This window comes from Mytilus edulis, chromosome 5 (genome assembly GCF_963676685.1).
Source record: "Mytilus edulis chromosome 5, xbMytEdul2.2, whole genome shotgun sequence".
NCBI lineage: Eukaryota > Metazoa > Mollusca > Bivalvia > Mytilida > Mytilidae > Mytilus > Mytilus edulis.
The window spans coordinates 26,101,622-26,166,159 of NC_092348.1; the positions used below are offsets into that span (position 1 = coordinate 26,101,622).

The window sequence follows — 64,538 nt, forward strand, 5'->3', positions numbered from 1 at the left end:
ACTGATTTCAAAAACATATGGTTTCTATATTCTTTTTCTAAATAAGGGAGATTTTTTTACTTCCGGTTTGAAATATGTCACTTCTGGTTTTATTTGATAGTTTATTGGATACTGATTCCAAAAATATATGGTCCTATATACTTTTACATCAAACAAGTACAAAACAAAGCTTCTTCCGGTTTACTTAAAGTCATTTCCGTTTGGATTTCCAAGGTCATGTAAATTGCAATCTAATGAACCTAAAGTCCCATGGCTTTATCATGCTGAATATGAAGTTAAAGCAAAGGTCAAAATCTAGAACATAAAATTTTACTTTGACCTTGAGCTCAATTTGAAGGTCATACACCAAGCACCTTTAATCAAATTACCCTGGATCTTTATCTTATTTGGTAAATTAGTTATACCACCATACATGTAATTTTAAATATAAAAAGGGAGAATACTCCCTTTTACGGTCAACGTACCCTTTCAACCAAAATTCATGTGTAACAACATGTCGCAACTTACAATTTAGTAAAAAATGTTGTCCATATCTTATACGGTTTTTGAAAGTTAGTGAAATAAGCCAAAATCAAAATTTAGAATATGACCTTGACCTTTGACCGTGACCTAATTTTCATTTTTATTTTGGACCAAGGACCTCAAATCAAAAGACCCTAGGTCTCTATCACTTATGGTTTACCAGTTAGAAATGCATATTACTTATATCACATGCATAAGGGGGAATAACTCACATATGGAGTGTTCATATCGCTTGGTCAAAATAGGACAAATCATGCTAAGGATATAACGAGCAATGTTATAAAATAAATTTGTCGCTTTCTTCTGCGGTTACGGAGGAGATGTAGTCACAAGGAACACAGTGTTCGGGGAGATAACACCTACAAAGAAAATTGTTCGTCTAGCAGGGTGAAATTTAAAAGCGCATAAACTATACAGTACCATAAGAAAAATATCAAAGTGACACATTGCGAAACAAATATTTATCGCAAGAACAAAATTAGGCGGAAGAAAAAAACCAAACAAGTTGAAAGACATAATAAAACGGCAATTTTAAGTGAACGTTTAAATTTTATCATACCTTTAATTCAAATTGTAAAGTACAAAAGAAAACACTTTTTTAAATGATGCAAAAGGTATTTCATGTCGTTTTGGGTCGTCAACTTTATTGTATTTCCTACGCAAAATAGAAAATATAAGGTATCAGGAAGTAGACAAATTTGTGTTGGTAAAACTCAAATACGCAGTTTTATAAATACGACAAACATTGAAAAATAAAGGTAAGTCATCTGCCATAAGTAATAAAAATATATAAAATCAAAATGTATAAAAACGAGATTTGAAATACACAATTCGTATTTTTTAGATTATTTTTTCTTGTTACAAGAAATATCTTTTTATGTATAGTTTGTCTTAGTTGAATATGTGACTATTTTCTCAGGAAAGCATGGCATTAGAAATCTGTACCTTTTAGATTCCCTCTATGTATTTGGTGTATGAGGTTTTCGGTTTTTATTCATCCGTTGACAAAGTTCCTTTTTCGTTTCAAACACAGTACGTCCTTGATTGTTCTTGAACATGACTTGTACTAATGATTTCATTACAATATTTATACTATCAACCTATCATACCATATCGAGTAAATGTCATCACTCTATTTCGTCAGGTTAAAACTGAATACATAAAAAAGCTTTGCGATTCGGCCTAGTACTAATCAAAGTGCGCAGTCGTTCCCTTTATATTTGTTTGTATTTATCTTCATCTAGGGGCCAAACGTTGGTGGATAATGTGCTCAGTAGTAGTGTTTTTAAACATTTTGAGTGATTCTTGTATTCTCCTCTTATTGTTGTATTCAAACTAATATGAAATCAACTTGTGCTTGTTGGTGGTTTATGTGCTCTGTGGTTATGTTAATCTTTTGAATGATTTCTGTTATCTCTTTTTGTTGTTGTATTCATACTAATATAAAATCAACTTGTACTTGTCATGATAAAATACATTGATTGTCAGTTGATGTTACTAAACGTTATTCTGTTTTATAAGGCCGGGACTCAAAATGAATTTGATGCCAATTTCAGTAGAATCTCAAAAAAGAAAGTTTTTGTAGTGGTCTACATTTTAAAATGCATAAGATTATCGTATAACAACTGAAAAACAAGGATAATTTTTACTTTACCCAAACACAGAATTTCAAGAAACTTTGTCGAAGTACAAAATTTATCCTCGAAACACCAAATCCTATATTTTGATTGGTTGAAAACTGGGTTCGAGTACGATATTCGTGCTCTAAATTCTTATGACAAGCAGAGCCTTACATATTTTTAAATCAATGATGTACGGGAGTCAATTGTTGACATTCGTCTCATTAGGCACGCTAAACCATCGGTTTTTAAGAACAAACTGTCACATGGTAACGCACAAAGGTAAACATTTAATAAAAATATCATGTTTCACAATGTTTTCCATTAAGTTAAAGCTTGGTTTCAGAATGTTGTCGTTTGTGTAGAAAAAAAATCAAGAATAAACATTAAATGCATAGCATCTTGAAAGATAATAGTTTATGTTGAAAAGCTTGACTCAGTGATATGTATAAAAGGCATTTTTATAATTGTTTTTAATTTTTAATTTTTTTTTTAACGATTAATCATATTTTATTGATAGTTTTGACATTTGTTAGTGGAAACACCAAATACCGGTACCTTATCCTTAAAGGCATTTTCTAATTACCTTAATCATTTCGTTTTTAATTTTATAATTAGTTATTATTACAACTGTGTGTTTGTTCCTGGAGACATTTCTGGACCAAAAAGTGTTGAAAAAGCATGACAATCTAGAATGTGTGTTTCCCTCGAAGCAATAACTGTAAAAGCATTTATACATCTTTTATCCTATCATTTTGAGACCTGGTATAATTTAACACGCTTTTTGTAATTTAAAAGTACGAAATCTATGTTGTTCAACATATCATATATGAAGTTTTACACGCTATAATAGTGGCTGTTATTCGCTGTTTTGTATTACATACATATTGTTTGTAATTTCAGAATGGCAGACGACAGTTTTCCTTTGACTGTGTAAGTATGAACGTTGTCATGTTAAATATTCAAATATACAAATCTTTCTGTCTGAAATGTAATGGAACATTACTGCTTCGAAATGAAAATATAGTAATCTAAAATATTAAAGATTTTCCCAATGTAAAAAAAAAAAATGTATACCGACCCTAAAAAGCAGATGCAGATTAAATTGCCATTTTTATGAATTTACTGTTTGCAAAGGTATATATTATTGGCAATACTAAGGATTTTCTTATACCAGGCATGGATTACCTTAGTCGTATTTGACACATAAATCATAGGAAGGCTATAATGACATTGAATTGTACACATATGGTTTCCATATGTATAAGTATATAAGTATCCCAAAAGTGAATGAATATTAGTGTATTACTCCCGGATATATACATTATTCTTATCACAGAGGGTGTTATGTATTTCTGTCTCCACCATGTGGTAATTTTTATATATCAAAGAATAATTCTCTATCAGAAAGCAAGGTCGAGCTTATTGTTATCGAAGAAAAACATGTAAGTTCGAACCCTTCATATCACATACGCCTTAGACAGGTATAAACAGTAAGTAAGCTTAAGATTAGAACTGTTGATAAATTAATTGTTGCTGACTTTAAAGGTTATAATTTTTTTTAACTTCAGTTGAATTTGAATTCTTGAAACATAACAAAGAAATACAAAACCGAAGAAATAAATTGATAAATATCCATATTATATAGTACATTGAACGAACACATGTGCAATCTGTGCAACATGTGTTACCTGGATATAATTGAGACCTAAATAGACTGTAGGCACTTTATGCACAAATTATATATCAAAATATGATTCCCCTGGAAACATAAAAAGTATGAAATGAAATTCATCAATTGCGTTGGAATGAAAACCAAAGTAGGGCATATACTGAACGACCAAATATCGTCCAAGGAAAATCCCATAAGGGAGCTTTAACTTTTATCATTGTACCAATCCTGATATATATATATATGCTGATTTTATTTATATACTTTATCAGTCGGAAACGTCACTCTCAATGCATCGCTTTTACAATGGCAGTACCATGTCATTGATTATTAGGTATATTTCCACCGTTTGTACTATTCCCGACCGAGTTGTAATTGATAATATCAGGTAACATGGATAAAGAATGTTATTGAACATATTGCTTATCTTTAAAAGAGTTTGATTCTGAGTTAAGCATTTTATCTGACTAATAGTGTGTTAAAAATTTAAATGCAAATTAACACACTGAGATTTATATGTTAGTCAAAGAAGTTGTTCATGCAATTTGTATTAAATAATCAATGAAAATGAAATGTGTAATTGTAAGATAAAAACACTCCATTTAGTGTAACTTTTTTCCAGGGTAATTCCTATAGTGCTCGTCATAAAAATAGGTTGCTGGGTAGCTGTTTGTTATAGATGTTCAAAGAGATCTGAGCGAACCACAATAATTCAACGAACAGTGGTAAGTTAGTGTCACGATGAATCATCTGAAATAACATTTGTTTTAGTTTAAAACGAAATGTGCCCCTCAGAAAAGAAACTACAACTCATGTTTCATGCACAATAAAAACCCTCATTGTGAATATTTACTTTTGCGAAATTGTCCTGAAACATTTGAATGTGTTGATAAATGTGTAATATGTTTTTCATCAAATAGCTTATCAAATTTTTAAAGCTATCTTAGGTTATATAAGTTGTCTTTAGATGGATTTGACTTTAATTTTTAACCGAAGTCCTTAATTCTCGCACCTTGCACGTTTCTGGTGCGCTCGGCTGATACCTTAATTAATTAGGATCATCTGTTTTCCTCCCGAAGGTCGATGGTTCTGTCTGGCACTCCGACTTCCTCCTTCAATAAATAGTGATAACCAGGATTGCAACTTTGTATTCGCGCCAAACGAGCGTTCCGTCTACAAAAGACTCGTCATTGACTCTCAGAAGTGGCGTTTAACACAAAACAATAAATTCATTAACTTTTATTATAATACGAAACTAATTAGAAATTCAAACGATTCAGTAAAATGAGATACAATATTAAGTATAAACAGCTTAAACTATATATATGGAAATACAGATCTATTAACATATGTAAAACAAATATATAGTAATGCATTTTCGATTTCTTTTCAATCTATCGAGTTCTTATGCATGTATTTTTATATATATCTTTTCTGTTCAAAACACTAGGTATCATATGTACTCATCTAAACTCATTTTACAATGCAAATGATTTAAAGTAAACACTAAAATTGTTGATAAATCTCGATATTGCTTATATAAAATTGAGAATGGAAATTGGGAATGTGTCAAAAAGACAACAAGAGGACCATAGAACAGACAACACCAATAGATCTTTAATGCATGCGAGAAACTTTCGCACCCGGATGCGTCCTTCAGCTGGCCCCTAAAAAACTATGTATACCAGTTCAGTGATAATGGACGTCATACTATACTCCGAATTATACACAAGAAACTAAAATAAAAATCATACAAGACTAACAAAGGCCAGAGGCTCTTGATCTGACTTACGGTGGGGTTAACATGTTTTTTTTAGGTCCCAATTCTCCCCCTATAACTCTAGCCAATGTAAAAATTCAATGCATAACAATACGCACAGTAAAATTCAGTTCAAGAGAAGTCCGAGTCCGATGTCAGAAGATGTAACAAAAGAAAATAAACAAAATTACAATAATACATAAATAACAACAGACTACTAGCAGTTACTGACATGCCAGCTCCATACCTCAATTAAACTGATTGAAAGATTTTATCTTCATCATATGAATATCAGGCACAATCCCGCCCGTTAGGGGTTTAGTATCATACCATCATAACACATATGAGAAGAACCTAACCCGTGTTATGCCAGCAACTCGTTTTTAAATATACATGTTTAATTCCGATGCAAAGACCCTATAAGTGAATCAATATTAAAGCCAACATATGCAATCTTTAATAATCTGACAACAGTATCGTAACTATATCCCTTCTTAATAAGTCTGTTTAAAGGTTTTTTAGCTTCTGAGGGGAATACTGACATGTTTGTGCTTTGTAATGAATATTACCATACAAGATTAGATGTGAAATACCTGAACGTATAAGATGTATGCATGTTGAGTTATTTTTTTGAATGATGTCCTTGTACCGATGATACAATTTAGTAAAAAGTTATCAAAGGTACCAGGATAATAATTTAATACGCCAGACGCGCGTTTCGTCTACGTAAGACTCATCAGTGACGCTCAGATCAAAATAGTTATAAAGCCAAACAAGTACAAAGTTGTGTAAATGTGGTAAATGTTTTGACTAGTTTGTTATTTCGAAAACCCTGGTGTAATAATTTTTCAGTAATACATAAATTTTTCTCGCTAAAATCTAAAACCTTGTTACATACACAAGCGAATCGTACAAGTTAAGATATAAAAACACCGTAAGATGGTGACAAGGGAACGTCACCATCTAAAAATGGATAATTAACGATAGAAAATGAAAAACCATCTCTTTTATCATAAATTTTTGTATCATGCTTTCCGTTATTGATATAGGAAAGGCCAGTGGTCATTGTTAGTATTAGCTTTATTTAAAGTAAGTTCAACAGGATTAATTTTTTTAGTATACATACTGAAGTCCTATTGAGAGCCAATATATCATCCAAATATCTAAAAGTATTATTATATTTTTGTATCAGATGTTGTTTCGATGGGTCCAAAGCGAACAAAAATGTTATCTAGTAAAAATGCAAGGGCATATATAGTATCAAAGCCAATTCACACAGTTCTTTTGTTTATTGCTATTAAAAAATGACATAAAAGAGTTTGAACATATGTATTCGCTTTCTGACTATATGTCTGTCAGTTTACAATAACAATAAGACCATACTTAATCCGTATTCATTTCAAAAGCGGCGAAAAGGTCAACACCTAATTAAGACCTCTTTTCATACATATCTAATTTTATTAGATTCAAGGGCCTGTTGAAAATGGTATTACTGGTATAGAAAACCCTGGATATTTGCGGCAGCCTCCAGCTTATACCGATGCAACCGGATTAAACCCAAGACAAGCATCGGTACCACCATCATACGAGCAAATGACAAAAGGACAGTGCTTTGCAGAAGATTGTAATCAGGGTGCATCGCGTTATTAGTGTATTTAAGTTTGATGAATACGAATGCAATTGCTTGTGAATACTTACCATTCACCTTTATTTAAATGATATTACTTTTAGCTAATATATTGTTATAATGGACAAATAATAATTGTAGTTTATATTCAATAGTAATGAAACAAAGTAGAAAGAATCTACATGTAATATCTTAATATATAAATATACAGGAATAAGATGCATTTGTATTTACCACTATCTTGGTTTAAAGCATTAATTATCTTGTATTCATTTTGAGGTTTTCAATGCACGTATGTTGCATACAAAATTGGCAGAAAGATAATGATTAATGATACAGAATAACTTACTTGTACTAATTTGAAACGTATCAAATCAGACATATTTTTATTATTGTAGGGTTATACATGTTGAAAGAGGAACGGAAGATACCAGAGGGGCAGTCAAACTCATAAATCGAAAATAAACTGACAACGCCATGGCTAAAACTGAAAAGGACAAACAGACAAACAATAACACACATGACACAACATAGAAAACTAAAGAATAAGCAACACGAACCCAACCAAAAACTAGGGGTGATCTCAGGTGCTCCAGAAGGGTAAGCAGATCCTGCTCAACATGTGGCACCCGTTGTGTTGCTTAAGTTATAACAAATCCGGTAAATATTCTTATTCGGTAGGTTACATTCATGAAAGGCAAGGGGATTGTAGTTACGACGTAAGGAACATATCCGATATCATTTGTGAAACGGTTATTCCATAACGGTCAACCAACTCGTGATGGCGTCCGTAAAATTTACGAAGAGATGATTTCAACTTCACCATTTGGAACTTGTGATTTAATAGCTTCCTTGTGAGCAACAACCCTCTATCAAGAAAATCATGATAGGAAATGCAAGCACGGGAATATCGTATCAATTGGGAGATATATACACTGTAATATATTGACTTTCTAATATCATTTAAACTCTTCTAAAATTTGTTCAAGTTTAAGCTTTAAAGCCTGTAAAACTAATTTATGTCAACTTGTAAAAAAATTTATAAAATTACAACAAATATTTTTTACATTGTAAACATATCAAATCGATATTCACGATTGTACTTCCCTTTCACTGTTTTATCTAAAATACTTGTACTTAAGTCATGGCTTTGTTAAACAAAACGTGAATATTCGATAATCACAGAACCAAATAAAAGTAATTAATATTGACATACTGCTTTTCTTTGTATGGTTCAGACTTCTAGAAACAAATAATTACTCCTGTTCATTTTACAATATCTGATGTTATTTGACATATAATATGATGTTAACGCTGATAACGATTTTTTTTCATTATTATTTGAAATGCTTTTTTGTTCTTAATGTATCCACCAAATAGAACAAATACTTATCATACGAATAAAGCATTTGTTGGGTTAAAAATCTCAATCGCTCAATGCCTATGAACAAGTTGTGATTTAATTTCAATTATCAGAGACCTTTCCTCAGGAACCTTCAATTTCTCACAAAATTTTTACAATTTCCACAAACTCAAGACTGGACGCAAAACATCCTTATAGGAGTTGATGGTTAAAAGAGAGAGTATCAATGGTTGAAAATTTAGTTTCATCAATGATTTGCAACACTTACATATGTATTAGAATACAATTGATGCATGTATGAGGCCTACACTTTCGAAGCTACCGTTTTCGATCTGTTTGGATTTCATGAACTTTTCAATTTGTTTAGTCTAAATGATTAGATCAATGATAAACACATATTTACTTTAATTTCGGAGCTTCCTTTATTTAGTTATTCAAGTTGCTTACGGTGACCTATAGTTTTTAATTTCTGTGTCATTTTGGTCTCTTGTGGAAAGTTGTCTCATTGGCAATCATACCACATCTTCTTTTTTATACACTAATATACAAATATTTTGTTTTCATAATATTGACCATGAACTATATATATCATGTTATCTAATGCCAAAAGAAAGTAAGCTTGAATTCAATAAGGCTGTTGATTAGCAATATTTTATTTTTCTATAAATTTTGAAAGGATGTATTAATGATGTTAAAAGATATGTACAGTGCATGTTGTAAAAAAATGACTATTCCAATGTTTAAAAACTAATTAACATAACAGCATTGATAAGTATTAATTGATAAGTTCTTCAAATCAAATTAAGAAAATAACCAGTTTATTCGCTATAGAAGCTTCACTTTAATAAACCTTCGTCTGTATTGTCAGATTGGCACAAGTACAGAAAAGAACAAAATTTGTACCACTGAGTACATTTTTTAAGCATAATTGTAACTTCTTTTATTCTGTAACTTGTAACTTCCGCTTATTTAACACATTTTATAGCGGTGTGTATGATTGTTTTGACAATGAATATTGAATAAAGTTTTATAGATCTTACCATTCAAGAGATATTTTTAAAAATCTCTCTATATTTTACATTCTCCATCATCATGATCTTCAAACTTATAATTCAATGGATAACTAACAACTCCATGCAACAAAAAAATCAAACTACGAAAACGACATAAAGACACATACTCTGGATTCCTTTATTATCGTGGGTACCATTATCGTGGAATGAGGAAAACTCACATCTTTGTGTGTTGTTTTCTACTTACAAGCCTAAAGTTATTTTGTTATTCGTTGAACATCTAATTTCTTGGTTCACCTGTAACCCACGAAATACACAATAAAAGATTATCCAACGACAAATAATGAATCCACAATAACAGTTAATACAAAACAAAACATAGAAACAAAAAACGAGTAACATGAGCGCCACCAAATAATCGGTAGTGATCTCATTCAGGGATGTTATAATCGAGAAAACAAAGACGGGATTCTGCTTATAAACATTTCGAGAAAACCGTCGTCATCCGTGAAACAGATACAAGTATTTCCATAACGGTCAACCGACTTGTGATAGGGTTATTATTTGTTTTGGAGAGGTAATTTCAAATTCATTACATGGAACTGATATACAAGATATTTTTGTCTAACTCGCTTTTCTTGATACAACTTCATCCGATATGCTCAAGTACATCATTTGAAAGACAGGAATGTAAAATAACCCATCAGTTGAATAGCTATATGACAAAAAAAAAGACTTCAAAATTACAGCCGAATGTAAAGGGCAGAAAAAAACCTTTCGTTTGAATTCTTTTCAACGTGAAAAGAGACGTGGATTGTTTGTACTTCATGCAATTTTAGGAAATATTTAGTAGTTTACGTCTGAATCAGACCGCCCTCAAAGTAGATAGTATGCAAATAATTCTTAAAAATTGCAGCCATTGCTGTTAAAATTGATTTTGATAGTTAAGAAAGAAGAGTTTCTTGGAGCACCTTGATTAGACCTAGTAATATATCGTGGATTGTAGGGTAACCTATGTAAATTTAGGATCTAACAAAGTGACGTTAGTTACAATTCGTCATCTTTGTTCAATTCCAATTAAACATAAAACAGACCCTATGATTAATGAAGATTTCCTCAGTGGTGAAATCCTCAATCGATTTTTATCTCACAGTTGATGTACCGAGATTTACACCAAAACTATATTGTGTGGTGCTTTATCTACTGGAGGAAAACCATATTAATAATGGAAAGATGCTAGATCGACGTAGCATTGATTTACCTATTCATTTATTTAAATTCGTTTGTATACAAGCCATAACCTATTCGCAAAGAGTATAAACGTTTTATAGCCCATTTTGGCATAATCCTCAAATAAATCCATTAAAAGTTGCAGTCGGTTTTTTCAGTTGATGGAATTATACTAAAAAAAAACAATAACACATTTCGCAAAGAACATGGAGAAATGTATTTTTCATAGTTTTGGTCTCAGTATCTTGGCCAGCCGAATTACATATGAATGGAACACTAGATGATAACGACTATGTTATTTTGTCTTTGATGAAGAGTTGTCTCAATGCCAATAATGTTACAAATTTTTATTTTAATTGCACAGATGGTGTCGGGAAGTTCTAAGAAGAATTCGTTGATATTTATAATCTGTAACACTGTAGATTATCAAAAACTTTATTTGTAATTGGTTTGGTATAGATATGCGAAATGATAGGTGTTGGTCGATTTGTTGGAGGTATTTTCAATAAATCTGATTCAAAATAAAGAATAGATACCTTTCTCTGCTTCTTTTTTCCCAATGCGAGCAGGTCATAATGACATATGGGTTTGTATTGGTTTAAATAAGGATTTCAAACATTGTTTACAGAGAATGATGTTTTGAAAAGCGAATTGAATATAGCTTTGTGCGAATGTAATGAACAACTAACGGCTTCTGTATACCGAATCTCTTTGTTCCCGATTTGATGACAAATTTGGCAAGGGACATTTTCACTGCGTATTATTTTCGCTTATTTGAAAAATACCCTCAAAACAATACCCGTAGTGTAGGTAAATGTAAAGAACATAAACTTGAGTGACTGAAGAGAATCAACAACAATTAAATAGGATTACTATCTATTAAAAACACTTGACTAGAAGAACATTGTAAGTAATTAAATTATGTACAATGCAGCAAATGGTATGACTGAACACTTTGAGAGCAAGTTTATGCAAACATCCGTAAAAAAATTATTAATTTCTATTTATGATACATTATATAAAAAATGCTTAAATTTTAACAAAATCATTAAAATATCTACAGCAAAACAGGCGAAAGATACAAAAGGGACGTTCAAGCTCAAAAGTCAAAAATAAACTGACAAAGCCATGACTAAACTCAAAAAGACAAACAAACAAACAACGTAACAAACTAAAGACTGAACAACAAACTGGAGGTGCACCGGAAGGGTAATCAGTTGCAGCACCTAGTGTGGTACATGAATAATTTTAACACTTGTGAACATGCCGTTGATTGTAATTTTGTCAAACGTTATGGTTAGCCAATTCGATTGTTACGAAAACATAATTCTAATTCAACTATGCACATTCTTGTGCTCTATTAAGTATGACAAAAGACTGATATTATAGCTTCGAATTATTTGTAATTCTATTATTTTAATATTCTATTCGTATGTAAAAGTAAAGATGATTTATCACCCATAGGAAATTTGTATTTTTCAATAATTTAAATATTCACAATGTAGTGCCTCAAAATAAAAAAAGGTAATATTTATTTGATCTAAGGTATAATTTGCAAAATAGATGCATCACGATAACATTGATGGTACTCATTTGTCTGCACCAGATACACAATTCGACGTTTTAATAAATGTCTCTTCGGTGATGTTCGACGCCAAACAACTTGATATCTGAAAGGTTGTTAAGAAATCTGTAGAATTTTAAAACCAAACATGACAGAAAGGTATCATAAAATTCGGACAAGGAATCAGAACCACGAAAAAAGTAAAATCACAAAAATACTGAACTCAGAGGAAAATCAATACGGAAAGTTCATAATCACATGGCAAAATCAAATAACAAAACGCACCAAAAACGAATGGACAAGAACTGTCATATTCCTGACTTGGTACAGGCATTTTCAAATGTAGAAAATGGTAGATTAAACCTGGTTTTATAGCGCTAACCCTCTCACTTTGAGGACAGTCGCATCAATTCCGTTAAATTTACATTGATGCGTTAACTAAACAGACACAATAAATAAAACAGTCAAAATATGGGTACATCAGTCATCATCGTATAACAATTTTAAAAGGAACAATTTAACAGAACAAAAAAAAAAACATCTATCTACAAACACATTCATTGATTTCTAATGCGTATCGGTATTTCCGGCGCTGATTTCGCATTATCGTGAAACATAAATATCCGATAGTGTAGCTTGTTTAGAAACACACTTCTTGAGTATCAAATCAAAAGCCTGGTATCTTTGATTATTTTTTTTTATATAATATTCGACATCTTTGATAAAATATATGTTATTTTGAAAATAACTCTTGGCCAATGTAGTGGGTATGAAGCGTTTTTTTGTATTTACAGAGGTCAAAGATTAAACCAATACAATTCAAAGACAATGATGTATGAGAAAAACCATGAGAAGACCTAGTGAACAAAAGGGAGAGAAAAAAACAAAATTTATCTAAAGTCAACTTTTATAAATGAGTTTGAATGTCCAATAATATATTTCGCTTCTGTTTCATCTGATGCTGTTGAACCTTTGTAGCTTAACTATTTCTAAATGTACTATGAGATGATTTAAGAAAGATTTCTTATAAATTGTATTGACTACTGAGTTGTTGAAACCTCCTTGAACTAACAGTCAAAAACAATTATTCACCATAGTGCATTAAATAAAAATTACTCTTTATAGATTTTATGCGTCCGAAGTGCTTTTGAGAATTTACCTCCATCAAACACGCTTATCCAAAACGTTTGAAAGCCGAGGATATATGGGATCTACGAAAAACAATTGCCAACGAACTAATTATCAATTGTCTGCGTATATTAGAACCATGTTTCATGTTTCAATTAGGTCTTAAAAAAAATCTTTACAGTTAACAGATGAGGGTTGTTTTAAACACCTTAATTACATGTATTGGAGCTACGACGTTTAATCCCGTTGCAAAATGTTTGCACCTGTCCTAAGTCAGGAATTTGATGTCCAGCAGTTGTTGTTTGTTTATGTAATTTACATTTGTTTCTCGTTTCTCGTTTATTTTATATAGATTGGACCGTTGGTTTTCCCGTTTGAATGGTTTTACACTTGTAATTTTGGGGCTCTTTATAGCGTGTTGTTCGGTGTAAGACAATGCTCCGTGTTGAAGGCCGTACCTTGACCTATAATTGTTTACTTTATAAATTGTTATTTGGATGCAGAATTGTCTCATTGGCACTTATACCACATCTTCTTATATACATATGTCATTAAAAGGTGTCGGTTAAGGTATCCAAATACATGACAAGTTCATGATATTTTCTATAAATATATGCTAACAATTTTCTGTTATAGAATGTTGACCGGTAGAATCCTTTCAGTACAAAACGCCACTTGACCGAAAACTGCTCTTAATCATTCTCTTGTTCGATTTAAACATTATAGTTCTTGCGGGAAAATATTCTATTTATAGGTTATAAAGGTAAGTTTATATACATCCGGCTTTAGGTCGATTAGGATCGCCAAATTGCTTACGTAAAATTATACATATAAGCTTTCAGGAAGTATTTCAGCTTTTATCGATGTGAAATTAAAAGAAGAAAACAACATTGATAAATAAAGGTGAGTCCTCTACGTGAAAAGATATAAAAGATAAACACATATTATCAAAGGTACAAATACGAGATTGGAAATACAAATAGACATGTATATGACTATGACTAAATATTTGGTGTAACATATTGTCCGTCATCATAATACATTTCCTGTTAGATTTCTAGCTATGTATATGGTCCAATGCATTTACATTATTATGGTATACTATTGATAACTAAGCAAGGAACTTATTTTGAATTCTTACGGATTCTATATTGCAAACGTCTCCTTCTCACTATGTTTTGATTGATATCAGTCCATTTTGGGTGCTCTGTTCTACCCTTTAACATAAAATAACATCATCTGTCTCAAAGTCTAAGGTGTGAATCTTAATTAAAGAAGATGTATCAAGACAATAACTATTAAAAATGATATTTTTTTTTATATTTGAATCAAATTATTACACATAAATGATCAATGTGTAGAACCTTCTGGTACCTTACTATTACTTAATGTTATAGACACATGCCCGAGGACCTTTTAGAAGCGTTCATTGTTATAATTAATAATAAAATTAGATAAAGATATATACAAGTTATATATTAGTATATCTACTGCTATTTATTATTATTTTTGAGACGACCTTTTACATTTGACACACTTTTACCTGTCGGTGTCGTAGTCAGTTGTATATGTATATAATCATTTACAGGATTTATTACGGCCATAGAAGTATAATGCGTTCTTCCCTTTTACAATGTTAAAAACTCAATCTTATTCTTTCACCTGAATTTAGATTCTTTCTAAAAAAAAAATCTTTCTCAATCATAGGACAAAAAGTTTAAAATTATTCCGATTTGTTTGATCCCTAATGTTAAAAGCATGTCGGTAAAGTGTGTAAATGTCTCCCATACGTTTAAATAATATCATAATAATAGACTGAAGTGTATTCCCCACGTTCATCTTATTATCTATTTGTATATTTCTACCTGTCTATAGGACATAAATTCAACTGAATTTATGACGTAAAATTCTTTTTTTACATGGAATGTAATTTGTGGATTTTTCCACATCATATGTATGACTAATACTTAGATAACTTAACACCGGATATGCTATACATTAAAATCTTGTATTGTGCAACTTTTTGTTTGTTATTTCAGAATGGGAGATACATCGTCATTATATGTGTAAGTATAAACATATTGAATTAAACGGTATACAACCTCAAGCATTCACAGACAGTCAAACACAGACAAGGCACAGATGAGAAATGTGCATACGAGTATTAAGCTACATGTAAATTATTTAAACAAAGATTTATATAATTGTAAAATATTTAAATATTTAGCCTCAACCTGGCGAAAGCAAAGACGTTAGGCAGTTATTTTACGTTAAGTCCAATTGAATCATTGCGTTAACTGTTTTCCGCCTTGAAACACTCAACAAACGAATCTAGATCTAACACAAAAATTAAAAATTAAAACAAATGTCATCGATATAGATAGATATATTTGGGTAGTTATCTTTTCTGAAGCCAAACGAGAACCTTATTATATACAAGCATAAAAAAGCTAATAACTGTATAATAGATCCATACATATAACACATGTGAAAGGTGAACAATCTTTTATACTTTAAACAATGACAAATCACCTGCATTTCTGTAAATATTGACAATGCAATTTTCCATAGGAACTCCTTTTACGGCTAAAACTGTACTACTTTTACTGTGAAGTTGTGAAAAAAATCTTATCCTAGAATTGAAAGTTCATATGCACCACAATTTTTTTTCAAAGGTCAAAATATAGGGCTGTGCGACATATTTTCAACGTTTATATGCCCTGAACTCCTCATAGTTTAATCTAACACTAATTTTCATAACTACCCCTACCTCGAATGAAAGATTACCACAGATTTCAATGTAAACAATATGCACATGTATATTTACTGGTAACATTACCAAGTTATGTGTCTGTGAGATGGAACACAGAGTGCATAACTGGGAACCAGTATATAAACAAAATTAATTTTCTATGAATATTCAATATTCCCCAAAAGAGGCGTGTTTTGAGAAACAGCTGTATTCACAAAGTGCAACCTATAACTAGAGGCAAATGGCGCCAAAATATTAGGTATGAAAAAAATCACACCCAGCTATGAACAAGATGATAAGATTCTTCTAGATTACAAATCAAAAAAACAAAACGTGTTGAAGCATCAAAAATCAAACAGGACATAAACAAAATACCTTCACATGTCTTTGCCCCTGGGAGTGGCAACCTTAGATAACGAACATTTACATTTAAATAAACTGAAAATGTACTTTCAAAATGTATCATGATTAATGACAGAAGCTAAATATTGGTCGTCACACGAAGATCAGTTCATTTTTTTTGTCCCATAAACATTGAAAAAGTTAAAAGAGAAAACTAATATCAAATAATTGTTTGTCGAAATGAACTTTGCAAAACATGATGTCTTAATGTATACTGTGGTATGACCTTAGTCTCAAAAATGGAGTGATCTCATTCACGTAACTACAAACGCTCTTTGATTTTGGATTTAAACATTTTTTTTCCTGTTATATTGCTGACGTCTTATAGCACTAAAACTTTTCCGAAATACATTTTGCATTTACAATTTCATCTATTCTTATTTTTCACACAATGCATACGAACCTAAACTGTAAAGTGGTAAAACAAGTACAAGTTTTGTATTGTAATATTTGTTTTCAGGATAGTTCCTATAGTGGTATTTTTAAAGATAATCATCTGGGTAGCTATTTGTTATAGACGTTCAGATAGATACAGAAATTCATGTAGTAATCGAGGCGTGATTATTGCCCATCCGACCACAATTATTCACAGAACTGTGGTAAGTGAATATTTAATCGATATCGATCAAGACTTAAGGAATAATGAATAAATAGGTGGAAGTTATGAACGTGGAATATTCAAACTGAAGGTCTAAGAAAAACTTACTCATTGATGAAAAAATCGAAAACCTAAGAAAATACAAACAAATTGTCAACAAAACAATAAAACAAACTGCACACAAAACATTGTTAATCACATGTGCTCCAGAAAGGTTATGAAAATCGTTCCCTCCACGTAGAGTCGTCATGTTGCGCATTTATGTAAGGATTTGGTCACAAGTATCATTTTGTTATGTCACATTCGAGTGAAAGAGGACCGGATTAAAATTATGTCACAAAAACACACCCATTGACATTTTCAAAACATGGCGAGATATATAAAAATTGTATCATTAGTTTGTTTTAAAGCCAATAACCAAATGGATAAATAAAGGCAACAGTAGTATACCGCTGTTCGAACGTCATAAATCGATTGACAGAAAAAATTCCGGGTTACAAACTAAAACTAAGGGAAACATCAACTATAAGAGAAAAAAAAAACAAAAAATAGAATCAATGAAGTGCAGCAAAAAACTATAAGATAACGACTGACATTTTCCAACCTTGATTTAAGTTTAAAGTGTATAAAACGTTTGCGTGTGTAAATCTATAATGATGGAAAATTTCATGAAATAAGATGTTCAACAGGATTTACTTTTACATGATGAATATATAATTTTCAAAGTTTTCTATTTCTGTTGAAATGCATGTAAACAGAGAAATTAGGTATAAACATTTGTTAAAATAAAGTATATTTAATATAGTATTTCATTATCAATTTCTTCATGGTCTATGTACGATTTTATATTATGGATGTTTACATAATTCTGCAAAATAGGTGATAATGCAATAAAAAAGACTTTTAAATACACACATTTGTCATGCAGCATCCTTGTTTTGGTAATGTGTCCTTCAAATAGACAACATCTATTTATGTATATTTCTATATTTTAATGCTTAACATATTTTGAGCATTTGTTTGTACGCTGGTCATGCATTTAAAAGATAATTCATATTACAAGCTGTACAACGAGCACAAGGGTGTAGAAGGGCGTAGAACCTCTACAAGAGTTGTGAATACTAGTACTTAAACTGTCTTTACGACGAATATGTAGTTCCAGCAACAATGCTTTTAATAATGTTATTTTAATTTTTTTTATATTAATATGGATCTTATCTATATACCAGCTTTGATTATTTGGAATATCTACTTATTTTCATTTCTTCGTACTACATTTGTATGAACATCAAGATTATTCTCCTTAAATCAGTACAGGGAAGTTTTAGCTAGCTCTAATTATATAGTTTAATTGTTGATGTTCACCCCAATTTGTATCTAGTGTTAAATTATTTATTTATATGACATAACTTTTTTGGTATTCCTAATTATTGGAAGAATTTTATACACATAAGTAGTATACCTAAAACGACAAAGTTATTTTTCATTTACCTGTAGATATTATAAAAACCGTTTTTTTTTTCAAAAGTGATTAATTTCGAAGGGTTATATATTTCGCGGTGGTGTTTTGCTATGGCTTTGTTTGGACTCTTTTGTTTGCTTTTTGGCCTTGGATGTTTGTCCCTAATATTTTATTAACTGTGCATTTGCATTCAAGTATCGCAGATCAAATTTATTCGTTCATAGTGTGTTAATTTACGTTTTTTGATTGATATTTTATCGTGTGGTTTTCTATGTTGTGATGTTATGCTATTGTTTCAGAAAAAGGGAGAAGGTTTGGTACCATTAAAACGTTTGATCCCGCTGCAAATTTTGCACCTGTTCTAAGTCAGGAATCTGATGTACTGTAGTTGTCGTTTGTTTATGTAATTTATAAGTGTTCCTCGTTTCTCGTTTTTTATATAGATTAGATAGTTGGTTTTCCCGTTTGAATGGTTTTACACTAGTAATTTTGGGCCCTTTATAGCTTTTTGTTCGGTGTAAGCCAAGGCTCCGTGTTGAAGACCGTAAATTGACCTATAATGGTTTACTTTTATAAAGTTGTTATTTGGATGGAGAGTTGTCTCATTGGCACTCACACCACATCTTCCTATATCTATTAAATTACTATTGTGTTTTTATACATAAATAGGAGTCGTAGGTACAAAATATCGGTAAGGAATTTAGTTTTTAATACAAACCCGGGATAAATCAGCATTCTGGATTAACAAATTTCACTGTTACATATATGGGAATTTTACTAAATTAGTTTAGAAACAATACACAATAAACATTGACAAACATAAAAGTTCTATTATTTAATTGTGAGTTATAAATATGTACTATTTTATTAGGTTCATGGACCAGCTGACAGTGGTGTTACTGGTATTGAAAATCCTGGATATATGCAACAGCCTCCACCTTACACCGAAATAACAGGTCCAAATACAACACAATCATCGGCGCCACCAGCATACGACCAAGTTGTCAAAGCTCCAGGATACGCAGAACAATATAACCGGGGTACACCAGGTTATTAGTGTATTTGAGTGAATACAACTATTGTTTTATTGCTTTTCACTGATCTTAATTCTATAGTATTATAGATTTAATCATAGCCAAGTAATTGTTATCATAATGTTTTTTTCAAGATTGTTGTATTCCGCAAATCCATTTTCATGTCATGGTACACAGTCGTTAGAATCTACAAATAGAGATATTTATATTAAATTTGTGCATTGATTAACATGGAAATTGATAATTGAATTTGTAGAAAACTAATATGTTTTGACGACAACATTCAGTGTATCCATTTTAGATACATTTTGTTATAAAGAACTTTGAAACAAAAGTTCAAAAAACAATGTTTTACAAAATAATTTTGATTGCAGAATGATTAAACCATCAATTAAGCCATAAGGATAAACACTTTTTATACCCAACAAAAATTTAAAATTTCATGAGACTTAATCAACATTGTTGTCATATTTTTTAGAATAGCCCCATTCAAACATTAATCTTTACTTTATGGTATATTTAACATACATCATTCCGATCATTTAAACATGAAACAACTGCCAATGATCATAACCCATATCCGTTCACTCGCACATGCGTTTTGGTAATATATTGATAGTGACCAAATCAATTCAATAGTAAAGTAGTAATTATTAAAGTATCAAAACTTGATGCGAACATATATGAATTAATGTACACTATATTATGTGAAAATGTTTATAAATTGTATGACTAAGCGACCAATTACAAGAGAGTGCTATAAAACTTTGATTAATTGGAAAAAATATACAATAAATATCATTGTATCAATTAACTCAGTACTAAGAATAAGTATTACTACTAAATAGCTCGATGTAATACCACCTGTTCCAAAATCGTAAACAAAGCCTTCTATACTAGTTGGATTGTTTATTTCAAATAGTATACAATTTCATATTTGAGATTTTACCAGAAGAATAACTCACTGAACCGATATCATACCATATATTGTAAAACTGCAATATCTATCTTTCGAAAATGATTTTCTTTTTGGGATATTTTTAACTAAGCTATTCAACTTTATCTTCAAAATCTATTACTTTCTTTTAATTTTTTAAAGATAGTATACGAGAAACCTTAAAATGAATGCAAACATGTAATACATAAATAATATGTATAAAATCTATATTTTTTTTTTTACATTTTTGTCGTTTCTACACTCAATGTAGATACGTTTTCGTATGTTTTACAAATATTTCACAGACATTCCTTTTTTATGAACAAATCTACCCTTGTTTTGTTTATTCATTGTACATAATCCAATGTTGTATTGAAGTATTATAATTATCAACTTATTCATAAAGAAAAAATAACTGTATATGACAGTTGGCAAGACTACTTATATCTCAGTGTCATTTCTGAGTGTTGTTGATTGAAGATTTGTGTGTGTGTGCGTGTGTAGTTATTTTGCATGATTATTCAAAATACTAAATATTTAAATAAAATTTTGATGAATTTTATTATATAAAGAAGCTTTTCTACATAAGAGAATGCATGTTCCAAGTAAGGAATATGACAGTTGTTATAAATTCGTTTGAAATGCTTGAGCTTTTGATGTTGCCATTTGCTAAGGGACTATAGCTTGTTAATATCCCTCGGAGATCGCGATCGGTAGTTTTGTTATTTTACTTATGATGTGTTATGCTTTTGAGTTTTTATTTGCTTAGGGACTTTCTGCTGAAAATTTCCATGGTGATCGGAATCTGTGTTATTTAACTTTTGAATGTTTCTTTGTATTTTGAGACATATATTTAGTGTTCGCTTGACATTCTTATCGATCAGACACTTGACTAATTTCCTTGACATACCTTTCAATGAATCAATTAATTACATTTTTAGTGTACATCAATTCCATGCTTCTCTGGGGCAACCTTTTCGGAGTATCTTTTCATAATAGGATCATCCAAAAACTATGACAGAACAAAATAAGGATGTCATTATATTCAAAATGTCAACAGCTTTGATAATGGCCATAATATACTTTCCGAAGGCTAGCAATGATCGACCAAGACATATCAAAAGGACAACAAACGTAGGAAGACACGTATTGTTTAGGAACAACTGGTACAAATAAAATTTTATAAATTTTACTATAGAATGTATCTTTATATCCTTATAGATACAGAAATGTGCTTAACAGTCTTATTGATTATCTTTGATTATAAAGAAAGAAGATGTGGTATGAATGCCAATGAGTTAACTCTCGACAAGAGACAAAAATGACACAGAAATTAACAACTGTAGGTCTGTTTGAAATACATTTCAATAGGACATTACATCCATGATACTTGGTTCAAATTTCAGGGTATGTTTTCATTACAGGATCACCCAAAGCCTTTGACAACAAAAAAGGATGTCATTATTAAACATGTAGAAATCTTAAATTTATCAACATACAATTCAATATCAGCTTTGACTACAGCCGGTATATTTTCCGAAGGCTAAGACATATTAGCTATGACACATCAATCATTAAAACAACAGACTCGGAAAAACTGACTATTTTGAAAAAGAACTTGTATTTCTGAATGCTTTGACTGCAGAACTATAAGACATCCAATAGAGGTAGATAAGCTGACTGTTTCAAAGTAACTGGTAAAAGTGACTAGCTTTAGTACAAGAAGGTGAAAAGAGTGGGTAACAAGGTAACTGTTAAATGGCGCATAATTAAACATTTGGTTTATGGGAGTTTGGTTTGTTTAAGTGAAGAAATATTTTGAGATGCATTGTTTGATGTGTTAAGTAACATCTGCCTCATATATTGCGCATACATGAAAAAACTGACAATGAGGGTCTGTTGAGAACAAAACATTGACCTAGTTGAAAAATATTCCGTATCAACTTGACGCATGATGCATGATGGTCTTATAGTATAGACTCTAGTCACTGACGTTATTTATCATCTCGAATGCATGGTATAGTGTTCTATTTATTTGTCTTTGTATAGGTTTTTATCTTAACTGGTAAGTCCATTTCTAATTATATACTTTTGACATGAAATCACTCCATTTCAAACTGAATTTCCTTTACAAAATAGAATGTCATTCTTGTTTTTCTGAATTAGGAATTATGTTTTTGTCATCCCGCCATTGTGTAATTGTGCTATTGTTATTTTTGTATTCTTGTCTTTCATTTTTGCTTATGCACTTTTTTCTTTTTTCTATAGATGGATAAGCCATTTTTTTTTTCTTTGTTGAAATTGTTATCTATTGTAGTAGTCAAGATAATAACAGTAAACATACTGCTTTATTTCAATTTTTGACCTTTTGACCTTTTATTTCTGTTTGTTTTGCTCAAACATTGATGCCAATTCAATGGGATTGTATGCGACTGATGTACAATTGAGAGGTATATCTTGCTATAAAATCAAGTTTAATTTTCCATATCTATATAAGGAAAAGCATGGGTCACGTCATGAATATGATAGTTGTATTCCATTCATTTGGTGTGTTTGACCTAAAGTTTTTATTTTGCCATAAACATGATAGATGATTTGAATCTTAAGGTAACTATTGAACAAAGATTTTTGGATGTTGTAGTTGAAATATTAATTTTAAAAATATGTACGAACGTTCCCATGAATTGGTTGGCCCTTATGTACCAAAATTAAAATTGAAAATATCTATTTTATAATGACGACAGATATGTTCGTAATGTTGTAGCCATAATATCGTTCTCTTTTTATCGAATGTGACCTACCAAATGAGACTTATCATATGGAAGTTTTCCCATGCGGAGGAGCAACATATTGCAACACCTAAGCTTAATATATGATTTATTTAGAAATAAGATTTAACGACATACTATGAATTCTGAGATTGAGTATGACATACTTTGCAGTTAACATCTTCTGATATGCTCTCATCACCCGTCCGCAACCTCCGGACATATATTAATAGTTTTTAAAGCTGGAAAATGCTTAGTACAAGATCAGCCACAGTAGAAATAAACTCATCACATATACCAGGATTGAGATTTTGTATATGCGACAGACGCGCATTTCGTCTTCAAAAATAGTGTTTGTCGAATAATTTTTTTTAAAAAGGTCAAATAAAGTACTTAGTTGATGAGCATTTAGGACAAAACATTTCAACTACAACCCCGTCTACAATTTCACGTTCATAACATTCAATCAACACCATGCGACTTATTAGCTACCAACTGATTTTTAATTGCCGTGAGTAACCTTATTCAGCAGAGGATTAAATATCTATTAACACACCCTCGACTATTGTTGTCTTTAGTCGTTTAGAATACATTGAATGATGTGTGTTATCCATATTGAAAAACAAGAAGATATTCCACATATATTAAGATGGTTTATGATTATACACGTAAATATATAAAAAAATAGATTGATTACCCTCACAAACTTTGTAATCCCCGTTGCACGATGTATGTGCCTGCCCCATGGGATTTTGTACATTTCTTAGTGATTTAGTAAGGGGGTGAAGTTGTTCTTATTTTTTAGAAAATCAAATTAAGGCCGTTAGTTTTCTCCTGTAAATTAGTTTACTTGAATCAGGTATTTTTGTGATGATTTAAATATGATGATTTTTATCTTGATGCTGAAGACTGTATGGTAACCTTTTAATTTCTGACACCCACTTTATTCGTACTCGGGTTATTAGATGTCCCATTGCCAATCATATCACATCTTCTTGTTTACATTTTGTCATGAAAAATATTTATTAAAAGAATAGCAGAATTTTTCTGTAATAGTAGACAACACCAACAGACCTTGCTCAGATAGCCTGACTTAGAACACAAACAAACAAGCACACAGCTCTGCCCCTTTTACATTTCAAGATAATATGTCGTATAATCAAAACACACAATAAAGACAAACAGACGTACGGTGACTTATTGTTGTTAATTTCTTTGTCATTTTGGTCTCTTGTGGAGAGTTGTCTTATTGGCAATCATACCACATCTTCTTTTTTATATAGAAGCTATTAACAAGATGCCCTTTAGCTTACAGGAAAAAATTTAGGCAGCAAATATTTTTGGAGAGCAGGTTCCAAATTTGCTTGATACTACAGGAAGCTAGCTAAGGTTGTTAGAGTGGTTGATTGAATAATATCCATACACGTAGCTTGCCAATCGGTCTTGGTTCATCGGTTTTCTTTACAGGAAACGCACTTATCCCGGATGTATCCTGTGTTGCATATTCTTGAAGTTTTGATGTTGAAAGAGATTTTGATAAATTGAGGTAAGACAATTTAAATGAAAGCTTATGATTATAAATGACACACTTTCCGATTTTTCAGACACTGGTCTATATGCCAAAAAAATAACCTCATATATATGTCATACGACCAATTATATTACATATTCGGAATCCTGTCTTTTTTGTTGATGTTAACATATTATGGCCATTAAATACACATTTGTCCGCTCACAATTATCAGACAGTGCCAAATGTCTACGAGAACAGGTTACGTTATGAGGATAGAAAACGTTAAAAACAAAAATACCGAATTCAAAGACATATTAAAAACGGAAAGTCACTTACGAAACGGCAAAATCAATAAATGTAAAAAAAAAAAGGATAAAAAAATATTCCATAGAAATCCTCAATTTCTCTGCCTCTAATAGGATCATCAATAATTTTTTTAAGCAAAAGCAATGATATATAATTTCCTGTTTCGGAGGAGGAATTGATATAATCATGTTTTAATGAAGATATGGTGTCCGCTACAAACCTTTGTTGATATCTTGTAAGCTTGTTTAATTTGTAAACATAATAAAAAAAAAACGTATTCATGATGACTTTTTTTTTTTACAATATATGATTTTTTTTACCCCTATTTAATTTCTGACAATAACTGTAATAAAAAAATGTGTACTTTTTTTGTTGTATTCAAATATAAACTAAAAAAATGAATGCTATAAACAACGTTTTATCGTAATTATAGGAATTGACGCACACTTTCCGACGTGTGCAAACTATTAGAAAAGGAGTTTTGTCTGTTTTGATATTAGAGAAAAGTTGTTTTGTACTGTAAATCTGAATTGGTTTTAACAATGCTAAACCACAGAAACAATGTATATAAATTATCTTGAAAACATGTATATCACCTAAGAATAAGCCATACAAATTTCAAGAAATACAAGAAAAAAGTTGTTGTATTATGTAACTGTACAAATTTTCTGCACCGTCCAAATTATCTTGTTTAGGAAATAGTTCAATTTCATGCTTGACGATGACTTTTTAAATGCAATAAGGAAAATATCAATGGTCTGTGACGCAAATATCTCTTACCGGCCAAATAAAAAATCAAATTCTAATTAATTTTATGGATACTGTGTTTGTAGGCGTCCTTGTAAGTAAAATCATCTACAGAGGAAATTTGGAGAAGAAATACATGCTGTTAAATTTTATTCTAACTGAAGATATATGTTCCTCATTCCTGGTATCGAATTCGAGAGTAGAAACAAATTATTTTTTTGAATAAAACTTTCGTAATAAAACAAACCTCACTGTCAATGTATAAGTGACTGTCATATGTAATAATTAGACCAAGCTCATAATGTAATGTTATTTATATCAATTGCAATGAGACGTATCAAAAGAAAACAGCTGATAAATCTAGATTATTATATAAAAGGAATTTTGGTTTTGTTTCAGAATGAATTCGTATTTTATTATGTAAGTATGTAAAATAAGAAAAGAGACATATATTTTTTTGTTACTAGCACATTTTGAAATAGTTAGGTACCAGGATAATAATTTAATTAGCCAGACGCGTTTATTTTCAAATTAACCAGTTCTAGACATATATTTTTATTTGAAATATTTTTATGTATTTAGTAATCATGGTAATTCATAATAAGGAAATGAACAAAATAAAATAGAAAAATAACAAATCTACTCAATCAAAACTGTCAGAAGGTAGTTGTTAAATTAAAACGAATTTTAAATGTAAACATAAAAAAGCAGGATGTATCTTACGGATCAGGTAGAGAAAATCATCTGCGAGCTCGTCAAGGGTAAAAAAGAAACTGAATTCAAAATCAATGAAAAAAAAACATTTACAGCAAATCTTAGAAAGTATAGTGATTAGACAAACTAGAATATAGTATTTACCCACAAACATATACGTTTGGACAACGTGAACAAATCGATAAAAGATGAAGGAAATACCATGGGGTAATCAAAACATGAGTCAAAAGAATTGCCAAAATTTAGAGCGCCAAAAAGGCATACAACAGTCTAGAAAGCACTAGTTTGAAAACTGAAGATTGAGAACGTTTGAGAAAACCTTGGGTAAACACAGATAAGATATTGGCATATTCTGCTCTGCAATCAAATCTTCTTCAGTTTTAACATGTCTAATGTCGATGACGAATTGAAGGAGGTAAACAGCATAAATATCTGTCTAAGATTATATACAGTACGCCAACTTCATATCTCATAAAATCGTGAAGATAAACCAAGATATTCGTTCTTTTTGTCCTGCCAATTCAATATAGTTCTATATCTTACATGTATTCGAATCTGCCTTTTAGTTGTCTTAATATTTGAATCGTTATCATTATTAACTTTACTTTACTTCAATTAAATCTGCATTTTGCGGTGATGACTTGTTTAGGCGATTGGTTACCATATGTGTTAAACTTCTTTGTCTAGTAAAGGTTACAATTGGCATTGTCTTTTTCAAGGTATAGTTATATATTATCTTGATAAAAATTTAGCAATATTATATTCTAATTTGTACAAGTGATAGTCTTGAACATGCAGTGAGTGTTATTTTGATCAAGGTTGAAGACCTCGTTTTATTTATCTAAAGTCAAGAAAAATAACAATCTGTTTCTTTGCCTTTTGTTTTATTGATTTTATTACCTCAATTTGTTAAATATATCTTTTCCTTTTTTTTAAGATGCATAATTGAAAAAAAAAGATGTATTTTTTTATCTAATGTTCCATCATCATGTATCCATTAATATTTTATGTATATATTTGCGAGTGAGTGTATGTTAACATAATTGCCACTGGAAAATACACAAACACAAAATCAGTCTTTTATGTCGAAAACCTTAACGAGTTGTGGTCCATTTTGCTGTATGATTGTAGTTCAAATAAAAAACATAATAGTATCCTAATTCAAACAGTTTGTTTCTCTGTTCATTATTTTACCGTTTAAATATTATTTTCTAAAGCACTAACGTAATTTTAAATGTTAACATTATGATAATGGTACATAAAACAGATCTCAATACTAATATAATCAGCTCTAAACTTTGTCATGATATAAAAATAAAAAAAAATCAATGTTTTTATATTATAAAACAAACAAAGAGTATTATTCAATAGACTTAGAAAATTATTACTACAAATAAAAATAACCTGCGCTTTTCGTAGTATTTTACGTACAGAGACGGTGCTAAGTTCACGAATCAAGAAGACATGAGATAATTTTTTTTTATAAAAGTGATGAAATACAATTACTTCATCCTTCCCAGACATAATATGAAGGCAATCGAATTGGTATTTGCTAGAATTATATAATTAAATTCAATATTTTGTAGAATACTCCCAATAGTGTTAGTCGTGAAGATAATATTTTGGACGACCTACTGTTATTTCCGGTCACAGAGATGCAGGTCTACTCGGGACGACAGGAATATCCTTGTGACACCCCATACTCCAACCATTGACAGAAGACCGGTAATTGTATTTCAGTTTTTTCTATTTTCTATTTTTCTTTAATATATATATATATATGAATGATATATTATCAAAAGGCAAGATCTGTTGTATAGGAGCATCATATTTCAACAGCACGTGAATGTAAGAGAGCGTGCAATATTATTCAATTAATTACTTTCTTTTGATGAGATAGATAGGTAGTTTTATTGAATTTACAAAATTTCATATTGACTGAAGCCAGCGTTCGAAGTGAAAATCAGTTTTTTTACACATTTATCAACAAAAGGGCTGAAGAATTGTTTCATTCATTTCCTTTCATATATCGAATTTGATGACAACTGTTTACCAATCCAATAAGATATCATACATTCAAAAACACGTGACGAAGGCGCCAATTTTCTTCATGTCAATAAGTTGTCAAAAACATTACTAAAAAATGTCACTATGCCATATCACGAAATGATATTGCACGAGTGCAAATACAAGTTGAAATTATCAAGGTAATGAGTGACACATATATTGCTTGAAGCAGTTTTTTATGCTTTGCTGTACAATATAATTATTAATAAATAGGTTTATATGAATATTTTATACATTTCCATCGAAATGCAGAATGTTGGATGTACATTTATTGATAGCTTAGTCTGTCTGTATTCAGTAACTGTAAACACTCTTAGATCTGTGTCCTTTCATATTGTTAGGTATACATAAATATCCTACCTCGTCCGGTCTGTTTTTTCGTCAGATGGCTTTTTGATCTATATCGATCTGCTGAATAAAGCTTTTTTTAACTGATGTTTTAAGTTTCTTCTTATGTTGTACTTTTACACTATCGTCCCATGTTAAAGGAGGGTTCTCTTCCTTAGACATGTTAAACTCCGCCACATTCCAATTTTGACTGGGACAAGTCAGGATCATTTAGTCTAGTGATAATCGTTAGTCCATTTTTGTCATATTGTTAATTAGTGAGAAATCAGGCCGAATATTTTTTTCAATTTAATTGACGATACAGTAAGGGTTTTCTCATTGTTGATAGCCGAAAAATTGCCCTATACTGCTTACTTCCAATTCATTTAAACTTTCATTAATAGTTGTCTTAATGACATACCAAATTTCAGTAATTTTATGAAAACCCTATATTATTGAAAATATGTGCTAGAATTGTTTTGGAAAAAGATATATTGACAGTATGCTGAATAATAAAGGCAACAGTAGTATACCGCTGTTCGAAATTCATAAATCGATCGAGAGAAAAAAAAACTGGGTTACAAACTAAAACTGAGGGAAACGCATCAAATAATTATAAGAGAACTACGACACAATAGAAACACAACATTTAAATGTAACACACACAGAAACGAACTATAATATAACAATGGCCATTTTTCTGACTTGGTACAGGACATTTTAAGAACAATGAAAATGATGGGTTGAACCTGGTTTTGTGGCATGCCAACCTGCCGCTGAAAAAAAGTATCAACAATAAGAGACAAAAATTAATGATATAGGAAGACGATTGAATGTTTAAGAACATTACCATATCTAATAATCTTCCTATGAGTATGTTTAACATGCTGTTAGCAACACTTTGCGAATAAACTGTTGTGTAGATTCTGAGCATATCATTGAATATAAGAACATTACCATATCTAATAATCTTCCTATGAGTATGTTTTATATGTTTTTAGCAACACTTTGCGAATAAACTGTTGTGTAGATTCTGAGTATATCATTGAATAAAATCGAAATTATATGTCTGACGAAATAAAACTCAATTTTAAACACAAATACAAAATACATCGTTTGCATACCTAAAAATCTTTTGTAAATTGAAAAATGTCTTAGAGTAGAGTATACATGAGATCTTTTTCATTAATTAGTTGTTTTTTTCTAAGTAACATTTTCAGAGTACTGTTTCAAAAATATTACATTCAGAAATTGTTTGTGTAAGCAATTGTAAGAAGTCTATTTATCGTGTGTCAGATTTAATTTGTGTTTATGCAAAGAAGATATGTTTTATAATACTATCTTATTTTCTAAGTGTAGGTACATGGACATGCAGTAAATGCTGTAGATGGAATGGAGAATCCGTGTTACTTCCTGCAACCAGAAGTATACCATAATGTCGCTAGGTCAGTGTCTACTCCAGTCCCATCATATGAACAAGCCACCAAGACACCATACTATAGAGAACATACCAACAATTAATAATTTCTTTTCAGTTTTCTTTATTTGGTGTACACATTTTTTCAAAAATGTTATTTAGTTTAAATGTTTATTCATATTGCGTACAAGACACGGTGCTTTAGAATAATGTATTTCATTTATGCTTTTAGAAACGTCCCCCTTTCTGCTTTCTTTCTATCTATTGCTTTGAGTCAAAGTTATATTATACTTTAACTTTAATGTTTATTACTATTGGCGCTTATAACATTTTATTGTAAATTGTATTTGACATCATGTATTCAATCTATCCTATACAAAAATTTTCATAGTTTCTTTTGGTGTAAAAATGGTGTGAAAAATGAAAAGTTTGATAGATTTCCTCGTTCCAAAAAAACTCATAATCGAAAAGTCGCAGACATTTTTAAAAATGATACATTCACCTAATTTTAACTTTTAAATTGACTCAGATATTGAATGAATATCTCCTTTTCTTATACACTCATGCTGTTACCAATTGAACGTTTCGGAATCTAAAGAACCATGGGTAGTTCCATTGTTTGTACATTAAAATGAAAATAACGTTACGTTTTATGTTGAATTTCTATTGTTTATCGGGTTTTGGACCAATCGCAACGTTTTGGTGTACGTTTTTGGAAAAATTACCCAGAATGCATTAGAATCTGAAACGGCGAATCACGAAATATGTTTTAAATTATGTGTCAACAAATCAGACGTTCTTGGCTGAAGTCAATTACTCTTGTCATTCTTATCGCTGTTATTTTTAAATCTTTTATATATAGAAATGTTCAGCAATATGTAACCAAGGCACTGTAATATATACACCATCAAGTACAAAGAATATAGTCGTATGTTAAATAACGCATAGTAAACTTTTGTTATGGTAGAAAACAGTCGTATTTCGACGGTTTTACTCCTGATGACAAGGGCAAACTGTAGCAAACTGTAACTGGTATCTTTAGCAATCGTCAAAATAGCCTTTATTTTATTGATGTGTGGATAAAATAGGACGATTTGATTAATGTGGATAAAAATAGGATGCTTGTATTTCTGTTTTGCATTCTAACAGCTTTAAGAAGGCCATCAAAAATAGAAGTTAGCACGGTAATTTATGTTTTTCTTCGAGAGATTGTTAAATGCTGATGATTTGGTCCTTATCAGTAATGATAGGTCGTAAATTCTGTGCAGGTATTGGACCTTAGTCTATCATTAACAGTTCCTGTGCCAATTTGACGTTGTAAAAGTCTGATAATGACGGTGTGATTAACATTCGAATGGTTAAATATGATAGTGCTCCGATCGACTTTTGACATGTCAAATGCTTGCCAACTGTCAGCTACAGATAACTTACGTCTTGCCATATTACACAATTACTTGAATTTGTACTGGCATGAAAATACGGATTTTTTTTGTGTTATTAAATTTGCTGTTACAAAATGTTTAATATTATTATAAATCAAGGAATGTATCTCCCTCATGCAAAGCTCTGATTCCTTTCATGGATTTGGCTATACTTTTTTTGGAACTTTTGTATTATAGCTCTTCATCTTTTATATAAGTTTTGGATTTTACATATTTTGGCCACGAGCATCAGTGAAGAGACATGTACTGTCAAAATGCGCATCTGATGCAGAGAAAAATTAGTACCGTTAATGTTATTGATATAGGTCAAATTTCACAAATTGGGACAGTAGGAAGATGATTTAAAGGTATCAAAACAGTGTTTTTTAAAAGTTCATATGACCTTTAATAAAACGTTGCTTGACGGGTTTATCGGAATTCAATCTTTTTGGTCGTACTGATTTTTCTTAGTGCATATTAAAGGCAATGCATAGCACCAAACAACGAGGTTAAAACTCTAATATGGCAGTAAAATTGGAAATATCATCATGGGGAACATGTGTACTAAACGGTAAAATCACAAAATTACTGAACTCCGAGGAAAAAAAAAACGGAAAGTCCATAATCATATGGCAACATCAAATGACAAAACACATCAAAAACGTTTCAAGTTGATTGGACCTCAACTCCATTAAAAACTACCTTGACAATTTTTTTTTAACCTAAAGCGAAACAGGCAGATCAAAAGACGAATGAATGAACAGTCGGACGGACGGACGATCCGACGCACAGACCGAAATACGGATAGATGAACAGATCGAATGACTCACGTTCCGATGCACAGACTGAAAAATAGCTTGTGTTTTTTTTATATTTGAACACGCAAAATAGTATTTTAAGATAAAATTTGGATAAAATATGTAACAACATTCCTCACAATATACAGATATAATAATAGTGTTGTTATCATTTAAAAAGAAAAAAATTATTCACTACAAAAATGAATGACAACAAAATTAAAAAATAAACTGTGACACGTTTAAGTGTGTAAGTGTTTATGACATGTTTTGATTTGATAAGTAATCAAGATGATTTTTAAATGAATTTATTCATGTATCAACTCCTTTCCACCAACACATTTGTTCATTCAGACTCAATTCAGTTTTCGAGTGGTGAAAAATTAATAAAATTCGTAGCATGCATTATCGTTGCAAAAGGAAACAAAGTAAACATATACGGTGTCCTACATTTGTTAATTTCTGTGTCATTTTGGTCTCGTGTGGAGAGTTGTCGCATTGGCAATCATAGCACATATAACTGTATTCAGACAAACCATTATGTTGTTTTGTTCATTTAACATGTTCAATTAAAATGGTTAGTGATATTAAGTTGATTTTATTATTATTTGCATGGCCTTGAATTTAAAGTTAATGACTATATACATATCAAACAATATAGCCAAACTTCGTAGACTTTATTGAGAATTTTATAATGTTTTGATGATATGTATATATATAATCTTGTATTCAAACGGGAGACAAAGCTATAAGAACTCACCAAATTCTAATACCAGTTTCGTGTTAAAATTGTTTGTTAAAACTTGCAAATAAATGTAAATCACTGTTGAAAAGAAAGTGTGTTGTCTTCTTCAATGAGACAACTTCAAACGAGACATATGGATTTAAATTCACAGTAATACTTTTCAAATGGTTTTCTCATGTTTCTAAACAATACACAATAAATATATCAAGCTTTTGGTCGGCTCAATTCTTCAGGTAAACAAATAAAAAAGTTCATAATTGGTTGACCTATTTTTAGAGAGGAATGACCCATAACTTGACAAGGAAGTAAAGCAAGTATTCGTCCCAATATCAATGTCAATTGTTTCATTGATATTTAAAGGATAACTTTTCGCCGAAATATTTAAAGATAAACATGACGTCATAAAGGTGTAATCTAAATAATATATAGATTGGAGGCCATTGCAATACAGGCGTTTAGTAAAAACAAAAAAAGTAAGTAGGTACAGTTATTTTTGATTTTCAACATACATTCTGTATACATGGTATAGTAAAGGAAAAAGTGTTTCTTCAAAGCAAACAATTTAAAAATGATAACAAATATAAATTATTAACAATATGAGAATCATTGACGCCTTAAACGTTTTGTTATATACTTTAACTCATCATGTTTAAATGTTGTGTTTATAAATGTGCTGATATTTGTGTATACATATCCAATGTGTTTACATTCGTGTATCACCATCACAAACATGTTGAACTCCGATCAACAAAAAGTCTCTAATTTATAATCAAATGGCACATCAAAAGCTCAAACAAATTAAACGAAAGAATCTGATTTGGTACAGGCACTTTCTTATGTAGAAAAGGGTACACTAAACCTTGCTTTATAGCTAGATGAATCCCCCAACTTTATGACTGCCACATACAATTTTATTATATTGATTACAATGTGTACACAAACCAAACAGACATAGTAGGTAAAAATGTCAAATAGGGGTACATCTTTGTGTGATAATCTTCATCACTATAAAAAATACAAATATGAAATGCTTGCTGTATAGCAATCAAAGGTGTAAGATTTAGGACTTAATTATCAGTTTTGTCGTTACGTGTGTTCTTGATTGACCTTCATTGTCAATTGAGTTCGATATAAGACTTAATTCAAGACATAATTCATTCATACTGCATCTTCTGTTAATATTATTTGTATCTTCGATATACTTTATTTCAATAGTTATCAAAGGAACCAGGATTATAATTTAGTACGAAAGACGCGCATTTCATCAACTTAAGACTAATCAGTAACGCTCAGATCAAAATAGTTGTAAAGTCAAACAAGTACTAAGTTGAAGAGCAATGCGGACACAAATTCCAAAACAGTGTGCCAAATACGGCTTAGGTAACCTATTCCTTGGATTAGAACATCCTTAGTTTTTCGAAAAATTCAAAGTTTTGTAACAGTATATTTAAAAAAATTACCATATAATTGATATTCATGTTATCACCGAAGTGCTGACTACTGGGCTGGTTATAATATCGGGGACGGAACCTCCACCAGCAGTGACATCGACCCAGTGGTGTAAATAGTTATCAAAATCAACATCGATGATATAAATGTGATCAACATAATCACCAAACTGAGAACTATCTAATGAGAGAAAAACCTTGTATAAAAAACGTGCTGTAAAAGGATAATACTACCTTCTTTTCTAAAAACGACACTGTTAAACATTTTCGCATGCGAATTAAGGAACAACAATACATCAAAGATACAAGGCTAATAATTTGGTGAGCATATATATATGTACAACACTCACAAGTGGCGATCGAAATAATGCAGTTCGAATGCAAAATCGAATACAAAATTGAAGACAAAGAAAAAATACTATCTTTAACTATTGAAAAGAGTCTTTCTACTTTGTCAAATTTTAAAACGACATAAGTCTATGCAAGTTGTGATTTATAGGAAATCTCAAAGATATGTCGTTATTACAACGTTATCCGTATAACAACAAGTAAGACGATATGACGCATTGCCATGCATAACTTTTTAAAACATGTAACCCTGTTTTTTTTGTCTTTTGATTTGATAATTAATTTGTTTTATTTGTTCAGAATCAATATCATTTATTTGCATCTTCTAATTTCGGATTTTCATATTGCAGGTAAACAATGAAGATTGGAATATTCTTTTTTGACCTTTTTATTTTCATGCAGATTTTTTTTTTTGTTCAACCTGAAGTGTCAAAAGATTTTGTAAACTGTAAACATTGCTTTTTTCAAGATACTCCACCATATCTAAATGGTTTAACGGAACAGAATTCAGTACAAATATGCCAAAGGCATAGATTGTTAAATCGGTATTTTTTTGCAATCAATTACAATAGTGTACACAGAATACCTTATTACAGTGCTTATTTGATTGATTCATTTGATAAAGGTGGTAAACGGGACAGTTTCTGGTATCTTGAACCACAGCTGGCAGGTACAGACCCTAGTTTCCATCCGCACATAGTAAAAGATAATAACCAACAGATTTATAAGGATAGCCAAGCATTAAATGAAGACTATAGAGCCAGTGGATATGATAGGGGACATTTAAATCCATCCTTTTATCACAATGAAACTAAACAGGCAAGGCAGGTTACAAATAGTTTGACTAATGTTGCACCACAGGTGGGAGACTTTAATAAAGGGATATGGAATAAGTTAGAAATATCACTTTATAATGCAATGAATGATAGCTGTAATTTTGCTGGGGCCAAACGTTATTTTATTACCGGTGTTGTTCCGAGTAGCGGAACGACAATACCTAATGGCAGGGTAAATGTACCAGATTATTTCTGGACAGTGATGTGCTGCGATTCCTCTGGTGCAAATGAACCTTCGAAAAAAATGATGGGCTGGTCAGCTGCATTCATTGGTGGAAATATAAATAACTCGTCAATTTACGTTTACACAATCGAAGACTTTCTCAACTATCTGGCTAAACTTTTATTTTCTAGCCATCCTAAACTGTTTGCAGATTATTATGTTGAAGAGACCAAAATCCGTAATTGTTTGTTCAACCAAACCCAAGCTTCGACTATGGTAAATGGCATCATACGAGACAACGACAGATTTGAAAATAAATCCCTTTTTAATTGATCTTAAAATTTAGTGTATTACGCCGTGATAGATACTCTTGGTTAATATCGATTTGTGGTTTGAATCTCTCCAAAAAAAAATTGTGTTATTGTTTATTTGCAGTTTACATGTACACCTATTTGAATTTGTATGCAAACTAAACAGAGTACACATCAAATAAATGGTTTAGCGTGGTAAAAAATAGAATTCATCTGTCTTTGCTTCAAACATTAATGAATTATGAATATTGAAGTTTAATATTGAGCTCAGTTTGATTCACTTGGGTCAAAACAAAATTAAATATTAGGATATGTATTTTTGGCATGCAAGTCATTTAAATCATTCTTTAAGATGTACATCTATATTTTTAATCTTGAATTAAAGAAAAAAACAAGGACGGTGGTACATATAGAAATATCGACCAGGAATAGTCCTTCTTTTTTCTAAAATCTAAATGTATACAAATACAGAAGTGTTTATGGCAGACAATTTATCATTTAATGAATCCGTTAAACAGATAAAAAAAAATAACAAATTATAATATGAAGATGTGGTAGGATTTCAAATAAGACAACTTATTTTTTAATTTATTATGAAACGACGCGGAGAAGTTTTATATTGGCAAAACAAATCGCAATGATATTGTATATTTTTATCATTCGTGTTAAATTTGTAATGCTTACATGCAGTTTTTTTTTGGTTAGTACAAATCTGTACAGTTTGGCTAATGTATAAAATATCACATGTTCTATGGTTGTATTATATAAGTGTATGCATAATAAGGTGAGATGTATATAAAACATTAAATTGGATAATCTATAAGTTTAAAAAATAATTAAAATTATCTTATAATAAAACGGCTATTATTTAGTAAGGACAATCATGTGCCCTTTTTTCTAGCATAATCTTAAATTCTTATTTTTATTTAATCATGTCAATGTGTAAGCATATCCTTCATTTTATAGCTACGTTCCGTCATATATCTTTGTCATAAAGTATTCAAATGAATTGTTTCATATTTTTCATGTCGGTTATTTTTATAGCCGACTATACGGAATGGGAATTTTCTCATTGTTAAAGGCCGTACAGTTACCAATAATTCCGTACATTCACTTTATTTGAACTTAGGTGCATAGTTGTCTAACTGGCATTCATACGTCATTTCCTTGTTCTTACATACACAATTACTGTTATTTCCTTCTGAAAAGACCCTGTATCACATTCACGTCCTTGATAGTTCTGAAAAGTACACGTCAGACAAACTGTGTATACATGTATATGACAAAATATTTTCCTGGACTGGAATAAATATATAATTCACATTACTTACCATTTCGCCGGTTTTTTTTTAGTTGTTCGGAGGTTTTAGAATATATAAGCACCCTAATTTTTCTTAACATGAACTCTGTTTATGGTTTATGGGATTTCCATCTTTGGTTGATGCCATTTCTGCCTTCTGTATTGATTTAGTGATAACAATATCATCAGATGCCTTCTACATCAGGTAGAAATAAATCATTTGTAATACTGTAAACTAGTATTGCAAATGATTGCTTTCTACCTTATGTAGTATGCATCTGATGATATTGTTTATCTCCATAAAAAAGACAATAGATAAAATAAGAAAGCGAAGAAACTTTAAAAGGTCTGATTCAGATATATGCAAAAATCAAATTTACGAAAAGATTTGGGAATACAAGGAGAGAAGATCTTCAAAACATATTATCTTACAAACTGATGGTCATTTATGATTTGTATGAAAGTCAGAACACTCGGTAAAATAAATGATCATTGTAGTCCAATTGGATCGATTCTGTTCAGGATTTTGTCCCGGATGTGAAAAAAAACCAGACAGCATAACGAATGCTTATTATCCGAACACGATCAATTGACAACGCCCACTTAATCAGTAAAAAGATTTTTTTTAAATCGATATCAAATATATTTATTTAATATTATGCACCCACTATATAATTTAAAAAAAAATACTTTTATGGTACAAATTTAAAAATATTGACACTTAACAATTTCAATGTAAAAGACCTATATATAATATATATTGGTAAACAAAATATACAGTACTAAGTTAAATAGCACCTGCCAAATTTGCTTAATGATATACATTAAATGATATTTCAATAATATGTATTAGCTCTGGACAACGAATTTCAATAATTGATGAAAATAATGATAGTAACAATGTATAACCGTCGTGGTAATTACAGTTAGTAGATGTCTCTTCGCTATCGACATTATTGGTTCCAATATACAAATCATATATACACGATATAATTATTAGTTATAACTAAGCATAATTCAAGAATTGATTCAGAGATATGCATCAACTATTTGTTTTTGTTTGCTGAAACAATGAAAATGAAACGTTATATGGTGCAAACAAATGGTACCGTATATGTTATTACTATGAATGAGTCGATACATTTGATGATAGTCGATAAGCCCCTGAGTGTATCCCAAGCTCAGTACTCAATACTTCGGTATTTGAATGAAAAACGTATATTATTTGAAAAAAGTAAAATCACAAAAATACTGAAATCCGAGGAAATTTCAATCGGAAAGTCCCTAATCAAATGGCAGAATCAAAGGCCAAAACACATCAAACGAATGGACAACTGTCATATTCCTGACTTGGTACTTGGGTTTTCTTTCGGATATTACTCTAATTAAGGAGTATAACTCTTTCATGCAAGATCTTGTGCTATACTTTTTGTATTTTATGCCTGTAAGCTCTTCGTTTATTTTGAAATTCACACCTGCTTCTGCAGACAAATGGTATTAGTATTAGTATCTAATTTTCAAGTTTTGAAAGACATCTACTTGAAATTGATTAGATATCCCATAAATCCTAAACAATGGCATAAAGTAAGAAGTAAAAAAAACTTAAATATCAAACTTCAAGAAAATTTAATTTCAATTATCAACAGTAACACACCATTTGCCTCAGGTTTTGAGATATTTTTGATTAGATATGGACGCAGATGAACGATTTAAATCAAGACTGTAGGATAAATCTTATGAATTAAACATCCCAGTAATAAACTTGCTATTTCACAGCAGTATCATAAATTCTGGTCTATCGTATAGTGTTTACTTATATCAATTAATAGCTACTCTAATGTAAGTATTACAATATGGACTTCATAACAGGAGTGTTTTTCTTAGCACACGAAAAACTGCTCAAAAAGAGGTAAGGAAAAATGACTAATAAGGACACTACAGCAGTTGATGTGATTTCTTTCAAATAAATGCAAAGAAGATGTGGTATGATTGTCAATGAGAAAGCTCTGTAAAAGAGACCAAATGACACAGTAATTAAAAAAGGTATAGATCACTGTTGGGCTTTCAACAATGATCTAAGCCCATAACCGCAAAATCAGATATAACAGGCAGGCTCCAGGCTCTAGGCTCCAGACACATACATACAGAATGGGGCGGGGTTAAACATATTAGCGAAATCCTTACCCTTCCCCAAACGTGGGACAGTGGTGTAAGAGTACAACATAGGAACGAACTATATAAATCAGTTGAAAATGCTTCCACGGATACATGTACAATTAGAAATACATTTAACAAAGTGGACTGGGCCAGTTACTTGTATATCCCAATAACAAAAAGACACTAAGTACATATCTAAGAGTACCCACAGTAACTGACAGCTAGTTAAAAGCCAATAACAACTATAAATAACATGCATGTAAGACTAAATTATCAATCAGTACACATCCAAGCTACAATTAATTTAGTGTAAAGACGTCATAAACAGTCATAGAAAACAACATGACATTGTGCAATGCCAAGATACAGGTATCGACAGATTATAGATCCATGAATGTGTATATGTATATAAAAATAATATTTAGTTTGCTTTTAATTAACTGATAACAAAATCATTATCAATACCAATAAAAACAGTATTGGTAACATTTTAGAATGAGTTTATTTAAATGATCGATAAGTTTATCAGTATCGTTTCTTAATTTCCGGGCACGGTAAAAAACATCTCCGTAAAAATGAGGATGTGCTATCCCGTTTGAAATAAGTTTTCTACAGCTATAACCAAACATCAAAACAAAATCTTTACATTTATGGAAGAATTTAGTAACGGTTTTAAATAATTTGTGGTAACGAAATCCCTGACTAAAAACTTACCAACAATACATAGCTTACGTTCGTTTAAATAAAAAAACGTCACAACAGACACAGGTATAGAGAACGAACTTCTTGTTTACCGAATGAATTACTTTTTTTCCTCATTTTAAGAATTCTTGTTTCGGAGTTCATCAGTTAAAATAAAACAACACTATTTAAGAATTTTTATATTTCAAAAACAAAATAAGAAGATTTGGTATGATTGTCAATGAGATAGCTTTCCCCAAAACCCAAATGACGTAGAATTGTACAACTATGACTAAAACATATACCACATAGTAGTCTGTGTATGTATTAAAAACGAAATGGTAAGTATAAAACGAAAATCGAAAACAATATCGGCCAGAAATTATTAACACAACAATCAACGAAAAACAATTATGATATACAGCAACTAACATAACCACTTGTTGACAGACTCCTGAACTAAAACAGACTCAAGCATATTTAAGAATAAAACAAACATAAAATCATGTTTCACAACACAAAAACAAAAACAAAATCTTGAATAAAAAAAACCACTATTGGAACTTATTATGGAGTTACATGTAAATTACTTACAATCAGATACAAACTCATCTTTTACTCTCAATTTGTCCTCACAAAAAACATGATGATAAAGAAATGATATATCTACTCAATAGCTTTCATTTTTTTTAAAATAAGGATTAGAATAGATATTAATAATGAATACACTTTAATAAATGTCTTCATTATAAATACAATATTTTTTTGGCCTATTTTTAATTCGATCTTTTTTGTAGACGAAACGCACCTCTGGCGAAAACAAAGTTAATTCTGGTCTTTATGATTATATTACATTCTCTGATATCTCATATCCCTGAATTGAAGATTGTTTAACTTTTATTGAAACAATCGTTCTGTCTGCCACAAGACAAAAGTATGTAGTTTCGAGTTATGACATCACAGTATTTGTATGGAGGACATGGTATTATATTTTATTAATGTCTAAGACAGTGTATTAAATGTAACATTCCCGGCTTATAGTTCGAATACACGTCATAATTTTCCCTGTGCGGTCTTCTGATATTTTTAAAGAGTTTAGTATTAAGTAATACTTCGTCACAAACTAACGTTCGTAATTATGACGTTGTTGAGGTTCTAATTGGGTAGAAAAACCCGTCGCATAAAAGTAAAATAACACAAATACTGAACTCCGATGAAAATTCAAAACGGAAAGTCGCTAATCAAATTGCAAAATCAAATGATAAAACACAACAAACGAATGGACAACAACTGTCATATTCCTAATTTGGTACAGGCATGCTCAAATATAGAAAATGGTGGATTGAACCTGCTTTTATAGTGCTAAACCTCTTTCTTGTATAACAGTCGCATCAAATTCCATTATATTGACATCGCATACGATATATACCTCGGCACTTACTTGAATATGAATTGACATCTCTTTAGTGTTATGCAAGCACAAAACTTGGCACCTTAATATTTCGTAATATATGATGTTATTAAGTCCCGGGTAACGAAGCTACTTACATTATGAACTAATGTACCAGTTTTACTTTTTATTTGAATTTGAATTCGAATTTAAGATGTGGATTTGCATTTTGAAATGATTAGGTAGTTTCTTTAAATTATAATTGATAGCTCGAGACCAGATCTTATATGTAATGGATATTGAGGTATGCACAAGAATGTGAGGCTATTTCGAATGAAATAAAATCCAAAAACAAGGAAATTATATTCAAAATCCAATAATTTATTGTTATACTTGCATTAGTTGAATCAAATTAAAAACCTTTTTATACATGGATCTTTAGAAATATTTAGCCATACTTATTTGTTGAAGAAAAAAACATGTAAAACAAATTGCAATACCGTTTATCCAATTAAATAAAGACTTTTTCATATAGATTATCATAAGAAATCTACAAAACCAGAATCGTATGAGTAAGAAAACAGTTTATCGAGAAACGACATTCGTCAACTCAAAAATAAATACCAAAAAAAAACCTGATACAATGATTCAAGGAATTTTTTTTTATTTAAAAACTATAATCGTAATGGCACTTTTGTCACTTTGTGTTGCCAGTTTCGATATGAAATCCCAAACGTTCAGTACAACGAATAACACCCGAGTAGTTTCGAATGGACAATCACCCAAAACAATAAATGTGAGATCAAGAATAGAATGCTCTGTATTATGTACCAGTGATGATAATTGATGTTCCAGTAGCTATGACACGAACATGAAAGTGTGTACCTTATATTTGTCATGTCATCATGAAACAGAATATGCAGAAAGATCTGCTATAATGACAAAGAATCTAGAACCGGGTAAAAAAAATAATTTAGTTCAATGAGACTAAAATATTCATTTACATAACAAAATTGGCTGCACAAACTAGACTTAAACATTATCCTAATACCAATTTCGGACTATTGGATAAATGTTGGACGAATTTAGATAAGATCATAAAAACTGTATTTCTCGATTTTTTGTGCAATTTTCACTTTTCCGGAGCGGTGTGAGAAAATATTTCTCATCACTAGTTAAATATCTGTTCTCAGAAAATGATTGGTGGTAATTTAATTTAAACGTTAGATTTTCTTCTGAATTACCTATTGTGACGTCATGAATAAAGGCAACAGTAGTATACCGCTGTTCTAAATTCATAAATCGATTGAGAAAAAAAATTTAAATCCGGGTTACAAACTAAAACTGAGGGAAACACATCAAATATAAAAAAGGCGACATTGCTTGATGTCGTCACATAAAAAGAACACAACTTTCTGCAAATGTTTGATAAAGATGATTGAAAAACATTGTAGAAAGAGATTCAATTACTATATCTCGTGTGTAACGATATTTCTTCGCTCTAAACAGATACATTTTAATAGTTCGGCAAGCCTCGCGCATTCAATATTGAAAATTATCTGTCTCGAGCGGAGAAATATCGTAAAACACTTGTTGCAGTAATGGCATCTATATTTTTTGATTTTTTTTAGACAGAATGACAGTTTACAAAATTACAAATGTAACATTTCAAAAATAAATATTGATAAAAAATAGTGCATCTTTATGCATATTTCGTAAAACAAAACCTACATCTCAGATACAGGGAAATTGTTTAACTTACTTATTCCATTTAGAATGTGTGTGAATTTTTTTTATATAACTTACAGACAATGCCTGTTTCCAAGCCAAGTCAACTATTATCTTAATTCACACATTGTTGTAAAAAGTAAAATCACAAAAATACTGAAATCCGAAGAAAGATCAAAACGGTAAGTCCCGAATCAAATAGTAAAATCAAGACCTCAAACACATCAAACGAATAGATAACAACTGGCATATTCCTGACTTGGAAACAGGCATTATCTGTAAGTTATATAAAAAAAAAATTCACACACATTCATAAAACTAACTCATCTGCATGATTTATAGACACAACAAAAATAACCACCTGATTATCTTACTTTTGACAGACAAATGATATTGTGACTAGTTAAAACATGATTGTTTGGTCCAAATCCTCTGTTTTGAACTGAACATTGGTGTAACAGCACAACATCTGAACAAACTATATAAAAAACTGTCGAAAAGGGCTTGACTAATTAGATCGAAGCAAACCACAAATACTCAATAGACACACAGTACCGATCTTCGAGAACTCGCAGTTACTCAAATCCGACTCGAAACCGAAATTGAAATTAAAATATCATATATCGAAGACATAAGATCGATCATTACAATGAATTTTGTTTAAAGACGTAATTAAAAGTCTCGGACAACAATTACCTTTGGCAATACCAAAATTTAAGTATCGAAAAGATGTATTCACTGTATTGCAATGCCTAATAATAAGTATCGAAAAGATGTATTAACTGTATTTCAAGCCAAAATCTAAGTTTCGGAAAAGATGTATAAACTGTATTGCAATGCCTAATAATAAGTATCGAAAAGATGTATTAACTGTCTTTCAAGCCAAAATCTAAGTTTTGGAAAAGATGTATAAACTGTATTGCAATGCTGAATTCTAAGTATCGAAAAGATGTATTAACTGTCTTTCAAGCCAAAATCTAAGTTTTGGAAAAGATGTATAAACTGTATTGCAATGCTTAATTCTAAGTATCGAAAAGATGTTTTAACTGTATTTCAAGCTAAAATCTAAGTTTTGGAAAAGATGATTGTTATTGTCTGTTTTGCAATACATTTTTTTTTATAATAGTATACGCATTACAACATCTTATTACAGTATTTTAGTAAAAGAGGGACGAAAGATACCAAAGGGACAGTCAAACTCATAAATCTAAAACAAACTGACAACGCCATGGCTAAAAATTAAAAAAGACAAACAGAAAAACAATAGTACACATGACACAACATAGAAAACTAAAGAATAAACAACACGAACCCCAAGTTCATACCAAATATTTATATCATTAAAGAATTAAGGAAAGCTTTTAAATCGTTTATTGTAACACAATCCCCCAGTCACTGATTTACCTTATGGCATATATATAGCATAGTACAGTAAATGAGGTGGGATATATAGAACCCATAGGTTTACGTAATTTTGAACCATTTGCAGAAGCTTTTTCTTGCTGTGGAATTGAAAACTGTATATATTTTATTAAATTCATTCTGTACTACTCAAACAGGCTTATATTGCATCAAATACTCAACCTGATAGTTGTTTACTTTTATATGTGTATGTTTTATGTAAACAATTTGGCTAGGGGAGGGATGAGATCTCACAAAACATGTTTAACCCGTCGAAATTTTACACCTGTCCCAAGTCAGGAGCCTCTCTCCTTTTGTTAGTATTGTATGTTTTTTTTTTAAGTTCATATACATGTTTTGCTGTTAAGTGTGACGGCCATTTTCTTTGAACTATTACACAATTTTATTTAGGGGACAGCTGAGGACCATCTCCGGGTGCGAGATTTTCTCGCTGCGTTGAAGACCCATTGCTGGCTTTAGTTGCTATCTGCTCTTTGGTCGGGTTGTTGTATCTTTGACATATTCCCACCCTCTCCATTCTCAATTTTACTGTAAATTGTATTGGAGTAAGCTGACTTTTTATTGTTGAATGTCCTACCTCATATCGCACATGGAAAATGATTTCAAATTAAGACATGTGACATTCGTAGCAATTTAAACAATCATAACGAGTTTAAGGTGTTTAAGGTGTTGCATCATGCGAGTACTTCGTTTTTAAAGACACTAAAAATTATAATTTGATTTTTAAGATTTATACAGAGGAAGACTATGTAATATTCAGTGGATACCTTAAGGTCGGTATCATGATTGGTGGCAGTTGTGAAATTAACGAAATCAAGTTTCCAAGTAATTAAATCATATTCTACATTGTTCTACTTTCAATTATTCAAGGATGACTTTGGTTTTTTGAAAGATACAAGAACAATCGTTTGATCTTGTCATTTCCTAATTCTGTCCTTTTAAGTCGGGAATTTGCATAATAGAGTTTTCAAATACAACACAAATGAGCGGATGATGTACTAATTTATGAACCTGGTATGTTTTATTTGTTTTAACTTCAAACTATAATACGCTCTATTTTTAAAGTCTGGTTTGTTGATATGTATTTGAAAACGTTTTCACTTTTTTTGTAGAATTTTATTATATCTGTTCGTTTTTACATATTTATTCATAGAGGATTAGGAAACAAGTTATTGCAACTAATATTAATCCCTTCAGAATTTGCTGGTGCGAGTGCTACTTTGTAGTGGCAATAGTTTGGTCTTTATCGAAATCTACAAGGCTGTCTTTTACGTGCAAGATAAATTGCTCTCTCTTAACTCTGATCAGACATTTATCGTCCCTTTCCGACGGAATAATCATCGTTTTTCTAATACCATATTCGCAAATGGTGTCAAAGGAGAGCCATAAACATTTAAAGTTTTAGTCCAATTCGCTAAAAGAAGGGCGAAAGATACCAGAGGGACATTCAAACTCAATAGAGCGAAAAATAAGCTGTACTACATCAGGGCTCTCCTATTTTATCTGTTATGCAATGTTTTGCAATGAGTTTTAAATTCCAAACAACATGCTATGACATTACATGAAGGAGAAAGAAGAAATCTGTGAAAAAATAAAAGAGTTATCAAAACTTAACAGGAATATAAAAAACCTAGAAAATGTGTACCCAAGATTAAGAGGTACACTAATGATGCAAAGTTTCATCCGCCTCACTTTTACTATTTTAGCTAAATACTTTATACATGCTAAACATGACATTAATGCTTCAAATAACCAGTAATACAAACAAAGAAAACATTTTTTTTATCGAACAAAAAAGTCATCTTTAGTTGTGAAACCACCAAATCTTAGAACGTCACACCCAGTTTCATACGAACAAGGGTCGAAGTAAATATTCCCTTGTATTTGACAGTTGCAGAAAGTTAGTCCTACATTTCATTGCAATTAAAAATAAAATTCGGTCATAAATTTATATCTTGGTTGTTTCAAAGCACCATTTTTTTTCTTTATAGAATATTTTAAAAACTTGAGGTTACATGGTTACTGAAGCTTGCATTAAGGAAAAAGGGTAAACATTTGATTGGTTAAATCCAGTGATGGTTATTTCCTTATTTGCAATGAAATGATATTTGAAAATTTGTCTATAGTACAGGACAGGATAAAACTTTACTCATATTTTACTTTTGTTAAAAGTCCAAATTTAACAAATACTCATATGGGAAATCAACTAGGTCAAGATCCCTAAAGGACCTCAGATGACGTTATTAAAAAAAATATTAGTCCGCCATACAATTGTGGATGCTGTGATTTTAACAATGGACAGAAATGAAAAATAAGAACTGTTTTATAGAGCTGATGTGATGAGAAAAGAAATATGTAGATTTGACCTGAAATTAATTATTAGAAAGGACAAATTTTGTATTAAATTTTATGATCAGAATTTTGGGTATATTTCATGAGGAGAGTGACATTTTTCACCATCTTTCGGGGTCCAGCAATTTGCGAAAAAAGTATTCTCTCTTGCCATCCCGAAAATTTAACCAGACACGTATAAATGTATGAGCTTCGATATGAGCCACCCTACATATTCAAGTAAACGATATGGACTGAGCAATTGACGAAAAATAGAGGCAACAGTAGTATACCGCTGTTCAAACTCATAAATCCATGGACAAAAAACAAAATCGGGGTAACAAACTAAAACTGAGGGAAACGCATTAAATATAGAGGAGAACAACGACACAACACTACAATATAACACACACAGAAACGGACCAAGCATCAGACAAAATCCCACGAGAATAACAAATAAAATATAACATCAAAACCAAATACACGAAAACGTTACCATTACCGCCTGTAGATAATTAATTGCAGATGTTGACCCAAATTGGGACCTTTAATTTCAAAGGCGTTGGAGTATTTCATGATTCAATGATCACAATTATGGTTGGGTGCTGCTGAAAACGAGGTCAGTTGAACTCTTTTAGTGCTATTTAATGAAAAACAATACAAAATGGCAACCAATAGTTTTCATTTATCAAACATATACACATTTTACGATTTCAAACAGTGAAGAGGCAGAAAATGGGACATACATTATTTGGACTGGGGCCACTCAGAGGAGAAATAATTATATTTTAGGGATGATCAATGTTACATGCCAAACGAACTAAAATTAATGTTGCACGTTTAGCAAAATGTTTGCAATTGAAATCTACTGATTTAGACAAAAATGTAGATGCTTCACATCTATCATGTCTATGTCACAATGCATTGTGTGTGAATGTAGACCATATTGTTTTAGAACCTCGGGAAATTCACAATAAAAAAAAAACATGTATAGCTTCACACCAATGCACGACGCATATTGTGTATGCTTGGCACAAATTATAATAACTTCATGCTGAATCTGAAATTGTGGTTTGTTCTGATTTTATATTTAAGAAATTCACGTGGATGTATACATGCCTTTCACATTTTACCTCTGCATTAATCATTCTGAAAATACGAGTTTCTAACACAAGTAAAAACAAAAATGGGAAAACAGGCCACCTTCATACCCCTAAGACACTGAACAAGGCAGCATGTTTACGCAAGATTATAGGCTCACGGTCAAACATTTATGTGTTTTTTTTACCAGTATTTACTGATTGTTACAGTGCAAGGGGAGTAACTTTTGATGATTTCATTCACTGTGTCAGAAAATTGGGTCATTCAATCAAAGGAAGTTAACATGCTTAAAAAACTTAATGAAAGTGAAACATAGAGACAAATAAATGAACATAATACAGTCATTATAAAAATAAGACAAAAAAAATAATAAAGAATAACAGAATGAAAAGAATTGCAAATATGACATCCAGTTACAAAGGCAAACTGTGAATGTTGTAATATTCATTTTACATGGGTTTTTTTTGTTTATAATTTTAATTCATGTCATTGTTTGTCTTTTCCAATGCATGCATGTACTACGCCTGTATGCACGCATGCATTGGGAGATATGAGGTGGTCTTTTTGACTGATACAAAGTTTATTTCTGTGTCTTGGACCACTCTCCCATTTTCATAACAAACTTTAAATGAAACAATCTTTTGTAATTAAAAAAACACAAAATCATGCTCATACATTCCTGAAAAAGTGTTTGTTTAAATATATGATAAAATATTTAGTATTCTCTGTAAATAAATAAATAAATAAATAAATAAATAAATAAATAAATAAATAAATAAATAAATAAATAAATAAATAAATAACTAAATAAATATGCAGTAGCTTCCTGAAAGGCTGAAAAAAGCAAATTGTGTAGCCTTTTATACAAATGTTAATCCGGCCAAAAACTACAACCTGGCTGTGGAACGAATTCTTTCGGACCTGCATTCTGATATAGCTTTATTTCTAACTGATGATTTTTATATCCACTTATTAACCTTTTTCTTGTTGAACAAAAAATAGATAGCCTGTTTTTTGCGAGCCTTCAACCGGTTAAATTTGACACGTAAACTTTTTTTGATATGCACAATCATATATTTCATGTTTACGTATTTTTTTCAGAGCCACTACAGCACGAGACTTTCCACCTTGACTCTTCTTATTTTCAGGTAGGTATGTAGAAATTACCCTATTGACGGATTCACACTTATTAGTATTGCTGGAAAATTGCATCTATTTAATGCGGTCTGAGAAAGTTTCATTTCTAACAATGATTCTATCAATAATTTGTCAGTCGTATGTGGTTTCAAAGACCCATTTTGTAAACCATGACTGCTAAAAAAAATTTTGTCGGTCACCATTATATTTTGCAAATAATGAATTCATTATACCGTGTGAACATAATTTTAAATAATTGGCAAAAGCTATTTTAAAATCATTTCTTTGGGCCTTTGTAGCTCCATGGAACATACCGACACTAAATTTTTGCTCGGAGTACTTCACCCAACTGACTTTGACCCCTGCCAGTCTATTTACTGACCATAAAGGGTCAAATGTTTCTTGCATTGCTTCTATTAAACCTTGCACACTTTTTGCATCCCCATTATAAGTACAATAGTCCACAAGTAAATTAAGTTTAGCCATTTTTTTTACCTATTTCATACCAAAGGTCCTTCTCACTCAAAGGATCATACCTATTTATATTTGCTGTGCAGTACTCGTGATTAAGATATTCAATTTCATAATCTTTACTGCGTAACCATGCACCAACCCAACAAAGTTTGTTTACAAGGCAAAACGGTTTCATTTTCACAGGCAAAAAACAATTGCTTGTGATGCATTTTGTCCCATTTTTTGCCTACTTTTTATATGCACACTCTGATAGGTACCATCCATTTGTAATTTTACAGGCCTATTTTTATTAAACCCTAATGTTTGATTTCTCCTTCTGAAATTCTTAACCACTTGCTCGGTTTCATTTTCAGCAAGTTGTACAAACTAGTCACAAACATTATTTGTTTTTATCTAATATTAATTGAATAAATATGGTGTGTATACAAGAAAAAAAAGGTTAGTTTTAGATAAATTATTTCATCCCATTATGCCTTAAAATTCTTTCAAATGGTTGACCAAGATGATGTGTTTATCCTCATTGGAAACGGTACCTAGATCAGAATCGACTGAAATCGACATTCACCCGGCGCCATTGCTGCAACTGTAAATTTTTCAGAAAACAGCAACAAAAGAATAAAAAATCTTGTTTACCGACGAGATTAAAGAAATTGCTTTAAAAGGTAAACAAATGCTTTTTAAATGTATAAAAAATGTAGAACGTGGAAGGGGGTGATCTCTTTTCACTTTGAGATGGAAAACGGCAATTTAATCACCGTTTCTTAGATTTTTCAATGTTCTTATAGTAATAATGTGTCAGTACCATAGTAATCGATACACCATGATTTCCTTTCTTTTTCTAAAGTCTATATATTATAAATGTATGACAAATGTCTAGATTTTGGTTAAAAAAATCATTTGAATAAAATATGAAACCTGCCTTAACCTACATTATAACAAAAGGCAATTTATGTTGTGTCTATATTGTTATCTATAAATTCAGAAATTAGATTTAATAACTAAAAATATTTATTTCTGATAACTTTTTAACTGACTGCAGAATGATTTAATTCTTTTTTTATTATTGTTAACTTATTTCCTCTTCAAGACATATCATATTGTATCATTTAGGCAACACAAGAAGAATACCAAAATATGAACACATTTCAAAGTATCATAGAAATATTCAAATTATTAAACACTCATTGCCGTTTAGTTATCATCTCAAAACAAGTAGTTGGTCGATAACAGTTTAAATGTATTAAATTCATTTTTGGCACAAAATTTGAAAACACTACACCCTCGTTCGTATTTAGTGTCACAGGATAGAAGTTTGGCAGAGTATTTTATAGATTATAGAGATTCGTTTTTTTGACTGCAAACCATCTATATTTGTTCTATTATTAACGTCCATTGGCAAATATTTCTTGTATATTAAGTGTACTTAAGGTAAATTATAAGGAATATTTTTTTAGATAGAATTTTCTCATAATTTGCCAAAATGAATATTTTACTATGCTTTTTTAATACAAAGTATGGGTCACCGTGCTATTTTCAAAGCTATTAATCGTTGAAATTGACTAAATCTGGTTAGATTGTTCATTAAAAAACGCACTTGTGTGCATAAAAAAAATCTATGAGATAGAATTTTGAAATAAATTGTGAGAAGATAGATTTTATAATATGTTTTAAGAAATTAAAAAGAAAAACTAGTGTCATCGAACTTGTTTTCTTGCTAAAAATTAAAAACTTCCCTATCAGTCTAGTGTAGCTTTTCACCAAAAGAGTTTTTTCCCCTTAAAGGCTAATTGGGAAAAAAAATGATTCTAAAATCACAAAATTTAATATTTCTTTAAATATCTTGAATGATAAAATAAATCACCACGTTTCCTTTATTTAAATATAGAGTCTAACCATTAAATTACAAACCTGTCTCCAAATTTGCAGATTTGGGCAATTAACTAGACAAATTTATTTTTGTACTGCGCTTGTACAATCCAAGATGGAGATATGCCATAAATCTACCTTAAGATTAAATTGTATTTTGAAAAGATATATCATGTTATGGAGGGGTATTTGCGAAAAATACCAGTCAAGGGACTGTGTACTTACTGTGAAATTCTGTCCCAAGACTGGTATTTTTCGCAAATACCCCTCCATAACATGATATATATGTTTAATTACACATAATAGTTTTGGATTGAAACGCTCTGTAATGGTGCAGATAAATCTTTTTTTTACTTGTAAGATGTCATTATGTTTATGCATAACGTTGAGGATAGGTGGATATTATCCTGGAACCGCGGGAATTATAAATGTACTAATACGCGTTAGCTCGCTTTCTTTATGTAACGTCATATCCGAAAATCTTTGGCGGAAAGATGCTCGCGAGAGTAAAAATGGAATATTCAAAATGGCAAATACCATGGTATTTGAGGCATCTTCACAAGCAGTAGTAAAAACAGGCAAATTAGTTTTAATTGAGGAAACGATGTTAGAATTGGCGAAAAATACACTGGCTACCAACCAATCAAAATCTTGCTTTCTTATATTAGGTGTAATTAGGAAATCAATCAATTAGATAACGGTCTCTAATATAGTAGTAAGATGTTAAAAAAACTGACAAATTGTCTTTTATTTTCAGTGCTGCTTATAATACAAAGAAAATGTTGAGATTGGCTATAAACGGTTTTAGAATGTGGCAGTTGGAAAGAAACGAATTTGCGAAACCCGACGTGAATATTAGTTGTATCCAATCTGATCTTGAAAAAATGACAAAAGATGAACTGTGTTATACCTTGTCACAACAAAGGAAATGTAAAAAAAAAAGTTCTGAATGTCGTTTTTTTTCAAAAGTTTAACCCTCTTGAGTGCCAGGAATGTTTGTGATTACTCCCTTTGAGTGCCAAGAATCGGCCCAACATAAAGATGATTTTTCGTGAGAACGTCATAGACGTAATTATTATACAACGTCATAAACGTCAATGGAATTAAATTGTTCTGCGAATAGTCATCCAACTGAAAAGATATCAGAATTCGGAGACCATCATCTAAGACCTCATGTGAAATAATTACCCTCTTACATTTAAGATACAACTGATTATCTAAAGAAAATGGAAAGCCTCAATCCTCTACCAAACAATACTACAATTGCATCCATGGACGACGTGTCTTCTTCATATACCAACATTCCTTAAGACGAAGGAATAGCAGCGTGTGAAGAGGCATAGAACACTCGTAGTGAAAAAAATACTCCTACTGAGTACCTTGTTATACTTCTGAAACTAGTGATGGAGAATAACAACTTCTCTTTCAATAAAACACACTATCTCCAGATAGACGGTACTAGTATGGGCACAAAAATGATCCCGTCATATGCCAACATATTTATAGGTCAACTTAAAAAACGCCTCTTGGCTAGTGCTCCATACCAGCCCTTATCATGGTTCCGATTCATTGACGATATTGATTTCAAATGGACATATTCACAAGAACATCTTAATAAATTTCTAGAACACTGTTACTCTTTCCACCATTCAATTAAATTTACATATGAATCATCTATGGAGAAAATAAACTTCCTCGATACTACGTGTTACATCAAGAACGGAACCATTATAACGGACGTCCATACCAAACAAACGGACAAACATCAATTCCTTTCTCCTCAAATTTGCCATCCTAAACACTGCTCCCGTGGTACCACATTCAGCCAGGCATTGCGAATCAAGAGAATATAATTATGCTCTACTGAAAATACGAAAAATGCTAGACTTGGACAACTACGTAAACATCTAGTTGTTCGGGGATACAATAACACCATCATTGATAGCGCTTTCGAAAGAGCAAACATAACTAGTCGCCAAGAACTTCTAGAGTACAAAGATAAGAATAAAGCAGCTAACAGAACACCTCTTGTACTCACTTACCATCCTGATTTTAAAAATCCATTGTTCAGAAGCATTGGAAAATTATAGAAAATGATTTAAATCTAAAAAAAGTAATTTCCTCACCACCAGTCATGGCCTTCTGAAGACCTTAAAACATCCGTGACAAATTGATGACATCTGTATTAGCAAAGCAGACTACTCCATCTCCTGGTTGCTCCAAACAATGTGATCGAAAGAATTGTTTGTGTTGTAAAGCTGCCAATACAAGCAGTTCTTTCATAAGCTCCGTTACTAAACAACATTATTCCATCTACTCAAATTCAAACTGTAAAACGGAGAACTCAATTTATATATTAATATGTGACACTTGTGGCATTCAGTATGTTGGAGAAACAATGGACACATTCAATATTTAGCTCAATAACCATCGTTCATGGTACAAAACCAACAAAAACTGTCCTCTCACAAGACATCTTCGTTCAACGAAACATCCTTTTGAAAATGTTACTTCCAAAAAATGAGATATATATAATTTTTGATCTAAGTATTCTTTATACACATTGGATTATATACTAGTATGAAGAAAACAACAATTTAACTGATTACCAGTAACAAGATAAGGCCCTAATATTAAAGATTACAAACATGTGCTAGCCCCTGGTGCTGCTGAAGATAATATTACACGCACACACAAATATTATAGGACATGCGCATTGTATTGGCCGGACAAATAGCAACTGTCTTTACAGAATGGACTGTTAGAGGCTAATATCTTACTTAAAACATTGTTAAACACTTCAAAAAGGTAAAACAAAAGAAAAAGCAAGCAAAGATTTATTTTCATTAAGTATGAAAACTGTTTTTGAATACACTTTTTACATTAAAATATATCCTACATGTTGGCCCCTTAAAACAGAAGCTCGTTATATTTTTTTAATGGAAAAACGAAGAAATAGATGTCCTTATTAGTTATTGTGTTGTTTCGATTTTTGGATTAAAATCAAATGTGTATTCAGAATCTATTCAGATACTTTACTTCAGTGTGGATTACAAAGAGTATATAGTCAAAGCAGCTAATAATGGCAAGTTTCATATATATTATATTTCAACATGTAGTCCTCTCCTATAAGTTTCTTGTTTCTTCTCGGGTTTTATTTTTTACAAGGCTAATGAGAAAAAAAAGAATAGTACATGAAGACAGGTTCTTGTTAATCCATATCGATTGCACCGCAGTCGATTTTATTTCAAATACATAATTAATATGAACAAACGAAGAGCAAACAACATGCAATCAGTTATATGCTTTTGTTTGAATTTTCAAGAGAGTTATTTTTTTACTCAAACGGTACCACCTGAATTCTCCTCCCCCCATCTTTTTCTGATTTTTTTCTTCTTCCTGCAAGGTCGTATCGCTTTTTTCGTTAATTTGTGTATTGAGTCCATTCCTTTTTTAAATATTACTGAAACGTAATTTTGTCTCGATTTTCTTTTGAATATTTTTTTTTATAAAACGATAACTGCGAGCAAAGTGCGAATCAAACACACGATTGGTTTGTTTGACAGATTAAATGCGGTAATGTCTTCCTTTATTTTGCTTCCCAAATTCATCGTCGTTCATAATCGAAGTGCAGCAATACATTCATATATTAAACAATTAATTAAAAAATCAATCAATTTGAAAGTGATTTTTTTCCTCAATGCGTGTCATCTTTACATGATGAAAACAATTAGGGTAATTAATAGTTTTTCTATTGTAGTGATCGAACTATCATTCACTTGTAAGAATCCGTTATGCTACCTTTAGCCGTCCAATATTTTAAGAAAGAAGAGGGTGTTTCTTAAATATATTGGACAGCTAAAGGTAGCATAATGGTTTCTTACAGGTAAATGATAGTCCAATCACTATAATAAAGAACAGGTACAACAATAGAATGACGTCACAACAATGCTTTAATTATCTATTATTAAATCGTTTTTATGTACTCAATCTTGAATGTTGAATAATGTTTTTAATAGACAAATTTGGTGATTAGGTACTATCAAACTTGATAATATATTTGGCCATCAAATTATATTATTTTATTATAACAGAAATATCGAATAAAGACATTTATTTTAAGTTATAATTTTGGAGAATGATAATTCCTTATTTTAATATAGGTCTGAAATGGTAAGAATCAAGAGGAAAGCAGTTTTCAGATGTTACAATCTCTTAAAAAAGGAAACAACTACAAAAATCAATGTACCAAACAAAATCTGAGAGAACGACAAATGGAACGAGATAGGATTTTTCTACAGGTTATATTAAGTGTGTCTCCTGATATTAACGCATCACCTAACATGCATATCAAAACTCAGTCAAAATTCATAATTAGGAAGAATACACAATCGATCAATTTTTTTAGGCAAACAAATATGGTGGTAACACAAGATCTATGTCCACGAAAATCTATATCGTGAGTGAATTGAGACACCGACCGATCGTGACGGTCAATCTATTTGTGATGATGTTGACCTCAACCGTTTTTCTTACTTATTCCGATCAGCTTATTTGTAAGACGCACAACACTTGCAACAGGGTCAAAATATTATATCGTTTTAAATGAAATATCTAAACGCCTTATGCTGAGCAGAGGGTATGTTGATGACAAAAACCAAGGACTCTTTATATACACATCATTCGTAAATATAGCTCAACATGCAGACTTCTAATACGTTCAGGTATTTCACATCCAATTTTTTATGGAAATATTCTTTATAAAGCATAAAGGTGTCAGTATTCACCTCAGAAACTTACAAAACCTTTGAATATACTTATTAAGAAGGGATATAATTACGATACTGTTGTCAAGTCATTAAAGATTGCATATTTTGGCGTTAATATTGAGTCACTGATAAGGTCTTTGCATCGGAACTAAACACATTTATTCTAAAAACAGTTGTTGGCATGACACGGGTCATGTTCTTCTCATATATGTTATGATGGTATGATACTAAACCCCTAACGGGAAGGATTGTGCCTGATGTTCATATGATGAAATCATAATCTTTCAGTCAGTTTGATTGAAGTCTGGAGCTGGCATGTCAGTTATCTGCTAGTAGTCTGTTGTTATTTATGAATTATTGTCATTTTGTTTATTTTCTTTGGTTACATCTTCTGACATCAGACTCGGAGTTCTCTTGAACTGAATTTTAATGTGCGTATTGTTATGCGTTTACTTTTCTACATTGGTTAGAGGTATAGGGGGAGGGTTGAGATCTCACAAACATGTTTAACCCCGCCGCATTTTTGCGCCTGTCCCAAGTCAGGAGCCTCTGGCCTTTGTTAGTCTTGTATTATTTTAATTTTAGTTCCTTGTGTACAATTTGAAAATTAGTATGGCGTTCATTATCACTGGACTAGTATATATTTGTTTAGGGGCCAGCTGAAGGACGCCTCCGGGTGCGGGAATTTCTCGCTACATTGAGGACCTGTTGGTGATCCTCTGCTGTTGTTTTTTATTTGGTCGGGTTGTTGTCTCTTTGACACATTCCCCATTTCCATTCTCAATTTTACATCCTATATTTTGTTATATGTTTAATGAGATGATGTAGTGAATCTTTCGGATTATCAGCGGATAAAGCAGTGTAAAACGTAGAAATTGTACCGTTGTATGTCGATGACATTGTTGTTTAAAGCAGAGGCTTACATCGCCTGTTTTATACTGACATTTTGTACATGATTTATTTATAGGTGATTTACGTTAAGTTTTCCGTGGAATTTATGAAAATTTATACGAATCTGGTGAACCAAATTATAAGCCTTGGATATTCTTTTCTTTAAAATGACTGCAACTATACTTGGTGATTTGTTATATTGCTCTTGCCTTCATTTTGTATTTGAAAAACACCTTTGATGGATGATTCATGGATTAAATGATTAATTTTTATTTTATTTATTTTCCACTTCATTTTGAAAATAAATCGAAACTTTCCATTTCTATTTTGCCTTATTTATGTAAAAAAATGAACGAAAAACAAATATGTAACACATAAACAAACGACAACAATGACCATAATTTATTTGTTTACAAAAAGTAACTATTTTTTCGCTTCAAACCAAAGTCTTTGTAAACATTCATTTCACCTTTCACAAAATTTCAAGAGAAACAAATCTTACGATCAATTCTTTATTAAAATGTTCTTTGTAAACTATGTGTACAATGCATACAACTTTTTGTTGGTATGCTTGCATTTAATTTTCAATTGATAATTGATTTGAATATTTTATTTCTTCACTATAACTTTAAATGGCAACAAACGCAAGCATCAAAGGAAAAATATAGAACAGGTGCCTTCATCTACCGATTTAAAAACTAAGGACTAGTTGTTAACATAAAAGTAACCCTATAACAATGGAAATATGAAAAGACGCAAAAAAGGTAATTTAAATATACCATATAAAAGTGGTCCAAAACTAAGCCTATAGAGGTTCTTTTGAAAATAAAATTACAGTTAGGATAAAACAACACTTTATTTTAAGTTCTTATGTATTGTTTTGTTTTGTTTCTTTTTAATTTAAAAGGGATTTAACGTAACAATTAATATTGAAATCAATGCAATGTAGGTCAAGAGTTTGATGTACTGTTACACGTGACCAAACATCTAGTAATTGCATTGATGCCAGTAGGAACATGACAAGGAGTATTTTCCCAAAGGGTTAAGATTGGCTCTAAGAATTTGATTTATTTTTCAATAAAACCAATACTATAAATTTCACTTAGAAATAGTTGTGATATGACAATAAATACACACAAAATCGTTTAAGAACACATTAAAATAAAGAACAAATGACTTCTCAAGTATGAATTACTTGTGTAAAATCATCAGTTTTCGTCGAATTTTCAATAATTCTTTATACTTTTGTAAACAATTTACTTTGAACGCCATCTTTGATTTTTTTAATGTCATAATTGGCAACGTATGGCTACAAAAAAATAAGTATCTATGTTGGGGTCAATAGCTTCATCAACATGTTATTCCTGTATATAAGTATTCGTTTTTGACGATATAGTCAAAATGGACTGAGTTTGAAGCCAAAAATGCAATATAATGAAGAGACGTATTTAATCTAGTGGCAGGCTTCTGAATTAGATCCAATTAAGATTCAAAGTATGAACATTTTGATACTGATGATTTAGTTGAATCCCAAGCCATATTTGGCCTAAAGTAAACCTTTTCCCTTCAAATACACAGAGACAGTTTATGGTTTGTGATGCAATTAAGCAAAAGGTTTAATCAACTTGTGATATTTTATTTTCAATCCTGTTTTAAGCAACGAAAACATTACATTCCTCGAAACCCACAACTTCATTACCATGAACCAGGGTGAAATATATACTCAATGAAAATTCAATGAACAAACGAAGAGCAAACAACATGCAATCAGTTATATGCTTTTGTTTGAATTTTCAAGAGAGTTATTTTTTTACTCAAACGGTACCACCTGAATTCTCCTCCCCCCATCTTTTTCTGATTTTTTTCTTCTTCCTGCAAGGTCGTATCGCTTTTTTCGTTAATTTGTGTATTGAGTCCATTCCTTTTTTAAATATTACTGAAACGTAATTTTGTCTCGATTTTCTTTTGAATATTTTTTTTTATAAAACGATAACTGCGAGCAAAGTGCGAATCAAACACACGATTGGTTTGTTTGACAGATTAAATGCGGTAATGTCTTCCTTTATTTTGCTTCCCAAATTCATCGTCGTTCATAATCGAAGTGCAGCAATACATTCATATATTAAACAATTAATTAAAAAATCAATCAATTTGAAAGTGATTTTTTTCCTCAATGCGTGTCATCTTTACATGATGAAAACAATTAGGGTAATTAATAGTTTTTCTATTGTAGTGATCGAACTATCATTCACTTGTAAGAATCCGTTATGCTACCTTTAGCCGTCCAATATTTTAAGAAAGAAGAGGGTGTTTCTTAAATATATTGGACAGCTAAAGGTAGCATAATGGTTTCTTACAGGTAAATGATAGTCCAATCACTATAATAAAGAACAGGTACAACAATAGAATGACGTCACAACAATGCTTTAATTATCTATTATTAAATCGTTTTTATGTACTCAATCTTGAATGTTGAATAATGTTTTTAATAGACAAATTTGGTGATTAGGTACTATCAAACTTGATAATATATTTGGCCATCAAATTATATTATTTTATTATAACAGAAATATCGAATAAAGACATTTATTTTAAGTTATAATTTTGGAGAATGATAATTCCTTATTTTAATATAGGTCTGAAATGGTAAGAATCAAGAGGAAAGCAGTTTTCAGATGTTACAATCTCTTAAAAAAGGAAACAACTACAAAAATCAATGTACCAAACAAAATCTGAGAGAACGACAAATGGAACGAGATAGGATTTTTCTACAGGTTATATTAAGTGTGTCTCCTGATATTAACGCATCACCTAACATGCATATCAAAACTCAGTCAAAATTCATAATTAGGAAGAATACACAATCGATCAAATTTTAGGCAAACAAATATGGTGGTAACACAAGATCTATGTCCACGAAAATCTATATCGTGAGTGAATTGAGACACCGACCGATCGTGACGGTCAATCTATTTGTGATGATGTTGACCTCAACCGTTTTTCTTACTTATTCCGATCAGCTTATTTGTAAGACGCACAACACTTGCAACAGGGTCAAAATATTATATCGTTTTAAATGAAATATCTAAACGCCTTATGCTGAGCAGAGGATATGTTGATGACAAAAAGCAAGGACTCTTTATATACACATCATTCGTAAATATAGCTCAACATGCAGACTTCTAATACGTTCAGGTATTTCACATCCAATTTTTTATGGAAATATTTTTTATAAAGCACAAATTTAAAGGTGTCAGTAATCACCTCAGAAACTTACAAAACCTTTGAATATACTTATTAATAAGGGATATAATTACGATACTGTTGTCAAGTCATTAAAGATTGCATATTTTGGCGTTAATATTGAGTCACTGCATCGGAACTAAACACATTTATTCTAAAAACAGTTGTTGGCATGACACGGGTTATGTTCTTCTCATATATGTTATGATGGTATGATACTAAACCCCTAACGGGAAGGATTGTGCCTGATGTTCATATGATGAAATCATAATCTTTCAGTCAGTTTAATTGAAGTCTGGAGCTGGCATGTCAGTTAACTGCTAGTAGTCTGTTGTTATTTATGTATTATTGTCATTTTGTTTATTTTCTTTGGTAACATCTTCTGACATTAGACTCGGACTTCTCTTGAACTGAATTTTAATGTGCGTATTGTTATGCGTTTACTTTTCTACATTGGTTAGAGGTATAGGGGGAGGGTTGAGATCTCACAAACATGTTTAACCCCGCCGCATTTTTGCGCATGTCCCAAGTCAGGAGCCTCTGGCCTTTGTTAGTCTTGTATTATTTTAATACTAGTTTCTTGTGTACAATTTGGAAATTAGTATGGCGTTCATTATTACTGGACTAGTATATATTTGTTTAGGGGCCAGTTGAAGGACGCCTCCGGGTGCGGGAATTTCTCGCTACATTAAAGACCTGTTGGTGACCCTCTGCTGTTGTTTTTTATTTGGTCGGGTTGTTGTCTCTTTGACACATTCCCCATTTCCATTCTCAATTTTACATCCTATATTTTGTTATATGTTTAATGAGATGATGTAGTGAATCTTTCGGATTATCAGCGGATAAAGCAGTGTAAAACGTAGAAATTGTACCGTTGTATGTCGATGACAGTGTTGTTTAAAGCAGAGGCTTACATCGCCTGTTTTATACTGACATTTTGTACATGATTTATTTATAGGTGATTTACTTTAAGTTTTCCGTGGAATTTATGAAAACTTATACAAATCTGGTGAACCAAATTATAAGCCTTGGATATTCTTTTCTTTAAAATGACTGCAAAACATTTTTTGATTTTGTTTTACAACTATACTTGGTGATTTGTTATATTGCTCTTGCCTTCATTTTGTATTTGAAACACACCTTTGATGGATGACTCATGGATTAAATGATTAGTTTTTATTTTCCACTTCATTTTGAAAATAAATCGAAACTTTCCATTTCTATTTTGCCGAGCATATTTGATATTTGCATACTGAGTCTTACAAGCTCATTTAAGCCTTTATATAATTGTTGTAAGAGAATATAAAAAAGAAGATGTGTTATGATTGCCAATGCCACAAAAGACCAAAATGACACAGACATTAACAACTTTAGGTCACCATACGGCCTTCAACAATGCGCAAAGCCCATACCGCATAATCAGCTAAAATATGCCCCGATAAGACAATGTAAAACAATTCAAACGAGAAAACTAACGGCCTTATTTATGTAAAAAAATGAACGAAAAACAAATATGTAACACATAAACAAACGACAACAATGACCATAATGTATTTGTTTACAAAAAGTAACTATTTATTTGCTTCAAACCAAAGTCTTTGTAAACATTCATCTCACCTTTCACAAAATTTCAAGAGAAACAAATCTTGGTATCTTCAATATACTTTACGATCAATTGTTTATTAAAATGTTCTTTGTAAACTATGTGTACAATGCATACAACTTTTTGTTGGTATGCTTGCATTTAATTTTCAATTGATAATTGATTTGAATATTTTATTTCTTCACTATAACTTTAAATGGCAACAAACGCAAGCATCAAAAGGAAAAATATAGAACAGGTGCCTTCATACTACCGATTTAAATGTTAACATAAAAGTAAAAAAAAGGTCATTTAAATATACCATATAAAAGTGGTCCAAAAACTAAGCCTATAGAGGTTCTTTTGAAAATAAAATTACAGTTAGGATAAAAGAACACTTTATTTTAAGTTCTTATGTATTGTTTTGTTTTGTTTCTTTTTAATTTAAAAGGGATTTAACGTAACAATTAATATTGAAAACAATTCAATGTAGATCAAGAGTTTGATGTAATGTTACACGTGACCAACATCTAGTAATTGCATTAATGCCAGTAGGAACATGACAAGGAGTATTTTCCCAAAGGGTTAAGATTGGCTCTAAGAATTTGATTTATTTTTCAATAAAACCAATACTATAAATTTCACTTAGAAATAGTTGTGATATGACAATAAATACACACAAAATCGTTTAAGAACACATTAAAATTAAGAACAAATGACTTCTCAAGTATGCATTACTTGGGTAAAATCATCAGTTTTCGTCGAATTTTCAATAATTCTTTATACTTTTGTAAACAATTTACTTTGAACGCCATTTTGATACAGAAAGTTTTTAAATGTCATAATTGGCAACGTATGGCTACAAAAAAAAAATGGTATTTATGTTGGGGTCAATAGTTTCCTCAACATGTTATTTCTGCATAAGTATTCGTTTTTGACGATATATTCAAAATGGACTGAGTTTGAAGCCAAAAATGCAATATAATGAAGAGACGTATTTAATCTAGTGGCAGGCTTCTGAATTAGATCCAATTAAGATTCAATTTATGAACATTTTGATACTGATGATTAAGTTGAATCCCCAGCCATATTTGGCCTAAAGTAAACCTTGTCCCTTCAAATACACAGAGACAGTTTATGGTTTGTGATGCAATTAAGCAAAAGGTTTAATCTTCTTGTGATATCTTATTTTCAATCCTGTTTTAAGCAACGAAACCATTACTTTCCTCGAAACCCACAACTTCATTACCATGAACCAGGGAGAAATATATACTCAATGAAAATATGAAAATTGACCATCACCATCAATGAATTTTTTTTTAGCAATACTGGAATGTAAAATTGTCCCGTAAATATATATTTTGGGATAGATATTACAATATTAAATTCTTATATCAAGGTCCTGAAAAAAAGATCAATCAATATCACTTTTTGTTTGGTAGAAATGAGTTGATTTAGATAAACTTATTTGTATAGTTTAGTGTTGGAAGACCCGAATAATGAATACCAAAACAATTAACAGAGAGGTGACCGAACGATACAAGAGGGACATTCAAACCCTTAAGTTGAAAATAAACTCAAAACACCATAGCGGAAAAGGAAAATAACCTACAGAAATAAAACAGTACATAACAGACAACATAGAAAACTAAAGACAGAGAAGCATGAACTCCACAAAACACTGGGGGTGAATTGATGTACTCTTAGGAAGGGTTAACAGATCCTGCTCTATATATGGCACCCGTAGTTTTGTTCATGCTAATACACACCCGGAAATACGTCTAATTGGGAAGATCATATTCGTGAAAAGAGAACGGTATTGTAGTGACATCATTAGGAGCATATCCGCTATCATC

General features: G+C 31.0%; 3 protein-coding genes and 1 long non-coding RNA gene across 4 annotated transcripts; all 4 read left to right on the forward strand.

Annotated features, from left to right (window-relative positions):
- Window positions 1-1,000: 1,000 nt before the first annotated feature.
- Window positions 1,001-9,604, forward strand: LOC139523311 (uncharacterized). Its single transcript, XM_071317182.1, has 4 exons — window positions 1,001-1,280; window positions 3,045-3,074; window positions 4,436-4,538; window positions 7,037-9,604. Exons 2-4 carry the CDS (start codon window positions 3,046-3,048, stop codon window positions 7,220-7,222), a joined length of 318 nt encoding a protein of 105 aa, XP_071173283.1. The 5' UTR covers window positions 1,001-1,280; window position 3,045; the 3' UTR covers window positions 7,223-9,604.
- A 4,634-nt stretch (window positions 9,605-14,238) lies between these two features.
- Window positions 14,239-21,877, forward strand: LOC139523307 (uncharacterized). The gene is made up of 4 exons (XM_071317180.1): window positions 14,239-14,400; window positions 15,537-15,563; window positions 17,112-17,250; window positions 19,583-21,877. Exons 2-4 carry the CDS (start codon window positions 15,538-15,540, stop codon window positions 19,766-19,768), a joined length of 351 nt encoding a protein of 116 aa, XP_071173281.1. The 5' UTR covers window positions 14,239-14,400; window position 15,537; the 3' UTR covers window positions 19,769-21,877.
- Window positions 21,878-24,906: 3,029 nt separating this feature from the next.
- LOC139523308 (uncharacterized) lies at window positions 24,907-32,060 on the forward strand. The gene is made up of 4 exons (XR_011664591.1): window positions 24,907-24,996; window positions 26,416-26,436; window positions 28,317-28,455; window positions 30,484-32,060. It is a non-coding gene; the product is annotated as an uncharacterized lncRNA (long non-coding RNA).
- A 1,745-nt stretch (window positions 32,061-33,805) lies between these two features.
- On the forward strand, window positions 33,806-37,468 carry LOC139523312 (endonuclease domain-containing 1 protein-like). Its single transcript, XM_071317183.1, has 2 exons — window positions 33,806-33,977; window positions 35,651-37,468. Exon 2 carries the CDS (start codon window positions 35,658-35,660, stop codon window positions 36,630-36,632), a length of 975 nt encoding a protein of 324 aa, XP_071173284.1. The 5' UTR covers window positions 33,806-33,977; window positions 35,651-35,657; the 3' UTR covers window positions 36,633-37,468.
- The last annotated feature ends 27,070 nt before the right edge of the window (window positions 37,469-64,538 follow it).

Bases quoted from the DNA above. Each gene is read 5' to 3' on its own strand.
- LOC139523311 (XM_071317182.1), top strand. From the start codon at position 3,046: ATGGCAGACGACAGTTTTCCTTTGACTGT. The intron at 3,075-4,435 runs GTAAGTATGAAC...ACTTTTTTCCAG, and splicing joins GACAGTTTTCCTTTGACTGT to GGTAATTCCTATAGTGCTCG. The intron at 4,539-7,036 runs GTAAGTTAGTGT...TAATTTTATTAG, and splicing joins CAATAATTCAACGAACAGTG to ATTCAAGGGCCTGTTGAAAA.
- LOC139523307 (XM_071317180.1), top strand. From the start codon at position 15,538: ATGGGAGATACATCGTCATTATATGT. The intron at 15,564-17,111 runs GTAAGTATAAAC...ATTTGTTTTCAG, and splicing joins GATACATCGTCATTATATGT to GATAGTTCCTATAGTGGTAT. The intron at 17,251-19,582 runs GTAAGTGAATAT...CTATTTTATTAG, and splicing joins CAATTATTCACAGAACTGTG to GTTCATGGACCAGCTGACAG.
- LOC139523312 (XM_071317183.1), top strand. From the start codon at position 35,658: ATGAAGATTGGAATATTCTTTTTTGACCTTTTTATTTTCATGCAGATT.